Below are 72,089 nucleotides of genomic sequence, written 5' to 3'. Positions count from 1 at the left end.
AAGGAATTATTAGTAAGCAGAAATTCGCCCATGTATCTGTCACTTCGGTCAATTATATAGAGAGATAACTCGTGTTTTCCTTTTGCGTTCGTCACTTCCGATTGTTAAAACCTTTATTACGCATCTATCGTAGCAATGATCTCTGTGTTAAAATTATATTTGGAACGAGTTTAACCAATTCTGTCACATATGTGATAATGACTGACGCCAATTATGACAATCAAACCGCGTCGATCAGTAACAGACTGCAGGTAGACTGAGTAGCAAGACGAAATGAATAACTCGATCCGCGCAAATAAATTCCATTAATACTAATCGAGTAAACAACCTAATCCCGGTTCATCTAAATATGTGTTATGTATCTGTAGGGCGTATTCAAATACCCTTTTCAGGCTTTTCACAGCCACATTACAGTATTTCGTCACAAACTTATCACCCACAAATAAAGGAGTTTCTGACGTTTGGGAAGTGACTAAGGGTAGATAACTCTCGAAATATTTTTTCACCGATCAAGCCTGTGGAGGGTGGAGAGAGATAGAGAGAAATGGGGTTTAACGTCCACTCGACACAACTAGGTCATTTCGAGACTAACATATGGTTTAATTTTATTTCAATAATTTGCTTGCGCATAGGGGTCTTTAGCAGTGGGAGGAAACCGGAGGACCGGAGAAAACCCACGAGGTTGGACAGGCGACCCTACTCCTTGTCACGTACAACCGGGGATTCGAAAGCACGCCAGTCGACTCAATGACAGACTTTATGATACAGCGCGCGCACGCTAACCATTCAGCCATCCAACCCACATACATATTTAGTAAAAAAAAACACAACAGGCTAAATATTATCCAATTGGAAACATGCTTACAACATGCGCAGCCGTACGACCATGTCCCAAGATTGTCTCAAGTCATGATTGAAGGCTTGACGTAAGAGAATTTCCGATCATCGCTTGAAGGCTGGACGTAAGATTTTACATGCGATAAAATTACATCACGTCCATGATTGAGGCGTAAGACTGGGACATATGTTTTCTTGCTTGAAGCGTATGACTTGAGATGGATTGGGTGTCCAACCCCCCTGTGCAGGGTGGAACACTGTAATGCGAAATCCGGGAGCGAAACCCCCAAACATTTCGACATTTTTTTTAACAATTTTTGTACAAATGATGTTTAAAATTGGACTCATTTGGTAATGCAATATCTCTTAATAAAACATAGCCAAATCCAATGAAAACGATATAAGTTCTAATTCATCCTTTCAAAGAATGTTCCGAGGTCGATTCGCTCATGATGAATTTTAACACCGCACCAGGATTAAGGAAATTATAATCAGTTGTTTATAGCATATTGGTAATCAACATTTTAAGGACCCGACTGTCGTGACCAAACTATGAAAGAATAAACAAAATGACATTTTCACAATATCTGTGCAAAAAAAGACAGGGAAGGGGTGGCTGTTCTGGCTTCCCTGGCAGTAAACAACATTTAGTAACTGGATAAGAACACATGACACAATTATATGGAATACAAGTTACTTAGAAGTTAATTTCTGGCGATTTTATGACGAGGATTCTTTCGTCCTTATTGGGATGTTAAAGATGTAAGAACCCTCGTTGAAACTTGGCCAGTAATAAACTTTTAAGTAACTTGTATTCCGTCTAATTGTGTCATGTGTTACAACATGTATGTGATGTACATACATCCAATCTTCAATTTGGCTTGATTTCATATGTATATGATGGGGGGGGGGGTAATCTACCCGGAAATTTATTAAAATTTGAAGACCATACATACGGTTCAGTATTTTATTTGATTTTTAATTTCAGTTAAATTTAGACAACAAAATAATAACATAACAATTGATGTACATGTATATTGTATATTAAATAATCAACAACAATTTTACGGATTTTTTTCTTCTATACATTTTAGAAAATTGTTTCCATAATTAACTATCTAAACAAATTATATCCACAACTCCTTCATACCGTTTTCAAAATTATATTAAAAAACGACATGGACACGAGAAGGGTATTCTGTGATTTGTGGTCGAAATCGAATTGTAACTTGTGGAAGCAGGGTTTTTTTGTTTTTTTTAAAAATTAGCCTTAACAAATTTCAAAACTCAAAAGTTTTAATAACACGTACAGAGCTCCACTGATAAATAACAAAACTTAAGACTTAAAAAAGACGGTACTTGATGTTTAAAATCTATACACATTCTTGTGTCCTAATGGACAAATCCATTCTAAAGGTTTAAGAAATTGCTGCCCAATAATTTAGGTTGTTCTTTTTCAAAATACTGAATTATGACAGGGCTCTTTCATATGAGACAAATCTTGACCATCCACAACAAATTGTGGGGAAAGAGATGGTCATGTGTGACGACATTGGAAACTACATAAAATTAATAATCACATATTAAAGGACCTAAGTCGTAACTCAAAATCCTCCAAAATTTTCGACATCGAAAACACAAATTATTGGTCAATTTAAATCAACATTGATGATGTAAACTTACCGGGAAAAGATGAGCTTCTGATATCCCATATTTAAGATAAAATAATTTTTTTAACATTGGTACACGAATCGTGTACCATAATGCGCTTCAGCCCCAGTTGTATTGAGAGACTCGAGGGACGAGGCTAGACACATTGCACCAAATCAAATGGAGTTATGTAGACTAGAATAACTAGACGCTAGAAATTTGCACTCGATTGAGATTGCTGACTTATTTCGCCGAACATAACTGATTTGAAATTGGAGTAAAAACGGAAACCATTAAATGTAAATCAGTTTATATACATTCATATTACAGTATTATATGCGTTGCGACCCACTTTTGTGAATTTCTAGGTCCCAAATGTTAGCGATTTAGCTCCTTTAAATCAAGAAAAATTTTACTAATCTAAATATTACGGCCTGTTTGGTGTATAGTGTATGATTTCTGAAAATTTGAATTTTTCCCAGGACACCTTTAAGATGTTAGTCCCAAATCTTTAGCTAACTGTGTCGATGTGAGTGTATGCATCTCGTCTTTGTTAGCATTAAAATTCCCAATGGTTTCTTGTCTAACTTCAGTCCATTCATTTAAAGCTCTGAAAATAATAGAATACATTTTACAATAACATGCCACCTTTTAAGGTTTTACTAAACCAACCCGACAAACACCAACTTCATGCAAGGTTAAAATAATGCACTAGTTGGTTGGTAACGTTTTTGTCTGCGATATCACGTTTGTGGAAGCAGACGTTAAAGAGACCAGGTTTAAATTCAAAAATTAGATAAAGTTTTATTTTCTTAGATAACAATAAAAGTTCCGTGTTTCTATTAAGATGCACTAAAGAGTTTTATACCAACCTGTAAATTGGACGAACAAACTTCATTCTTCCTTGTTCATTAATAAATTCAAATGCTCTAGGTAGAACAGAAGTCCACTTGGCTCTAATTCCAAGCATTATCCACCTAATTTAAACAAAATACTTTCAATAAAAGGGGAGAACATTACAAAAAGGTTTGGTTCTTGTTTAAAATTGAACAATTTCTCCCATTTTCTATCGTAAACTTTAAATATTCCCCAATCAAAATAGAAAACTCTTACATATTAAATAAAATGTATTTTATGATAGTCACATCTTAAATTTGAAAATACACAACATTTAAACCTTAATACAAAAAAAGACTCATTCCGTGGTACAAAACAACATAATATAAATAGAAAAAAGGGCCCTTTAAATTTCTCTTTTCATGCACCAAACAAAATCTTCTTGAACACGGGCAATTCAGACGGTTCCTCCCATATCAGTATAGATATATCTTGATAAGAGCAAAATCGAATATAATTGTTATTTTTGTGGGTATGCATCTTCATTTTATTAGAAGTTAGAAGTATTATGCAGCATCTATATAATATTCCATTTATAATAAGTACTTACTTGAATCGTACTTCTGAATTCCTGACATTATTTAATTTATAGACATCCTCCATGGCTTGTAATTTATTAACAGGCAACGGTTCCTGAAACAAATTTCCAATTTATATATTTATAAAAACCTAACCCCAGTATATCCCTTCCACAAAGCGACTTAATATGAATATAACCATTTTATCTTAATAGAAAAGGGCAGATGATGCGGTTCATAACTTAACACATATAATTTACACAACAAATGAAATGAAATCGGGTTTCTGCCGACTGGGGTAATGAAGACGGATATACGTCATACAGTCTGCTATGAGGGAAATTTTGACCCGGGAGCGGCTACTCATATTTCGAATTCCAACTGTCAATTGTTCCGTACACAGGACCTCGTTTTTTCGTACCATCCGAACGACTAGACATTGTCCTTGCCAGGCCCTCCGCCCTACATCACTGACAAGGAGGACACCGTGCCGGAAAATCCCGAGCAGCTTTATCGGCCAACGCCGGGAGCAACCCCGATACTTTAAAACATTAAATGTTGGATGCGTGTTTAAAAAGTTCAAATGCCTAATTACCTTCAGACATAGCAATGTCAGGAACTCTTTCTTTTGACCTGTAGAAAGGTTATTTAGATCAGCAGGCGAGAAGTTGGTAAAGTCTGTGGCATTGTTCCATCGTTCACATAGATCAATACAAACAGTTTTCAAACTTGTATCAAACCTAAGTTAAAATAAAATCAGACCAGTTTAATTCATGATCATTTTAATCATCATGATATTGATGTTGTTGAAGTAATGGTTACGAGTATTGTCAGCCCGGTTCATCCGCCGGCTTAGATGTAGACTATCTGTGGAAACCGGTCCATAAACCCTGCTAAGTTCATGGAATAAAATCGAGATTTCAACGTAATTACTTTGTTAATGCAGCTATAATACATTTCGGAAATGCTGATATGCCGTTCAAAAGTTGAAAAGGGCCAACATAGTGTAGCTGTTCAAACAGCTGTTCCAATTTATAGAAACTATATATGCAAACTATTGAATGTTATTATTCAGTTGACGCACCATTTTAAAAACCAAATAAAACGTCAAAATTCATAATGTAGGTTAGCCGGCATATTGACAGTGGAAATAAATAACTGAGGCACCGCGTTGAGCGGTACTGATAAGTACGTTTAAAAGCGGCATATTATGGAAGCCTATAACTACCATTCATAATTTCTACTTTTCGCCTCTTCAGAACACGAAAGTCAAAAAGTCGAAAAGTAGAAGTTACGACAAAATGTGAGGCGACAAGACGGTATACAAGCCAAAATCAACTCGAAAATAGGAAATTAAGAAATAACACACCGCGATAATAGCACCCCCCGTTTTTTCTTAATTTCTACTTTTCGACTTGCATTTTGGCTTGTATACCGTCTTGTCGACTTTCGACATATTGACAGTGGAAATAAATAACTGAGGCACCGCGTTGAGCGGTACTGATAAGTACGTTTAAAAGCGGCATATTATGGAAGCCTATAACTACCATTCATAATTTCTACTTTTCGCCTCTTCAGAACACGAAAGTCGAAAAGTCGAAAAGTAGAAGTTACGACAAAATGTGAGGCGACAAGACGGTATACAAGCCAAAATCAACTCGAAAATAGGAAATTAAGAAATAACACACCGCGATAATAGCACCCCCCGTTTTTTCTTAATTTCTACTTTTCGACTTGCATTTTGGCTTGTATACCGTCTTGTCGACTTTCGACTTAGTCATATTTTTGTATTTATTGATGTCAGTAAGAAGGCGCCAACACGCTATACAAGCCAACATGTAACTCGAAAAGTAGAAATTAGGAACTTAACACACTGCGCTATTAGCGACCTATGATCTGTCGTACTGTCGACTTTTCGACTTTTCTACTAGGAAGTTGTTGTAGTCTCTGCCTTCCAGGTCACATTTGAATACGCGCATACAGACATTTTTGTTAACGGGAATTGTGCGTATTCAAATGTGACCTGGAAGGCAGAGACTACAACAACTTAACTATTAACACACTGCGCTATTAGCGACCTATGATCTGTCGTACTGTCGACTTTTCGCCTAGGAAGTTGTTGTAGTCTCTGCCTTGCAGGTCACATTTGAATACGCGCAATTCCCGTTAACAAAAATGTCTGTGTGATAGAGTCTAGTAATGATGGCGATTATTTTATTATCTCGATCAAGCTTAGATTGTAAGTTTTATAATATTATTACTGACGGCTGCATAAAATTTTCCGTAACATAGGGATCGAGATATTAATAAAATAATCGCCATCATATCACACCAACATTTTTGTTAACGGGAATTGCGCGTATTCAAATGTGACCTGCAAGGCAGAGACTACAACAACTTCCTAGGCGAAAAGTAGAAAAGTCGACAGTACGACAGATCATAGGTCGCTAATAGCGCAGTGTGTTAATTTCCTAATTTCTACTTTTCGAGTTCCATTTTGGCTTGTATAGCGGGTTGGTGCCTTTTACTGACATCAATAAATACAAAAATATGACTAAGTCGAAAGTCGACAAGACGGTATACAAGCCAAAATGCAAGTCGAAAAGTAGAAATTAAGAAAAAACGGGGGCGCTATTATCGCGGTGTGTTATTTCTTAATTTCCTATTTTCGAGTTGATTTTGGCTTGTATACCGTCTTGTTGCCTCACATTTTGTCGTAACTTCTACTTTTCGACTTTTCGACTTTCGTGTTCTGAAGAGACGAAAAGTAGAAATTATGAATGGTAGTTATAGGCTTCCATAGCATATAGAGAAAAATATTTTTGTGCGCGGATAAATTACGAAGTGTGATTTATTTACTACCAAATTTTGTTAAGAAACATACGAAATTAATAAATGTCTTAATAATGCAAAAATGTAGAAGAAAACATACTTTGGAGTATACGGTGGCATCCCCTGTCCATAAAACCATGTTTTCCAATCCACACTGTCAAGTATTTCTGTCTGAAAAAAAAGATAAAACTTCAATCATATACATGTTTTCATTTTTAAAAAACACAATATTTTCATTCAGGAATCGGTAAAAATGTACTTTCGTGTAAATATAACTGACAATCTAAATGATATGAACAAATTGTTCGGAACGGATTTACGTGCACGGACTCACAGACTGTATACGAATCAGTAAACATGAAATCGAATGGGGTTTAACGTCCTACTATTCTGCAACCAGTGAACATATACTAGCGTGTGATAACCTCTACATGATATAATTTACCGATATCACTAACCAGTCATATTCCTGAAGCAATGACCCGAGAAATCTCTCTCGAGTGGGTCTAATCAAACGAAACAGGTATGCTAACCATTAGAGAATGCAGAAACCACATGCATTACATTTACTAACCTCATTGGGTAAGTAGAAAGGAAAATGGGGTTTAACGTCCACGTGACACAACACAGGTCATTTCCGGACTAACATATGCTTAAATTTCATTTCAATAATTCGCTTGTGCGTAAGGGTCTTTAGCAGCGGGAAGAAACCGGAGGACCCAGAGAAAACCCACGAGGTTGGATAGGCGACCCATTTCTTATTACGTACAAGCGGAGAATCGAAACCACGCTATTTAACTCAATGACAGACCTCTTGATCTATCGCACACGCTTTAAACCATCCAGCCATCCCCCATCCATCAGATAAGGAGGAATAATAACGATATTTAAATGGTTTTTTATTAAATGGAAACAAGAGCATATTTACTAACCTTATCAGTAAAATAGGAATAAAGAAAATCTTTCCACTGTTGTGTATCTATTGATTGTTTGTTAAACTGGGTAACGTAAGCTTTAAGGAATGGTTCAAAGACAGCTGTAAATACACAAATATTTATAAAGTAAACAATATATAACATTGCATGATATTTTACATGATATTAATTTATATCATTGGGATTTTGTAAATCAACAATAATAAATCTATTCCATAAATAATTATTAAGCAACAATATGGTTTACTATTAGAATTATAAACGATATTAAAGGCTCAATACCACTCTTGTTGTAACTGAATATGTCCCAATCTTTATTCTGGTGAACAAATTGTACTATTTTACAATATTCCAATTCATTGATGATACAAATTTCATGTTAACACACCTAATTTAAAAAAATTGGAAAAATTCAATAATAAATGATTTGAAAGCCTAACGTAAACCTTTTCAAATGTGATGTGGATTTAAAAATATTTTCGAATCCTCTGGACAAGTAAAATAGGATGTAATGGATAATTTACACAACAGGTAGGACACATAAACATCTAATACTTAGAATAAGGCTAATATTTATTTTCTGGAGCTGTCAAGCCAGCAAGAGTGTTATTGTCCCTTTAAACTTATATCACTGTGAGTTGGTACATAAACAATATTGAATCTATTCCAAAATTATTTGGTATATTGTGTTTTACACCGTGGTTCTTGTCCGAGTTTATTGGGGTTTTTTTTAAATATAATCTTATTTACCTGGTCCACCAAGAATAGTTTCTAGATAAAATAATAAAGCACAGCCTTTCTCGTAAGGTACATTAGAAAAAGCATCATCGGGGTCAACGCCTTTTAAATCTGGTACCAGGCGTGTGTACGGACCATTCTTTAAGGTATTTTCCACCTTTAGGAAAGAAAAAAATCGAAAGTTACCACGTTTTCAATCTGGAAGGGACAGGAAAGAAATGAAATGAAATGGAGTTTAACGTCCTGTTTTTAAAGTGTGTTCCATATTATGGTTTTGTGTTTATTACGTATAGATGTCAATTGTTAAATACCACTTCAAGCAGATATAATATGGACAATGTGTAGGTTCACTATAATATTAATGGACAACCTGTAGGTGAACTTTCAGATAAACACAACTTCACTAACTTACTGTATTTTTTAACTCTTGCCAACCACAATCTAGCATAAAATGTCGGAATGGTTCACCTCCATGTATACGTGAAGTAATCTTTCTCTCAATAAATACTGTATGACCTTCATTTAACCTTGAAATGAAAAATAATTATATCGTAATATGTTTTAAAAACAAATTGATTGGCTCTTTCTGTCACCAGGTCGCGACACGGTTAGAAATGCGACTAGATAACAATAAATACAAAATGTCAAGGTATGAATACCTTCTTTTGCGATTTTAATCCATGGCCGATTTGAAATTATCTAAGGATATCAGACTGTGGGAAAATGTCCTACCAGTCTCGCATTCTCGGTTATTATAATGTATATATAGTAGAAAACTGACTTTTGAAAAAGAAACATGAAATAACTGCGCAAAATGTACCGAATCTTTCTACAGAAGACCACTTATTACAAACTGTAAGAACTATCGAGTTAAATACGACAATTTACAAACTGAAAGAAATACCGAGCTAAATACGTCAACATTCCACACGGCAAGGAATACCGAGTTAAATACTCAATATTCCAAACTGTAAGAAAGACCGAGGTAAATACGTCAATGTTACAAACTGTATGGCCAGATAAATATGTCAATATTACAAACTGTAAGAACTATCGAGTTAAATACGTCAATTTTACAAACTGTAAGAAATACCAAGCTAAATACGTCAATATTACAAACTGTATAAAATACCGAGTTAAATACGTCAATATTACAAACTATATGAAATACCAAGTTAAATACAAAATGAAATGGGGACTAACGTGCTATTGTTCTGCTCCCACAGGGCTAATGAAGACGGGCCAAGTTAAATATGACAATATTACAAACTCTATAAAATACTGAGTTAAATACGACAATATTACAAATTGTAAGAAATACTGAGTCACAAATCCCAACTTACCAGAAATGTTCAAATGTTTTATTGGTGACCAAGTTACCAGCCCAACTATGGGTTATTTCATGGGCCACAACATCAGCTAATGATCTATCACCGGCCTGTAGTGAAATAAAATAATATAACATACCGGCCAACATTCATGGAGAGGAGGGGTCATTGTTCGACATTATGTATTACAAACACTAAAGTTCATCTGAAATGATTGGGTGCTACCCTTCCTATTAAGTTGCTGTAAACGTGTGAAATAGTTCATAAAACATGACAAATTCCACCAGGCTCTCAAAACCACGCATAGACCATACATGTCTTACATGTATAAAACATTTTACAATCATCGGGAATTTCATTATAAAATCATGACGCATATACAGATGTATATTATTCCTGAAGCTAGGTAAATGGATTTGAAGGGTTAACTGAAATGGTGAGCCGTGGCTCAGTGAACAAGACGTTGGGTAACTAACCTGTAGGTCCATTGTTCGATCCATTGGCCGATAAAATTCATCGGGATTTTCTGGCATTGTCCCCCTCCTCCAAAGGACGGAGGGCCTGGCAAGGGACAAGTGCCTCTAACTGATCCCGCCGAGATTCAATTGCCATAACATACCGAAAAGGTCGTTCAGTTGTCGTTTGGGGTTCGACCCCTGTGTTGCAGAGAGAGTTAGTTCCCTCCTTGTCAGTGGTGCATGACGGAGAGTCAGGCAATGATAGCGTCTAGTAGTTCGGATGGTACGAAAAAGCTAGGTCCTGTGTTCAAGTTGGCGTACACTTAAAAGAATTTTTACCCTTGACTGCTAGAATTCGATATATGTCCGCGGAAAATTTCCCTTATAGTACACTGTATGGTGTAGCAAAAATTTCTCTCGTGGCATACTGCATGGCATATACCTCTCTTTATTAACCCTGTTGGTGTAGAATAGTAGGGTGTTAAACATGTATAACATACAGACTTACCAATAAGGTTGGTGTTACAAAGGTAAGACAAGGATTCTCCATACCACCATAGGGGAAAGATGGCGGCAATATCAGTAGATCATACTGACCCCAGGCATATTCTGTTAATAACTCTTCGCCTGTTTTTAACTGTTGCTCGGTCTGAAAGAATATCATAATCTGGGTAACTCCATTTCAAATTCTCTCAGCTTCCACAAACACGAATGTTAAATGTCTAAACAAAATAGCCCAATGTCTGTATGGTAAAGTTCCTATAGCAATTTTACTGCCAATCAACGGTAAGACGTAATGGAATTTGTGTAATGGCATTTGACACTGTATAGAAAATTAACGCTGAAGTTCACACGATTTGGGCTCTAGGGTCTAACTATACTACATTACTGGAAGTTTTTAGTTACTCTAAAAAAGGATAAAATGAGTATTTAAGCGAGGTAACGGAGTAGGTTCATTTTATAACAATTTTAAGTCCATTTAACCATACCTCTGCAAATTCATAGGCTGCATCATCAACAAATTCTTTCTCTGACCATACTTTAGATCTTGGACCAATATCTCTGAAAAAGGACAACTACATCTGGTAATTTATAGTATGATAATTATTTTTGAGAGAAGAAATTTAATGCAATCCATTTTGCTTAGGATTAAGAACTTTGCAGAAATGTTAAGCAAACTCTTTCTAGCTGGCGCTGAATTTTAATGACCATATCCTTTATATCGTCTGCAGTGAATGTCGATTATTGACAAATCTTCAAATCAACATATCAGTGTTTATTCTTTTTGGTGATTCAACTTTCAAAATACTGCAGTATGAAATGTCGACCAGAGATATTAATATACACAACATTTTTTTTATAATTCAAAATTCTTACCGACTTTCTAAATCTCCAGCTACGATCGCTAATAAATAACTTGGTATGGGAACGGCTTGATTAAACTTATAAACTGTTTTGGAGGGATCACCCTTACATGGTTCAGACCCTGTTCTTACTGCACTCATTAATACCGTTATCGCTTTGGGGGCTGTTACCTATAAAACAATCATCATTATGAGAGAGAGAGAGAGAGAGAGAGAGAGATGGGGTTTAACGTGGCCCACTCGACACAAACCGGGTCATTTAAGGACTAACATGGTTCAATTTTTTATTTCAATAATTCGCTTGTGCATAGGGGTCTTTAGCAGTGGGGGGAAACCGGAGGACCCGGAGAAAACCCACGAGGTTGGACAGGCGACCCTACTCCTTGTTACGTACAACCGGGGATTCGAAACCACGCTAGTTGACTCAATGACAGGCCTTATGATACAGCATGCACGTGCTAACCATTTGGCCACCCCCCACCCTGCCCCCACATCATTATTAAAATTAGGATTGGCTTAGTTCTACCCTTAAACAGGCATAATGTAAAAGCTAAATCTGCCTATTGCAGGTTTTTCTTCAGGCCTTAAATGTTATCTAAATTATTAATTAGGCATTAATTAACTTATCAAGACCATAATCAACTCTCGATGCCTCCGTTTGCCTGCGATATTTAGTGGATCTCACTACATTTTGTGATGGATGATTTGACGTATAAATGGATAATCGAGACTTTGTTTATTATCGTAATGGTGTAATGACGATCGAGGCTAGCCTAAAACTGAATCGCTAATATCTCGTTTCAGCGTGAAACAATCTGACAGAAATTTTCAGCATAGTCTGTTTTCGTTATCTATTTTGCTAAGTGTCGGCTCTTTATCTATCTTGAAGGATAGTATTAAAATAAAGCCTACGTGGTTACATTTCTTCAGAGACCAGATATTTTAAGTACTTTAATGTTATAGTACTATTTGTTTAATTCCAATTATTTTTTACGAGCACGCCAATGTTCAATCCAAACCACACTTGAAAATCCGAAAGAACCTTCCCTGCCAACACCGGGATGGGTCCCTAGCCATACCCACTGAGCTTACTTTTACGACCGTTGACCGGTCTTAATTTTCTGGATTGCCAATAAAACCCGAAATCAATAAATGTCTTATAAAAAAAGTGTGTATACCGATGCCGTATATGGAAACTTGATTGCTGGTGAATCTTGACATGGATAAAGACTTCTGGCATGGATGGCCTGAAAAAAATGTATACAATAACATTGAAATAATCATTCTGGGTTATAGTATACGCTAGATGTTTCTGGGTAAAGTATAAATCATATACCTCCAGTTACACTCTTGTAATACTTAAATTGCGTAATATAATTTCTAAAATGAAATTGCTATGCCTAGATAGGTAATAAAACAAAGCGGCTCTCACCCTACCTCACACTGACTAAACAGATAAGGGTGTCTCTTTCCAGCTGTTTGCTGAGCTGTCAACCATTGTAAGGCTGTGCATTTTGGTGAGGTTTCATAGTTGATGGATATTGTCACACTAGAAAAGTAAATGTACAAAGCAATGATTAGTAGCAATATATATAAAGGCATGATCAACAGAGTCATGCGGATGGGACAATAATGAGTGTCGGCACCGAATGTATCAAGTTGAGTTGATGGGAGAGAATATAAAACATCAACATGTTTAGCTTTTTCTCGGAATATAGGTATTTAAAGTTGCAATATTGTTATTAATTTATAAAAACCATCAAACTTACTGAATCACAATCTCACACATTTCTCAATTACAACGTTTGAAAACTATATTTCTTAACTTAGTTGGTTACCAAATTAAGGTGTCTTTACGGTGACCATATCGGAAACTAAACAAGAAGCATTACTCGAGAATGTAGCAAGTACTGGCGCTTAAACTGTTAGAAATTTAAAATTAATGGATATTCAACAGCCAGAATGATAAAATGCTGGTTAATGTCGATAGACCATTCTTGCTTGCAAATCGCCACTTTAAAAGTCCAACAAGCGTAGAGAGGTATGTATTTTATATTAGTTATATTCTAGGTATATAACTGTGCATTACTAAAACAATTTGCTAACTTCATACGGGACTTACACTCTCCCTTTTCCGTACGTGTAACTCAATACAATATAAACATGGGGTTAATTGGGTTAGGTAGGATAAGGGGGAACACGGCCTTTTTTCTTGAGGGTGGGGGGTGCCCTAATCTGGAGGGGGGGGGTATGGTTTATGAAAGAATTCGGGCGAAGTTTGACCAAATATTTTGTCGTGTTTTACGTGCACTGTGTGCATTCCATTCCAAACAACAAGACACGATTCTATGTCAATTAGAAAATGAGTAACACCTGCCTTGCGAGAATCAGACTTTAAAAAATTACTTACGATTTTGTTTGTGGCAGCTTTACCTCTAGTTTTGAACCGAATGGTCCAACAGGATCCGAGACCGTAAAAGTTAGAGTTTGGTTGGTATCTACATCGCAAGCCCTCAAAACTTTTATATCACGAATATCCAATATCTGAAGAAAAACGTACAGACTGTATTAATTATATAAGTATTTTCAATCCATGTATCCCACAACGATTGGGGTATAGATATCGATTCAAAATATGGAATTCAACCACCACAGTAATTAAAAAAACATTTTCAAGTTGAACGTTTCAATTTTCTTATTTTACAAATTCAAACATCTATTAGACACATGTACATCGGGCTGTAAATTCCAAAGAATAAAAAAAAACATCAAATACATTTTTAAATATTAAAATAACCAGCGGTTGCCAGACAAGATGCGCGCACATTTTGCACGAGATGGATAGAGAACAAGCTAAGCTAAAAACAAAAGCGATTTTTCGTACAATGAGGGGCCATAATCCAGAAAGTTATGGTCTGAAATGCGCAAATATCGAAAGGGACTGAGATTTTTGGGATATAAAGATATATACTGAGCGCCATGAAAAACGCATCACTTAGTTTTTCGTGTAACAAAATGATCCTGTAAACATATCTTATTTATTTTGCTTCTTATTGTGAACAATATTCAAATGGGAACACATCAATAACAACACATTTGTTTTTAATCTGTAATCAACGGTACAAAGTTAGAGGAGTCAAAACCAAAAGTATGACACAGATGTCAGTAGCGCGTGTGTCCTCCACGGGCTCTTACGCACGCTGTGCAGCGACGTCGCATGGAATTTACAAATGTTTGAAAGAAGGCCTGGGGCGTCCAATCTCATCCCAGACATGTTCTATGGCCAGTCCAAGACATTGATGTTGTTAGTAGCCAGGTAGTCCATACTAAAACGGGCGATATGCGGACGTGCATTATCCTGTTGGAAGTGCTGAAGTTGTTGGTGCTCTCGAAACATCGGAACAACAATTGGTTGCGAGACATCATCACGGTAGGCTACAGCATTAACGCGACCCCTGCAAATGTGTAGGGCGGTCCGGTGATGAAATGTGAAGCCTCCCCATACCATTACACTCCCCCCCCATCGATTCGTTTGGAAAACGCAGCAGTCTGCAAGATGTTCCCCAAGACGTCTCTACACACGTTGATGGCCATCAGCGTGATAAAGATGAAAGCGACTCTCATCACTGAAGAGCACAATTTGCCAGTCTACTCTTCTCCATGTCTGGTGTCCTTGAGCCCATATCAAACGCCGCTGACGGTGATGATCCCTGAGGATAGCTCCAACATAAGGTCGTCGTGCACGGAGTCCTACTTCTCTTAGACGACGTCTTACGGTGTTGGCACTTACTGGTCCTTGTCTTCCGAAGACTGCTGCACCTGTTCGAGTCGCTGGGCGGAATCTGTAACGCAGATGAGTGACCCGGATGTAGCGGTCTTGAGCCTGGGTTGTAACGCGTTGTGGACCAGGACGTTGACAGTCACGTGTTGATCCAGTAACTCGAATACGTTCCACAAGCCTTACAATAGTGGACTGATGACTGAGAAATGAAATGGGGTTTAACGTCCTACGCTTCTGCACCTAACCTGGGCTAATTGAAGATGGGCATATGCCATACAGTGTGCTATGAGGGAAATTTTGCCCAGGCAGCGGCGCTACGGCCTACTCTTATATCGAATTCCAACTGCCAAGGGATCTTTTACATGCACGCCAATGTGTACACGGACCTCGGTTTTTCGTCCCATCCGAACGACTAGGCAGCTGTCCTTGTCAGGCCCTCCGTTCTGCATCACTGACAAGGGGAAACCAAGCCAGAAAATCGAGATGAACTTTCTCGGCCAATGCAGGGATCGAACACCCGACCTCCAGGCTAGCGAGCCAGCGCCTTACCCACTTAGCCATGTGATCCCCTGGACTGATGACAATTGAAGTGTCTGGCCATAGCACGTGTAGACATGCCAGCCCTGGACATTCCCATGGCTTCATTCCGTTGATTTTCAGTAAGTCTCGGCATCTCTAGCTCAATTCCTTCACACGTCCAACAACAAATTACGACAGATTGACGTTTCACAGTTCATGTACTGCACATTAAGTTGAAAACATGCTTTTAAAGGGCTCACACACAATGCTGCACGTGAATATTGGGGTTTTCATGTGCATCTCGTGCAATTTTTTTTTTTTTTTTTTGCACAGGGGCCGATATTTTTAGCGTTTGGGAGCGTTGTGTGCAACAATAGTTCATAGTATTGCATAATATTATACATACAAAACCACCTAGTAATAAAATATTTGGGAAAAAAAAGTGATGCGTTTTCCATGGCGCTCAGTATATTTTAAGTTTCATCAATATCGGATAAAAATTGTGACCTCTAGAGGGTCCATAATCTTCGCATTACATACTTTTACACAAATTGCGTACAAAGTGTGGCCAATTTGGCGGGCCGTCTCGTTTCGATTTTCCCGAAATTCAAATTCAACCTTCATTATGGTGCATGGAATGGTGATATATTTAAACGTTTTTTTAAAATCGGGTAAAAATTGTGACCTCTATTATATGATCCACAATTACGATTTTCCGTACAATCAGGGGCCATAATCCAGGAAGTTACAGTCTAATATGCGCGAATATTGAATGGAATCTAGATCTGTGGGTTATACACATAAATTTCAAGTTTCATCAAAATCTGATAAAAATTGTGACTTCTATGGGGTCCACAACCTTGGTATTACATACCTTTACACTATAATATATGTGTACAAGAAGCGGCCATTTGGTTCGGCAGTTTCGGTTCAATCGGATAAACATTGTGACTTCTAAAGGGTCAACAACCTTGGTATTACAACCTTTACACTATATGTGTGCAAGGAGCGGCTATTAGGTTCGACAGTTTCGGTCCAATTTTCACGAAATTCGAACTCAGCTGGCATTATGATCTAACGGTGATATATTCGATTGTGGACGGACGGACGTTCGGGCCAGAGGCGTAGCCGTGACATATATATTGGGGGGGTCCGCAACCCTAACCCCTAACCCATTTTTTAAAACCCCTAAAAAATATAAACAAACACCATGTGGCCATGCTGTCTACCAAGACACCGCGTGCAAAAGCATTATGGTTACATTGCTGGCTGAGCGGGCGATAAATATTTGGTTTAGGCGGTTATGTTTTTGGGTACCTACATGCGATTCACTCTGATAAGTGGCAGAAAAAAATTAACAAAATATTACTGACAGGCAAACTAGACACAATTTTACGGAACACAGGTACTTTTCACTTCACACGTTTCCGTGGATATTGGGATATGTACAGGTTTTATACAGATAGAATCTTAACTAATCCTAATAATTGTTGTAAATAAATAGGAGTTTGGGCCTACTATGTAAATTTTTGGGGGGGTCCAAGTATATTCAGACCCCACCCCGACCCCCACCCCCCCATGTACGTGTGACGCCCATGGTCCGGGCGCGCAAACAGGGGTGACGGCATAATGCGTCCACATGAAAATGTGGGCATATAAAAACACCTGATATTCACGCGTTAATTATTTGCATTATAGATAGGTTACAGTCTGTTTATTATATATCAGGACATGTTTGCACGTGACAGATTACGTGATATTAATGGATCCTCTTTTTTTAAAAAATAAAAAAAAATACCATTAAATTAATTATACTCGTAGTTCAAGAACGTTCATGAGAATTTTAAAAAGTTATGCTGATCTGCGCCTTCATTTAAATTCTCTGAGAAAAAGTCCTCTCAAAATAAGTTCCCCAAGATATTACTAGTGTTCTTGGCTTTCTCCGAGAACTGAGTTTCCTAAGAAATCTAAATTTATTTACTGATCTAAAAATCTTTTGTTATGTTCCTGTGTGGCCGATTTTCTTCTTTTGTCTAACACAACAGCATATACAATTTACAAGTTTTTGATACGTTTAGTTTCGTTATACATAATACAATACCTTTATTTTTGTGAATAAAAGACGCGGAAATATTTTCATAAATTCACATTGACATTGAAAAAAAAATACATAAAACCTTATACCAAATAGCACTTGCATAACATTTCTTGATTGTTTGAAAAAATACTTGGAATATGCATTATGTTCTTTGGCCTTGTGTAAAATAAAATATATAGGCTACACGACAGAACGCTAAAATTAAAATATGGCCTACTGGCAAATGCCTCTATAAACTAGAGTAGATCGTAGATGTTTCAATTCTATCATAAATCCTAGAAACTTGTTGAATATACTTGACGTGAGATAAAAGTGGGCCGTTATAAATTAATAATTCGACCCACTGATTTTAAATAAAGATAATCATTTATGTATTTATGTCATTCCGATCATAAAGTGAATTCCAAAACATGATTAAAAGTGTCTGAAGACTAACTATCATATAGTGAAGAAATGGGAAAATGAACGAGGATTTACAAATACAAACAATAAAAAGAAAATCCTCGAAAAGGTAATCAAAATTCTTATTTTTAAAACAACCAAATAAGCATCAAATCGAAGGTTACACGCCTGTGCAGTAACTAGCCCAAATGAAGTTGACAACAACGCCGACGCTAATCATTATGAATACCGGTTAATAACGATAAATCGAAAGTAGCGACTTATAGCTAACAAAGAAAGACACTTACCACGGAATCTATATCAGATGCAATCCTTTCTAATGTTAGAACCGCTGTTCCGGACAATACCTGGCGTTTAAAATCTACTTCCAAGTCCAAGTGGACGGATTTTACGATGCACAAGTCCGGACGAGAGAAGGAGCACGGATCACATGCACTCAGTTCAGCCATTTTGGATAGAGGATAGCTTTGGTTATCCAGCTGGTAAGTCGCGATTGACTAGTCCACACTTCTAAGAAATAGTATTTTTCTGACAACGTCTAGTGCTAATAATAATAAGTATTTCGAGATTCAGATCTATGCATATTTATGTATTAGAAATACAGTTTTAAATCTGATTTAATTATTGTTCGTAATAAAATATAAATTTCTAGGCAGCTTCTATTAAAAGAGAAAATTTTCCTAATCTTTATTCGGAAAATATTTGAATAAATAATATTTTGAAAAAAATTAACATATTTATTTGCCACCCTATAATAGGGCATAGGATTGTTCCGTTAGATTTGAATGGATTATATTCGCACAGTAATTTTGTCTTGTGTATTTGGAAGAGTGATAAACATCGAAGAGGCACGTGATATGACTAAAATTATACCCCCATTGCGTGATACGTATCCGTTAGAACAAAACAAAAAAAACCCATAAAATATCAGTATTTTGGCTCGCTACGCTGACATCCCCCAATTTGAATTTCGTTTCCACAGGCGTGTTTGATTGTAAATCACATTCCAATACCATTAATAGATGTACATTACGGATCAAAGCAAACACCTCTATACTCGTAATTAAATCTATATTAAAAAAAACTATAAGGACATTTATGAGAATTTAAAAAGTTATGCTGATCTACGCCTTCCTCTAAATTCTCTGAGAAAAAGCCTACTCAACATGAGTTCTCCAAGAAATTATCAGTGTTCTGTTTTTTGCTTCTTTAAGAACGTGGTTTCCTAAAAAATCCAAACATATTTATATTGTAAATCTATTAAATCTTTGTTAGTAACCTGTGTAATTAAGTTACCGTATATGCCTTATTCTTTTGTCTAAAACTATAATGCGCCGTTTTCTTATATTTATTGGGGGATCACGTGGCTAAGTGGGTAAGACGCTTGCTCGCTAGCCTGGAGGTCGAATGTTCGAGATCCCGGCATTGGCCGATAAAGTACATTCAGAATTTCCAGCTTTGGTTTCCCCCTTGTTTGTGATGCAGGATGGAGGGCCTGACAAGGACAGTTGTCTAGTCGTTCGGATGGGACGAAAAACCGAGGTCCGTGTACACATTGGCGTGCACGTAAAAGATCCCTTGGCAGTTTGAATTCGATATAAGAGTAGGCCGTAGCGCCGCTGCCCGGGCAAAATTTCCCTCATAGCACACTGTATATATGGCGCATGCTCGTCTTCATTAGCCCAGGTTAGGAGCAGAACAGTAGGATGTTAAACCCCATTTCATTTCATTTCTTATATTTATTGATGAGTTTAGTTTAGTTCTATGCAATGCCTTTTATATAATATATAATAGTATACACTATAAATATGTGTAAGATGTACGAACTGCAGTAAAACTATAGCAATAAAACTCTAATGTCACAGAGAAATTTGGTGTATTGCGGCTCATATAGCATTCAATAATAGTAACAGAATAATAAGTTAATTTTGTTATACTGTTATTTAGAGGCGGTGGGACCCTAGGGCCCCCACTTGGAGCCGCCACTGATTATCTGCAATTCTTTGTAATCAGTGATCTTCACGTGAGGTTGTGTCGCTGATTCTGATAACTGATCTAATGGTTTATATATACCGGTGGCTTATCACCATATACAGTTACTGTATATTGAACTTTGAAAGGACTACAAGTACCTTACAGCGATAGAAACATATTTACGTAGTTACGTATCTGTAAGTGTTAACGTATAAATAATTTGGCTCATGTAAGTATTCCAATTAATTACCAAAATCACAATTTCTAATACCCTCTATCCATTTCAATAGGCCTGATCTGATTCCTGTGGCTCGACCCATTTCAATAGGCTTCATCTGATTTCTATAGCGCGATCTATTTCAATAGACTTCATCTGATTCGTGTAGCTCGATCTATTTCAATAGGTTTGATCTGCTTCCTGTAGTCCGATCTATTTCAATAGACTTCATCTGATTCGTGTAGCTCGATCTATTTCAATAGACTTCATCTGATTCGTGTAGCTCGATCTATTTCCACGTCTGTCAGCATGGTGAAACATTTCCTTATGCGAGAAACAAAGGTGAAAATTTCATAGACAATAAAGTAGCCAACAACGTATACTCACACAGACAGTACCTTATAGATGTAAACCGAGATACCCTACACAAGCTGGCCGTGAACGTAAACAATCAACCACGACGTTGCAATTTTAAGCAAGAGAATAAATTTTGTTATTCAAAATGGCCTAACTTATTTATCAAATGGAACCACGGTGGCTAGGTGGTTAAGACGCTGGCTCGCTAGCCTGGAGGTCGGGTGTTCGATCCCTGCATTGGCCGAGAAAGTTCATCCGGACTTTCCGACGTGGTTTCCCCTTGTCAGTGGTGCAGAACGGAGGGCCTGACAAGGACAGCTGTCTAGTCCTTCGGATGAGACGGAAAACCGAGGTCCCGTGTATACATTGGCAGTTGGAATTCGATATAAGAGAAGGCGATAGTGCCGCTGCCCGGGCAAAATTTCCCTCATAGCACACTGTGTGGCGTATGCCCGTCTTCATTAGCCCAGTATAGGAGCAGAACAGTAGGACGTTAAACCCCATTTCATTTCACTATTTATCAAAAGGCCAACTGATCTCCTTCCCCTTTTTTGTATGGGATTAAAGATTCTGTTATGACACTGGGCGTATCGCGTTATGATATACGTAGATTGATCTCATATTTTGCATACATCATTATCGAAAGTCTAGTCAAAGTTTTAATTATCAGTTCTTATCATCAAAGATAGGGTTTCTCTGGTGATAGCACCTAATAATTTGAACCTTGTTTTACTTTAGTTTGAACCGTCACTTCAGATACAGAAGACTAGATTTGGGCCGTTACATTTTATCTTAAAATGAACATATGGGCGAAATTTGGGAAGCATAATATTTTAAAAATCTTCAATCTCAATTATCATGTTTCAGAACTAGAAAGTGTGTGAACATTATGGTTGAATAACGTTGACAATGGCCAGTGTGACGTCCGACAATGCGGGTTTATTAGGAAAAACTAACACAGAGGATTTAATATGGATCATACCTACGGCTATTGCAGTCATTGTTCTACTGTGTTTGACTGCCTTGGGATTGTTTCATTGTTGTTTGGGAATCGGCGACTGTTTCTTTGATTGTATGTACAAGTGTGGCTGCTACAGACGGAAACAAAGGAGTTATGATATGGACGAGCGAGTACCTTTAACGGAACACCCTATGCCTATGTATGAATCATCTGGAAATCGAGGTAAGGTTTGCTGGACAAAAAATGAATTTTAAATTACGTTACCTTAGATGGCATTTATTATTCTTGCGTCGCCTTTTTTGTTAACACACATTCAAAATTTCAATGCCTATGTCACGTTTCGTCTCATAGTTATATATAAGTGGTGACTGCTGCTATGCCGTGACACGTATCGTGCACTGGACCCATCGTTGAAATTTGTTGTGGCAAGCTCATGCATGCACCGAACTGTTTTTCAGTTAGTTTTTATATTAGCTCATTATAAAAGTTTCAAATGCATTAAACTTAACTAGTCCCACAGAGTATCTTATTGTTTTATCTTTTAGTAATCTGATTAAAACACAGATCCTATTTCGTTTCGTTTTTTATAGTTCAAAATTTTGTTTTACTTGTCTTCACTACACGAGGGTCTGGAAGGGTTGCTATATAACCCGAGTTCTGGTTGATGTGAGAGATTAGCCAATGAAACCGTCTATTGCAGCGAGTTCTTGGCGTACGATGCACGGAACTGTGGGTATCCCACTAAAGACATCAACACTGATTGGTTAATCAAATGTCCGACGTCATAGGATCAAATGCAGCACGTTTGACCCTTGACACGACCTCCCACTACAATTAGTCAGATCTTCATGAAGTAGAGGCCATCGAAAGTATAAAAAAACGAAATGAAATGGCCGCCATGTACAAATATTAGTATACTATTTTGTTGTGCTGTTCTAGTCCGTTTTACAAATATTTTCAATTACATTAGATATGAAAATGGGAGCACCATAAAAATATTCTCAAAATTCTCGAAGCATAATACTTAGTGTTTTCAACCTAAATCGTCGATATAGGAATTAAAATGTCAGTCAACTAGCTACGTGTTTATTTTCAAGCGGAGCTTATTGCGAACAGGCAGCGTAAGTTTCTGTGTAGCAAACAAAATACAATTGATGTTCGATGGTATGATAGTCAGGAAATTATACAAATCTGCCTGTAACTAAACTGTATATTATTATTATATTTCAGAAACAACATATTTCCAGATGTCTGAGAGAAACCGACATTGACCTTAATAATTGTACAATGACTGAATGAAAGAAGAGGAATGGATAAACACTGGATGCATTAATAAATCAGACAAATTTCCTTGTGACAATGTCGATCATTAGCTTACTGATAAAGAACGCGTGTATTTATAGAATATTGCCTTGTGATATGGTGTGACTACTGATAATACACATAATTAATTAATTACAAAAAGAAGTCTTTGCAATAACTTAACTCGCATTACAAATGCAGCGTTTTACTCGACGTTTCTGTAAATATCTTGTTTTTGAGCATGTGTGTTCTGCCTATGTAAAATAGAAAACAGGGCGTCATATAACTTTTGAGATGTTGTGCACAACGATAATCATATGCAGTTATTTTGTCCAAAAAGCAAACTAAAAAGCCAAAAAGATTTATGTGTTGTTATTTAATACCGCTTGTTGTCTGCAGTATATGCTTTACAATCCATGCTTTGTCAAGTTCTAAAATTTCTGAATTAGCCCTGGCCTCAATCTGCATCACCTGAAGTTTCTCATTTCTTTCTTTTAAAAATGAATGACACCGATATAGCGATTTGGTTCAGTTCCCGGTTTGAGTTTCTTCTTTAATTGTTACCTATCTAACTGTTCCGTTTCCGTATGGTATTCATTTTATAACAGATAAGACTTGATTTATACCATTGCTTTATTTTTTCATTGTCTGTACGCAACTCTCTGTTTTAATTATTTTTAACAACTGCAATATAATTTGGTGTTTTATAATATGTCACTTATTTATAGCTTGTTTACTCATTATTATTAGGCCTACCGAGAAGTATATTGTATAGATGAAGGCAATTGTGTATTAGTATCATAATTTGGTGTTTTATAATATGTCACTTATTTATAGCTTTTTTACTCATTATTATTAGGCCTACCGAGAAGTATATTGTATATACTGTATGTAGACCTGTCATCTTACTTACAAAATATGTCGAGGTGGAGATCGTTTCGGTTGCATCTAAAAAAGCTTCACTAAAAAATGAGCCAACCCGCGATACTGAATAATGTAGAACCTTCCATTATGTATGAAACTATATAGACATTGTAAATAACTGCGTAATGAAATAATAATGAACAGAATTATGCTTAACTCCATGGATTTTAAATTGAATTTAGAACTATTAAGAGTCCGACGATTGGTTTAGTGTTGTCATTATTTTATTCTCACAAGACTACCTTCAAAATACCTAGCATAAATTTGTCAATAAAGCGATATACCCTTTCTCATCATTATAACTGCAGGGTAAAGCACACCCAGAGCATCTGCTTCTAGGTGTTACAAATACTGTTTAAGAAAACAAATAGGTCATTTGATGTGGCTTAAAGTATATCAATTTTTAATAGATGAATCGTTGATTTTATTTTAACACAATATACTATAAAATAATATTTTCTTTCAGAAAGTGCTAATGCCTCACGCGTGTATTACAATTTCCATCACAATGCCCTACCGAGTATTGCAATTTCCATCACAATGTCCCAGCTGGTATTACAATTTTCATCACAATGTCCCACCGAGTTCTAAAAGTCCCATCATAACATTTTCTGGCGTGATTGTTTCAGTCGTGCAGGATGGAGGGGTGACAAGGACAGCTGCTCGCGTGCACCTAAAAAAAAAATCCATTGGCAATTGGAATTCGATATAAGAGTAGGCCGTAGCGCTACCCAATGTATGGAGTATGCCCGCCGTCATTAGCCCAGTTGGAGCAGAACAGTAAGACGTTAAACTCCATTTTCATTTCACCTCATAACGTAAATGATGAGGTAACTCCTATACTTTCTATATCTTGTTGAAATGATATAACAGCCAATATTCAACTGCTAGAAATCTAATATATCGTCGATATAATTATGCAAACCTAAAACCTCTCCGTAATTTTGGAGAAGGGAGTGACAAAAAGCCATTTGGAGGCAGACCACCAAATATTTTCCAGTTCCATTGGCTTTAATGTCAACTCTTGTCGTTAAAATCCACTTCGTTTCAGTTCGTCTCAGTGTCCCTTTACTAAATATTTGTTGGAATTTATGCATTGAATTCGAGGGCGGGAAAGAGATTTTTTATGCATCCATTAGGTTTCAATTCGCTTAAGTTATAACCCTCTATGTTATATCGGGTGGACCAGTTTACATAAACAAATTACGGCAAAATGGGCACAAATAAGCTTAGAAGAAACAAAAAATTCGATTTCTGTGGAAAAAGCGTTTACCCACTAGCCAGACGCGGGGAATGTAAACTGAGGTGAGCGTAATGTGACTTCTCCGTCCGGTAAAACAAGATTTGATATTCATTTTTAACACTCGTTATTTGGGGCGAAATTGTCAAACATACATATTTTACGACATATGAAATGTTAATGATATAAGTACAATTCTACAATACTTCTTGGATTATATTCCACTTTAGATAGTGTTCTCGGTTTGTCGTCCCATCCTAACGACTATATACGTTGTCCCTTGCCAAGCTCGCTTTCTTGCGCCACTGACAAGAAGAAACCAGGACAGAAAATTCGAAATTGGAACTATATCCACCAACGCCGGGATCCATCCTGGAACCTCCTAGCTGCATTATTGTAGCGGCGTCTGTCCTGTCCGCCGCGACAATTGATGCAATCATAGGGTTTGCACAAGTGAAAATAGCTTCTAACGCAACATTCTCAACAAATGTCATTACAGTTTGCTTCGAAATAAGTAATTCTGTGAAGAGTGGGCCACTGAAATAGTTACTGAACAGTTTTACTTCATTTTCGAAGTGACGTTTAATCACGCGCGTGTCTAAAATTATGGTTTGGCGACCATTTTATAAACAAAGAAATACCACGAAGTTATGTGGTATAAGGTTTCATCTTTATTTCAACGAGAATTGATTTATTATATGTATAGCTATGTGCAGTTTAAATGGAAATGTTATAAAAGGAGTTCCATCAAATGATCACAAAACTTGCGCAAAGTAAGTCCTCATAGAACATCCACTACTGTGACTGGAGGCAAGAATACGGGAGCAAGGGTTTTCGGCCCATCCAAGTAACAAGATGGTGTCACTTGCCAGGCCCACCTTACTGCATCACTGACAAGCGGAAGCTAGACTGGAAATTGCAAGGAACTTTCTCGGCAAACCCTAGGATAGATCCCGAAACGTCCAGGTTAGTGAGGCAGCGACCTACCCGCTGAGCCACCGAGTTGAATATATGTTAGATTTCATCTTCCCACCCACTGAAAATTATAATGGCATAAGTTCGATGAGAAAAATTAATCACGCTATTTTCGTTTTCTCGTCATATCACTTATTTTTCGCCGCGATGGGACCCAAGAAATACAGTTGGTGCGAAGGCCGAGGGAGACCCAGTCCACCCAACCCCTATATCTACATTATTCCTTTAAACCCTTTACGGGTCGAAGTTTTCAAATTGTAATAAATAATGGGGAAACATTATTAGTAGTGCTGTTCCATAAAAATCGACCCGATAGACTCGGTTATCAAAGATAATAACAATGTAGACTACATGATCCAGACCACTGAATTCCTGTATTATGTTTATTTATAGCTAGGTGATCCCGACCTAATAAAACGCGTAGTTATCGATCGCCAGTTTGATTGGGGATTTTCCTTTCGACGTCATATTTATCACAATACAAATATCCGGGTACATTTTATTTGATATTATGTCGTAGTTTCCTAAAACAGCTAGGATCGGCATAGATAGACAATAATATACTCAACACACAAATAGTCTAACAGTTATTTTATAACACACTACATGAAGGAGAGGAAGTGGCAAAATGGAAAATATGTTGTATGTAGTATGTTCTGTTATATTACTGGTCTATATCTCAGGTAAGCATGTTAATGTTTAAATTGTGACCGACTCTCTCTCTTTAATTTATAAACTGTTACATCTAGTAGGCCTATTATTCAATCTGAATTAAAGTTATAGGTCGTTAATTAAGGTCGATTGTTGAATACAAAACCGGTTATATATCTCATCTAGTTGCAGGAAAGTTATAGTTTTAACGATAACAAATTTCAAATTAGAAAAAAAAAATAATAATAACCCCAAATCGGCACTTAAAGCGATAATTTCATATTTTTAAGTTATATTTTTAAAATGTATTAAAATAAAGCCTTAAAATAGATGGTATCTATAAAAAGTCATACCTTGTTAAAGAATAATCCTATTAATCCTATAATTCACTATTGCCAGTTGAGAAATTGGCAAAAATATCATTTTCAACTTCAAATTCAAACGTTTGAAGATAGCTATTATAAAAACAAGGGAGGTAATTGTGTTATTATTTCCAGGGTGAATGATTTTTAAGTGTGAGAATGATACCTATGATCGTATAATAGTGAGTTGACAACCTATTGAGCAAAAGACATAGAAATAATTATGTTTTGAGTTTCTTAGAAAATATGAAATTTTCGCTTTAAAAATCGTCATACAGACTCGTTGTTTACTTTTGACCCAAATCAAAGAGATCTTGCTCTTTTTACTTTCATTTGAATTATGTACCGGTAGGCCTACGTGTAAAAAATGAGAAGCGAAAGATTTATATTATATTTATATTCCATTTTATAGAAATAGAATATTAACTGTAGCCAATGATTTTAAATACTTGTTGATATTTATGATTATAGAAGATATATATATCAACTACATGTATAACAATTCTTATCTAGCTAACTTGCTCTATATTTATTTACTTAGCACCTGGTGTAATTTAACTACACACACTTTGAATGGTTGAGTAAATATCCTATAGAATATACATATATAATAAGTCAGCCATCTGTAAATATTACTTTAGGTAAACTATATATTAAAGATTTTGTAAGGGCGTTAATGTTTCTAGACTTATCCCCCCACCCCTTGAAATGTTGTGCCGTTGCTTCGAGCACATCATTGGTCAGCTTACATTATAGTTTGGAGCATTAAGGCCACAGAGAAGATTTTTCTTTTGTTATAAACACCCGAGAGGAGCAACATGTTCTTAAGTCACGCTATTACGATAATGTGTGGAGTTTATTTTATTACAATTTACAAGGTGGTATGTTTATCAATTACAATGTACACCGTGATCTGTGTGTCTTATTATAATGCACAATGTATTCTGTTTACCAATTAAATGTATACAATGTGGTCTGTTTATCTTATTACAAAGTACAGTGTGGTGTGTTTATCTTATTGAAAATGTTCACTATGGTCTGTTTATCTTATTACAATGTACAATGTGGACTGTTTATCTTATTACAAAGTACAATGTGGTCTGTTTATCTTATTACAAAGTACAATGTGGTCTGTTTATCTTATTACAAAGTACAATGTGGTCTTTTTATCTTATCACAGTGTACAATGTGGCCTGTTTATCTTATCACAGTGTACAATGTGATATGTTTATCTTATTACAATGTACACCGCGGTCTGCTGTTTATGATGGACATTCGTCTGCTGTTTGGTGGTTTCTCTGTCTTTAGCAATTCATTCTCAACATGTTAAAAACTTAAAATCTTTCAAACATTTATATTACAGGATGTGAAGGTAGTTTTTGTAAGAAACGGAATCCTGCCAGTGTATTTGGAGAAGATACAGAAATATGTACCGTGGGTTGTTGTGGACCTAGTGGAGATCAGTACTGCTGTATCAGGTAAACAACTGAAGCTTTGAAATTATTTTGTCACGACAAAAAGGGTTAAGGACCATTCATAATAATTGAGAGGTGTGATTTACTTATATAAAACTAAACTTTGTTTATTCATTTAACTATGAAGCCAGAGTGGCTAGTCTGGAGGTCTCGTGTTCGATCCCTGTGTTGACCGAAAGAGTTCATCAGGAATTTCCGGCGTGGTTCCCCTTGTCAGTGATGCAAAACGGGTGACCTCTTAATGGACGAAGTGTTGTCATTCGGATTATACAAAAAAAACTAGGTCCTGTGTACGTATTGACGTGCACATAATAGAACTCTTTGACAGTTGGAATTCGATATAAAAGTAGGTATAGTAGTGACGTTGTTCGGGCAAAGTTTTCCTCGTGGCATACTGTGTGGCGTACATGCCCGTCTTCATTAGCCCTGTTGGTGCAGAACAGTAGGACGTCAACCCACATTTCATTTCAATTTAACTAAATGCAGCTCAGTCCATCTGATAGCGAACCTTCTAGAACACTCCTTATTTGAAACACGGCAAATAGTCAGATGTCGCTGTTTAACCAAGTGTCTGGTTTGGCTTGAAACTTATTTGTTTTTAATTGATTTGACTTTAACTTTCCTTGGGTAGTCTTTGGCATACTTGCGAGCTAAATGGTGGGTTGAATGGGTGCTTCATAAAGACAATGGGAGGGAAGCTGAAGCGACACAATACATCAAATTGGTACATAACTGAGGCGGTTGCACTCGAGCTCAATGCACTAGGAACTGTACCAAAGTCGTTTCCAATTGTCATAGGAAAGTTTAGTGTGACGGTCTCCTTAAATGTTACTTTTATATTTTAGTAATGGATTGTTCATAGGACTTATGTTTTTGAGTTTCATCGCAGTATTTGTTATTCTGGTGTGCACTGGCGTTTGTTATAGGAAATATCGACAACGAACTTTTGGCGCTGATGTGAATAGGACACCGTATGGATATCAAGCAGGTTAGTTTTCACAAGTTCATTTTAATCGTCCGGGGGATATTCTGCTTGGGTTATGAACTATTTCTGCAGGATATTTTTATCCAATGCATCAAAAATATGAAACAGTGTAAATTTGGGATAACGTTGACTGACTGCTTTTATGAGTACATCCCGATGTTGTGCGCCCAAACTGCAATGTGGTCATATAATGTTGTTACACCTGTCTAAATGCTTGTGGATACGCTAGGGGTTACAGTTCTCATCCGATTGACGTGCAATTTAATTATGGACGTTGGTCACTTAATTGTTACCTGAGATTTATATGTAGAACTGTATGTATCTGAATGTAGTTTGGTATAGACTTGCGATGCATAACAATTAAACAATCTTCTAGGCGCTCTTGTTAAATATAGACAACTAGGGTGACAGGTTGCAAATAACAGGCCATATTCACTGTGTCAAGTTACAATGACATGTGATACGTCTGATGCTATTAGTATTGACCTGATGATATGCATACTAACTAAATGGATGCCACCCTGGGTACTACTTTCGTAATCTATTGACACTGTTAAGATGTAGTTGACAGGGCACCATGTATATGAATTTAATATAATAAAAAATTACAATTTCACAAAATGTTCAATTACGTTTATAGAGTACATGTTATGCTATCGTCAGTTCATCAGTTAGAAATATAATTTGATATTTCAGGAATGCAACCAACTGTCACGTATATGAATAATCCAGCGGGAACAGGGTATCCTAATACTGCACCTCCGCCTTACTCTCATGGTCCTGGATATCAGAACAGTCCTGTAATCACCAATGGGTCCGGATACACTGCCAGTCCCGCCGGGTCTGGATTCACTGGCGGCCCTGTAATCTCCCACGGTCCTGGATTCGCCGGCGGTCATGTAACCTCCCATGGGCCTGACTACTCTCACAGTGGCTTTCATACTTCGGATTATGATGGAGGTTTTTCTAGCAAGTCTCACGACAATCACTCAGATACGCACAATACAGATTTTGGTGGAACATGTGGCGGGTTTTCTGGTACGTCAGATTCCCATGGAACATCATGTAATAACTCTAGTGATCCTTTTTGAGTGATTTGTGAAGAATAACTGTAAATATAAAGTATATAACACTTTGAATTATGATATCAATTGGGCGATACTGTATTCTGTGTTCAGGCAGCTTAGTCTCCAACTGTTTCAGAGTTTAATATAATATGGAGCTGAGTTATAAAACTAGACTTGGTTTAATGGACATTATGGGGAAAACACAGACTAAAAAACAACAGTGCACAATAGAAATGCCTAAAGCAGGTGGCAGCTGATGAAACTGAATGTTTGATCATTCCTGTACTCTTGCTCAATTTATGTATATGGAGACGGTGGTTATGGATTAAACAGGCATTGTGCAAGAGCTAATCTGCTGGTCTAGACATAATTTATTACCATGACATGACCATAATCAACTCTCGATGCCATGGGTAATTTGAATGAATATATTCATTTTGCATTATCTATGTTTGAACTATTATAGCACGGACGATTCACTCTTTATCTAAATCTTACATAATGCTTCTTAGAGAGATTACAAATCGAAATGCACTCAAATGTGGTTGTATTTTGCCGTCGCCAGTATCCACTGAACGCTCTATGGATATTTATTATTTGGTCCTTTGAGAGTTTACATTAGTGGGACGAAGAAACCTATTCATAATACTTTCAACAATTTCCGCTAATTACTCCGACATGCGTGAATATGTATTGTTCAGATTAGTGAAATAAGGGAGCCCCTGTGATTACTTCTAAAGGAAATGAAATGTGGTTTAACATCCTACGTATTCGCCATACAGTGTGCTATTAGGGAAACACTTATATCGGATTCCATCTGCCAAGGGATCTTTTACGTGCACGCCAGTGTATACATGTGATCTCTGTTTTGGTCCCATTCAAACGTCTATACGTTGTCCCTTGCCAGGTCTGTTGTGCTGTACCACTGACATGGAGGAACCACGCCAGATAATCCAGATGAACTTTGTCGACCAACGCAGGAATCGAACACAGGACCTCTAGGTTAGCAAGCCAATGTCTTACTCACTGCGCCACCGTGGCTCCAACTTCTAAAGGAATGAACCTTCCCGTAATCCCTGTGTAGAGTTTTGTGAATGCATTAACGACAAAATTCATCAACTTTAAATGGAACCTACGTTCTTTCTTTCGATTGTTCCCAATGAGTAAAAATTTTATTTTCAGATGATTACTTATTGTGTTGATACCCTGCTCCCTCCTGTAAAATACTGGTCACCACTGAGCTGTATTTTGGACTTTACTTGTCGGAAGCTTTCTCAGGGGCGGATCCAGGAATTTTTGCAGGAGGGGGTTTGCGTATATACATACACATTGAGCTTTTTAAACAGAGAAATTCAACACCTCGTTTGATGTCAATTTTTATTATGAATTAATACAATGACTTTGTCATTCAATTTCATGGATGCAAAGCATTAATTGTGATATGACATAATGTCTATATCATTATCTCGTGCTTTGAGTGCCCATGCTGTCCCACATCTGACGATAAAGGATTAAGAACACGGCCGAGAAACTTTTCTCATAAAAAGTACTGATTTACCAAAAAATTTATGTAGCTGAGCGGGGGGGGGGGGGGGCCACCCCCTGGATCCGCCCCTGATTTCTTTATTTATAGGTTGTGAATGTATTAAATATGTGCATCAATCTGATTAAAATACAGATCTATATTTCGTTTCGAATTTTTATACTTTCGATGGCCTCTACTACATCAGTTGTAGTGGGAGGTCGCGTCAGAGGTCATACGAGTGGCTTTTGACCCTATGACGTCAGATATTTGATTAATCAATCAGCGTTGATGTTTCTAGTGGGTTAGCCACAGTTCCGTACACCTCACGCCAAAAACTCACCATAACAGACCGTTTCATTGGCTAATCCCACACATCATCTAGAATGTGGGTTATATAACAACGAAATCCTAGTATAGTAAAGACAAGTAAAACGAAATTTTGAACTATAAAAAACGAAACGAAATAGGATCTGTGTTTTAATCAGATTGACTGTGCATTATATTGATTCTGATACATAAGCGGCCCAGTTATATTTATTTATTGTTGTTGTTTATTCTGTTGGCGATGTAGATATATTGATTTTCTTGACTGAGTAATTGCATTGAACTTTTTGTTTTGTATACTTTTAATAAAAAAAAAACCCAGTAAGATTGCAATTGGTTTGTTCATTTTCATTTTGGACATATAGGCTCTGAAATCAGTTCCAGCGTGATTTTTAAAATTTAAAATGCAACACTTACATAAGGTCCTGTATATAGCTTACCGGGTATAAATTAAGGTCCTCTGATGAAATGATGAAACATTTAATCATTGTGGATGAATTTGATAGGCATGTAAGTTTTCCAGTATTCCGTTCAGCTGAAAATATAATAATATATGCTAAAAATATCTACCCACATAAGAAATGGGGTTTAACGTCCACTCGACACACACACTAGGTCATATTGGGACTAACATTATGATTCTATTTTATTTCAATAATTCGCTTGCGCGTAGGGGTCTTTAAAAGTGGTCTGTCTCCACAACATTTTGCGGGTTATCTCCCCTGATATACCATGACAGATCACGTGATAAGTAACCAGGACAGCGAAAACAACATGGCAGCCTCCATCTCTCAAATATTTACTGAGTTTTTCTTCTTTTAAATCATAAAAAAAATGACTTCTATTTCTTAAAGCACGATGCCAACATCATCGTTGGTCATACATACACCGCTTCTATCACTGAATAGTCACAAACCACCAACCGTACTGAAATCAGCCGCTTATTTCGTTCGGTTGGCGTCCGCTCCTTTGTCGTTGTCACTGTCAGGAACTGGTGCCAACGACATTTACAGTAATAACGGACACCTGCTACTAAACCCAGATGAAACTGTGTGTCCTGGAAAACTTCAGACGCTTTCACCGGCTACAATACATTCAACTGAGCAATTGTCATTAAGCAGAATTCTTGAAGATATCTCTGCTTTATCCATCAATAGAGAAATTGAAAATCCTCAAAACAGTGAAAGTGAAAGTCATCCGTCTAATGACAATGGAGTTTTGAAGGAAAAGGCTAATTTTTCTAATAATGCACAGAAAAAGAAAAACTCAAAAAAGATTAGTAAGGGTAAGTTGTAGCTTAATATATTCTAATAATAAAGTTAAAGTAAGAGAACCTACCGTAATCTCTTTTTAAAAATAAAGCAAGGCTTATGTCGACTTTACAATTACAACTTGGAGTATCAACTCAGAACAACTGAATTGTGAGTGCTCATGTTGACTCCGAACTGATCAACAAAATGGCGAATACCTAAGAAGTCACACCCCATGCAAGGTCAGTCTTACAACAATTCTATTACTACATTATTGTCAACATCATCAACATTTGAAAAGTGGATGCCTTCGTTCGCTTCCATTTCGCCTAAAAGTCATATGCCTACAAACAATTAGAATAAATTACAAGTGAAATGGATTTATTTACTGCATACGTCCTACTATATATACTATTCAAAAAAAGTAGGGGATATTTGATTTTGGGGGCATAATACTAAAATATGCAAATGACTACGAAAAAAGTCACTATAGAACCTAACAGAAGAAACATTTCCAGTTACATGTGACGCCCAAACGCACCAATAGCTACCGCATGGAATGCAGGTGATGCTTGGGATCATCATGGGGGTCCAACCCAAGATTTGCACGACTCTGACTTTGAATGTTACAGTCATTGTGGCATTGAATTCCAGGGTGGAAACATCAGTTTAATTGTTTTAGTGACCAGAAAACAAATTTTGATATGCGTCGGCTTACCCAAAATGAAAGGTTACGTGCCCTTGGCATGCTACAGATCGGCACAACACAGGCGGTTGTGGCGCGGACGATGAATGTTTCTCAGTCTGTCATAAGCAGGCTATGGTCCAGATACCGTGATACACAATCTGTACAGGACAGACCACGCTCAGGTCGACCAAGGGCGACAACTCAAGCCCAGGATCGATTTATCCGTACCTTGGCCTTGAGAAATCGTGTCATCACAGCAAATCAGATCAGCGCTCGTCTTCAAACAGACACTGGTGTGAGAGTGAGTGGCCAGACGATTCGGAATCGACTGCATAGGAGTCACCTTCGCGCCCGACGTCCTCGCGTGATCCCTTGTTTGAGAGATCATCACATTCAGGCAAGACGTCGTTGGTGTAGGGATCGTCAACACTGGGATAATCGACGCTGGAGCAATGTGATGTTTTCAGATGAGTCAAGGTTCACTGTTGATTTTTTGGACAGACGTAGGAGGGTGTGGCGTCGTCGAAACGAGCGCTTCCAAGACGTTAACGTCATCAGACATGATCGATTTGGGGGTGGTTCTGTTATGGTGTGGGGAGGCATCACTGTTGCTGGAAGAACGGCTTTACATGTTGTTGCAGGGCGTGTTACAGGCCAGTACTACCGGGACAACATCTTGACAGTCCATGTTGTGCCGTTCGCACGACGTCATGGCCGCCGTTTCATCTTCCAGGATGACAACGCAAGATGTCACAGGGCCAGGATCGTTACAGGTTACCTCCAACAACAGAACATCACCACATTACCTTGGCCAGCACTGAGTCCCGACCTCTCCCCCATCGAGCATGTCTGGGACATGCTTGGACAGAGGTTACGTCAACGTCAACAGCGTCCTGCCAATGTCCAAGAACTTGCTGCTGCGTTGCAACAGGAATGGGACAATCTGGACCAAAATGACCTTAGACGTCTCATTAGGAGTATGCCACGTCGGATCAATGCTTGTTTGGCAAACAGAGGAGGATTTACCCGTTACTGACTTGGTTGTGATGCTGTGGTAACTTTGCTGTTTGACCCCGGGTATCATTTTACCCTTATAATGGTCAGTCTGTGCCTTACTTAGTCTAACGATCATTTGGAATAAATCGATGAATGTGAACTTCATTTCATTTTGTCATTTGTTTCTTCGTCAGTTTCATTAGGTGACTTTAATAACACTTAAAAATCAAATATCCCCTACTTTTTTTGAATAGTATAGTTGAATAATATGATCATTGTGTATTTTTAGGTAAGAATTCCAGAAAACGAAAAAGACAAAAAACACCAATGAAAAGTAAAGCAAGTGCTGTAGATTTACCAGCTGTAGCAAAATCATCTGCAGGACTGACAGCTGCATACAAAACATCAAAACTAGATCTTGGCGGAGCCCAATGCACAGCTATCAAAATACACCAGCCTCAACCTCAACCCCAACCCCGATACTATAACCAAGCTCCTGACAAAATGGTCAAAAATGGAGAATATTTTAAATCTGTGTACTCAAGTTCACCCTTTGGAACAAAGGCATGCCATTCGGCATCTTTATCTTTAACTACTCAGTCCCACAGAAAGAGTCGTAGTAACAACAGTGATTTTGGCCCCAGTGTTCGATCAGTATCTCCTAAAGTCTGTTTATCAAGACGTTCTGTGTCACAAGCTAATGATACATACATTAAAAGGATAACTAAGATTTATCAATCACAGTCTCAATCCGGTACAGTAGAAGTATGCGGTGTAGATCTACCTTGTGCCCCTCCAGCCACCCCGACCCCAGGTAATGTTTGATAATAAATGATAAACATCCTCTGATTTGAGTATAGAGAATGTTTATTGACATATTAATAGCTTGGTAGTTCTGTTTGTTTCTGCTGATATTTATTTTTATGGAATTTTTTCAGTTAATAATAATATTATGCTTCTGACTAAGAAAAATCACACCGTGTCATGCATATGAACCAGTTTCTTAAGATGTGACTCGATTATTGCTATAAATGTTCAAGTTATGTTCAATGGTTGATAACCCTTTGTTGCATTATAAATGTTTCTCTATCTTCAAACTGTTGCACTTGAGTTCCTTAATCATATCGAGGAAATGACTGAGAACTCCTGACTGGTACACTGACTCTTAATAAACATAATGGTAAAACTTACAGACAACCAACCGTTAGTGAAAATATTACAGTTTACTTGCCCTCCCTGGATTTCCTACATCTATGTTTATTACTTTTTTTTCCATTTTAACAGAGCAGCTGAAGTATCATCAATACATTCCTAGTCTTAATGATGTCATGGTAAGTTGCCTGTCATGTTCAGCTACATTGCGATAGGAGAAATGAAAGTTGGTGGGGTTCTTCTTGATAAGAAAGATTATACTGACAATATGATGCAAGTCTAGTTTCTCACATCTTAGAGAAAGAGCATGTGATGTCAGCTGTCATAGAAAATGCAGGTTGCTTGTGAACTGATTGATAAATCATTAGTTGTTGGAAACAACAATATATCAAATCAGTATAATTTACCCTTTGACCATTGAGTCCTTGAAGTTTTGCAGCCTCTAAGCTGCTTTTTTGGAACATCTGACATCTTGAGATAAACTAGTCAAGGATGTGACAATGCAAATTGTTTTCTTGGTTGATCTCCACCAATATTCCACCTTTCTTCAAGTCGCAACAACAGTGACTGTCTGGATGTTACCAGTCCAGCCTCTTGTGTTTTCTTTGGGTTCTCACTTGTTTCCTGTCAGAGCTAAATACCCCTACCTACACACAAGCGAATTATTGAAATAAAATTGAACCATAATGTTAATCATGAGATGACCTGGTTTGTGTTAGTGGATGTAAGGTCTGGACATTAACAAGTAAAGATCCTAGCCTGTAAAATACACGCAATGATTAAAGGCTTAAGCTTTTTTTTTACTAGTGAGTTGACCAGTAGATTTTTCGGTATAAAGTTAAAAGAAACATTGGGCATGTTAAGGAAATATCATTTATCTATTTTTTTTTTTTTTAAAAATTCAGGCCCAAAGAGCAATAAAATTACGCCTGGAGAAAATAGAGAGAAAAGAATTAAAGAAAATGGACAAAAGGAAGGAAGAAGAAATAAAACAAGAGAAATTACAACAAAAGGATAAATTAATAGAAAAAAGAAGAAAACAGCGATTAGAGGTAATATACATGTATTTACAGCATTTTATGTTATTAGTTTCTGCATATATCATCTTGATCATTTTTTGGAAATAACAACATTATCATGATCAGTTTCTGGAAATAACATTTTTATCAGTTTCTGGAAATAACATTTTTATCAGTTTCTGGAAATAACTCCTTTATTAATTTTGAGAAATATCACATTTATTAGTACATCTTTTGGCAAACAGAGGGCACAAATAGATTTACCATATGATGCTGCCCCTTATGTATTCAAATACCAATTACAGCTGTATTGATATCAATATTAAAATAAAAACGTTTACAAATTTCGACCATGAGTTATTTTGTACATTCATACCAGACAAATATTTATCAGAGACAGTTTTTTTAATAAGTTTTAATGGTCATCTTTTTTTGAGAAAATTTGAATTGTTTTGCATTTTTATTTCAATTCTTTTTATTTCAGATATATGCCCTGAATAAGATAATGACAGAATTAGAAAATAAGAAATTTCAAGAGTTCTGCCAGATTAAAGGAATTTATTGATGTAGAAAAGGTGCAATTAAGATGTAGGAAGAACAGTTTTTCGATTTAATAATAATCATATACCAGTATACCTATGAATGCAATTTATATTTACTGGTTCTTATTTATTACAAAAAAATTGTGATATATTGTGTAACTTATAAAAGAAAATGTGAAGATAACAGTCCTCTATTTGACTTCAAGATGTGTATAACTATAACCATGACAAGCCCTAATGATTTCATCTTTGTGCCCCTGTCCATTTAAATTATCCAGGGAAATTGTTGATTTTATCTGGCACTATCAAGCTTTCAAATTTTAAATAGAAATTTTTATTTGGATTGGGAAATCTCAGATTTAAGTTATTCCATCAATGAAAACTAGACTGATTCTTAATAGTTAAATGAATGCAAAAAAGTAAAACAAAAATGTCTAAATTTAACAGTGATATTACCCAGTTGAATTTATAATGTTTAGTGGGTATTTATTAAGTAAAGAAAAAATATGCAAATATGAATGTAATATTTGAAATGGGGTTTTACATTAACTTTATAGTGTGAGAAATAGGTACTTATAAAAACAATGAAAATATAAATGTTTTATTAACCAGTTCAGTATTGAATATTGTCACTATTTGATAGTGGATAACATTACTTTTATTACAATAGTTATAGGAAATGTTATATGTAGATAAACTGAATTTATCTTCATTTTCAAATTTCTACATGGTTGTTGAAAAATTGACATAACCCAGATTGGACTGTGGCTGTCTTTAATGCTGGAAGTACATGATAATTCTTTCGGTAACTTTGTTTACATTTCATCTAATGTCCAATAAGGTTGACTTAATGCTGATATAGATTAAACTGACCTGTTATATATTAAAATGTATCATTATATTTATAATTCACCCCAGTATATTTAGCAATAATTAAATACAAGCAATAATTTCTTGCTATGCAGTAAATATTATGGTTTGATCATCTTGTGAACTAAAACTGAATCTTTTTCTATTTTTTCCCCATTTTCTTTTTTAAGAAAAGTGCATTATCATAGAAATGTATATACACAAAGGGTAAAGTTTGTAGATATTTACTGAAACTATAAAAATATATTTTTGTGTGTATTATTATTTAAAAAGCATCTAGACCTCTTTGATTTAGGTAAATAATTATTGTGTCGATTTAATCAAATTTATTCTATTCATTTGCTTTCGAAGTGGGCATATGTCTTCATGTAAAATTTTAGGTGCACAGAGAGAGCCAAGGCTGAAATATAAATAAAACAAACCTACATTCACTTAAAATTCTTAAACAAACCAAATTCCAATTCTTATTTTAAAATAAAATTTATCATATGGATCACTAATCGAAATAACACATTAGATCAACTAATTTATTCAACTCTTTATTTGTATGTAAATCAAAGAGGCTTAGCTCCTTTAAACTCAATCTCCTCAAACAAGTATTATCTTTTTGGTGTGAATTTGCTCAATCTGAAATACTGCTTTTTTATGCTCAATTTTGATAAACATTTTAACAAATATAAACATTTACAATATTTTCTAACAATTTTGAAAAACCTCTTTTACTATTTATTATGTTATTAACCCAGTTGTTTTTGTATTTTATGTAGAACTTTTTCTTGTAGAAATATGTTTTAGATGTATTTATATCTCTAATCATTTAATACTATGTAGTGCACTCATTTTAAATCGAATTGTTCAGAACAAAATTTGTAAGTGAAGCCATTTAACAATATCAAAATCGAGTTCTCAGAGAATCCTGCATAACCTGTTTATATTTTTAAAAAAATATATCAAAATAAAAACATTCTTGCACGTAAATGTTTTACCACGGTTACCGGAAATAAATATATAAAAGAAATCGAAGGAATCAATTGGCTCATTTATGAAGTAGGCCTATACAACTCTGATAAATATTAATGACGATCATAAAGATACTGGATAATCATACATTCCAATAAAGAACATCATGAGATAAATTTAGCACCTTAAAGTTTGATGTGTATGAGAAGTCATTTAGCCAAACTAAAAACCTCCCTCTGAGAATGAAAATGTATTTATTTGTATGACCTTATCAGGCTTGAAGAACTAATTACAGTATATGTCCAGTATTGTGTAGTTGTCTCCCTTATACCAGCAGTAAGGTGGTTGTTGTCACACGTAGCTCAATAGACGAACATATCACTACTATGTACATTACATCATATAATCTTTTTATCTGTTTCTATTTAATATTCAACAGCAAACAAATTATGAATAACATAATTTTATAGGTTCCTTTTTTCTGCAATTCCACTTATATAATATTTCATTTTATTCTACAAATTGTTCATTTGTATTTCATCCAGATTTTAAAATCTGAATGTTAATAGGGTCCTTCAAATCAAATTGGAATGAAAATTGCATTTCTTAGTTACAGGTTTCTGTAATGTAACATAGGGTATGTACTGTTTTATTTAACTTTACAGCATCAACATATTATGATATAATAAAACTTTAAAAGTTTTTACTTGTTGAATATGGCTATTCACAAATAGTCAATCATACAGTTCTTTCACTATTGCATAAGCATCCCTCAAATTTAAAACTTCTGGTCATTTTGATTCTAAGAGTAATGTCATATTACCTTAATATGTGAAAATGTTTTTTTTATACAGAATTAAGTGGCTGATTATGTAATATTTGTTATTTTTTCCTGTAATTTTGTTTCTTTGTTATGTTTTTTTTTATTGTAAAATATTTATTTTTGTTGATATACTCAACTAATAATGTGCACAGAGTTATTAGAATATGAAATAAAACAGTGAATATAATATTATCTTTCCTTATTTGTTTTACTAATTCAGTTCAAACTGAACTTTTAGGGAAAAAAATTGGTACAGTGTCCCATTCCATCTCCGTTGTAGTACTTTGGTCCTTAAGACCATATTGTATCTTTAACTAATTATTGGTTCACACTTTCTATAGAGTCAAATCCCACCGTCTAATGAAAGTGAATGATATATTTATATATAAAAAAAGTGATATTTTGGTAAAATCCTTACCATTGTCAAAATATCCATCAAATTTTATCTGTTTATGACATGTGTTTGGTAGACCAAATACGGTAATGTTTATTCCATATTTGGGATGGAAATTACCGCCAAGGTCAGTTTGTGACATACAGAAATTGGGGGGTTATAAAAAGGGGTGTATTGAGCGAAATTCATCAGAGCTCACCCAAATGTTCCGAGAAGCTATCATCTAATATGCTTTATTGAGAACGAGGACCATCGAAGCTAAACAGTTTAACAATAAAGCCGTAGAAACGAACTAACCAGTAGTTTAATTTACGGTCACAAAGGAATCACAACAAGCAAGTCCGATATTACTACACCCATGGCAGTCATATTCCTTAAGCAATGGCCCGAGAAATCCCTCTATGTCCATTGCTGGATAGGCACTTGATACTTGAGCTTTTGAAGGAGGGGGTGTGTCTTTTCATCCCGTTCAATCAAATCTATCCCACGTACAACATGACAGCCCTTCGTTTCATGTGGGGTCTTGTCTAAAACTTTGGTCAGTGATTTAAGGTATTAAAAACGGGAAAAGTCTTGTTCGTCACCATACAGTATTGTTTACATTGTATCAGAGTTGATAGCCTCGTTTGTCACGCAATTAGTTTTTCTGCAATATTCTGCTATGCACTGGTTAATTGGGCATAATAAAATCGTGAGCCATGACGTAACGTTATGTAAACATATTTGGTCCAATGTGGAGCAATTTTTAAAGCGTAATCATATTGTTACGCAGTTAACTATTGGTTGTTAATCGGACTATTGACCGTGTCATAATTTGGAACAGAAATTTGCTTCCACTAAAGCAGTGTTTAGTGGGATTAGCTCTAATCAAACGAAACACTGCGGGGAGTTTTACACCATCTAGCTAACATATACAGAGTTAATGCAAGATCAAGCTACTGAAGATGATGACCACCATACTCCTCCCCTCTCCCCCCCTCCCCACTTCATGCTTTGTGCCGTCTGATATCGTGACGTGGTAAATGCATTAGCAAAAATCTGATTTAAGTTCAGGTGGGCATTGCGTAGAATTGCGGTTTCAAAAAAAATAAATAAGGCTATATTGTACCACTGTCAAGATGCGGTGGTCTAATTATCATGAATTTTAGGGGAATGAATGCATCCTGTTCCCCAATACCCCCAACAGCTCGCTTCTAAACGTTGGCGCTCGCCGGAAACCGACTTCAAACGCCACAGCTCCGAGAAATCTAAACAGACATTCCATTTCAGGACCCTCTGACACAAAATTCAGGTGGACCAAGATTGGGATTTCGGGTTTCAAAGCTACATAAACAAGGTTATATTTGACTGCATTCTAGTTGGTGGAGCATATATGGAAGAATTGAATCAACTCGGGGTTAAATCTTCAACAATATATATTTTATTCAACATTAAATAATTTTGTCAACAATAAATATACTCATACCATATATTTAACAAACTGCTGAAATATAATTGATTCTACAATCCATACGTCTCATCACACTCTCTATATTAAAGATACATTATGGGAGATAAGATAAAGAGATGGCAGTTCTCGCTATAATAGTTTAAAACTAGATAGTGTAAAGGCAATTTGCTGAAAATTTCAGTCAAATTGATCCACTATGAGCCGAGAAAGAAGCGGGTGAAATTTTTGCATAGTCTCGGTCATCATTACTAAAATCATTAATATAAACAGCATAGTCTCGATTATCCACTTTTTTGATTTAATTATCAATGGCCGTTAGCGGCATATAGGAATCTAATCCAGCCAACATCGAAGGCTAGTCTTGACATCGAGAGTTTATTATGGTCTGGATAAGTTAATTAATGTCTAATTGATAATTTAGATAACATTTCAGGCCTAAAGAAAGACTTGTAATAAGCAGATTTTGCTCTTGCATAATGCATGTTTAATATATTAAAATATACATAATATACTAATTTATAAACTATATTAATAATTGATTTTAATAGTCAGCAAAATGGTTCCGTTCCGTTTATAATGCGGGAAAAGCCAGCTTTTAACGTTTCGATTTAAAAGAGATGACGTGTACCCGTGTTAGGTAAGATTGTATGCTTAATTATAGTTGGATGTGGCAGAAATAACAATAATCAATGGTTGTTTTGAAGAAAAAAATTGACAGTTTTGCTTATTGAAGTACTACTATATGTAATTCACATCCGGGTTCTGTCAGAAAGAACTACATGTATAATAGTACCATCGCTTATCTCGAGCCACGCAAGATCGAGAGGCGAGGTTTCTTATCTGTTGTATGCTTTAACACCATCTATCACTACCTCACATACAGTAAATAAGTATACATCAGTATAGGTCGTACCAGGTGGCCGGATCGTACCATATATCCCCGGCATATTTGTAATAGCCCACCATATATCATCGGTATGTCGTACCATATGTTATCAATATTTTGTACCATCTATCAACAGTATGTCGTACCATATGTTACCTATATTTCGTACCATTTATCATCAGTATGTCGTACCATATGGTATCAATATTTCGTACCATCTACCATCAGTATGTCGTACAATCTATCATTAGTATGTCGTACCATCTTTCTTCAGTGTTCCGTTGCATATTTAGTACACATTATTTATTTTTCATATCACCAGTGGGTGATGTTATCAGTATTTCGTACCATCTATCAGTGTGTCATACCATATGTTATCAGTATTTCTTACCATCTATCATCAGTCTATCGTACCATATTTTATCAGCATTTCACACTATCTATCATCGGCCTGTCGTACCATCTGTCACGTCATCAGTATTTCGTACCATCTATCACGTCATCAGTATTTCGTACCATAGAAATATATAAATATATATTTATATATTTCTATGTTTCGTACCATCTGTCACGTCATCAGTATTTCGTACCATCTATTACCAGTGTGTCGTACCATATGTTATCAGTATTGTGAACCCAGGGGTTAGTGGAGTATAATGGAATGAGACCACTGGGGATACCGAGGATGGGTTGAACTCATCGCCAGGACTATACTTGGGTAATTAAGAGACAAATGGTTTCATGTGCGAGGGAGAAACGAAACGCGGCGTGTGATTTTATTGCCACCAGAATTTTAAACCGGGATGTTTTGTAGCCGCCAGTCTAATATCCAGAAAGATAAAGGAATTTCTTAAAACTAACCATTTGAATATGCATACAGGAGCACAGAAAAGATATACTCATCCTCTCTCACACACCAAAAATGCATTTTCCGCGTTCTTATCTTCCCTTGAACCTAAACAGTAGACACAACAAGCTATATCGTTCACACGCATCTCAAAAGTTGTTACATGTAACACGGACATAAGCAGATCGACGTGTAAGAAAATCTTTCTGTGAGAATAGACTCGCGCGTGGTTGTGTGAAATCAGTAGAAACCAATCTAAACTTTAAATAGCCATAACTAGAGTCGGAACAATCTGATTAAAATACAGATCTATATTTCGTTTCGTTTTTTTTATATACTTTCGATGGCCTACACTACATGAAGATCTGACAGATTATAGTGGGAGTTCAGGTCAGGGGTCAAACGAGCGCCTTTTGGCCCTATGACGTCAGATATCGATTAATCAATCAGCGTTGACATTTCTAGTGGTTTACCCACAGTTCCGTGCGTAAAAGGCCAAGAACTCGCCGTAACAGACCGTTTCATTGGTTAATCCCTCACATCATCCATAACACGTCAATGATAACAACGCTTCCAGATCCTAGTGTAGTAAAGACAAGTAAAACGAAATTTGAACTATAAAAATGAAACGAAATAGGATCTGTGTTTTAATTAGATTGGAGTCGGGATTGATTGAAATAATTTGTGGACAAAATTTCTTTTTTTAATAAAATAAGCTTGGATTTTGCATGGTTTAAACACCATACTTGATCATTATTTTCTGGCAATTCTGAGTCTGATACTTACCCAAACATAAACATTGCGCCCACAAATAATAAAACAAAGAAACATTTCTTATAAATTTTACATAGAAATATTTTATTTGATATAAAAATAATAGCAAATCCTTTATCCCCAAAGTATTGTGATAAGGCCACATTGTACAGAAGCTAATCTAGACTATTGATCGAAAGCTTCATCAAACCATCCTTGATTTCAAACTTTTTTCAGAAAAAAGCTCTACCTTTCTTGTTGAAGTTCTATCTAATTGATCAAGACCGATTCCAACACCCCTTTCTGTTATGATTTCAACGACTTACCAACTAATTTTATTCCGATACACCGAGTTCAGGGAATAGTCTTATTCTATCTATCTATTTTAAAAGAAGTAAAATCCCACCATGCAACATAGTAAAAAACATTTAGAAATATTAAACTTAATACAATATCATTTGATATTTAACTGTTAATGATTATTATTTTCTCAAAATTGTAGTTGTATCATTTTTTTTTTAAAATGAAACTGAAGACGTGATAAAACCATGAGTTTTTATTTATTTTCTCAAGATCTGTGGAAATTAAATTATATAAAGTTAATTAATGTAAAACCTTATCATGCAACTGAAGACATACTTCATGCAGTTTAATCTACTGTATTCCTAAGCGAACATAATTTCATTTTGTTTTACCTGTATTTTGTTCCAAGAGAAGTTAGAAGTTCGTTTCTGCTGTAAAATTACTTTGAAAAAGAAAAATCTGATAACAAAAAATACTTATTTTCTGTCAACCAATTCCATGGTCTAAAGATCTAACATTCCAGATTGTAATTCCATACTTACCATATATGTCTAAATAATCAAAAATATATAATACCTAAAACGAAATTGAAGACGTTAGAAATCTAAAGAATAAATATGTAGTAGAAATTTTTTTTAAACTAATAATTGCACTAAGAGTACAATCAATGTTTAAAGGAGCTAGGGATTTAGATGCAATTTCATTCAAATATCCAACATATAGTTACGTTAAGCGTTTTATGATCCAATTCAATGTCTAAACAAACTGAAAGCCAGTCAGGGATGGAGTGATAAAGCCTTCCAGGAACTGTAAGGGTGTGGCCTTATCCGAGCATGCACTGCAAAAATAATCTGTACATTTATGGCAGAAACCACGGATATTTTTCTTCTTCCCATTATGTAATAATTGAGAACAATTATATACGTCAAATACGAATATAATTCATACTTGTGTCAATACATTATATTATATATTGGAATACGTTTTTTGCGCTTTTGAAAGGCACATACCATTCCAAAATCAGCGAGCATTACCAATTTTCATGCCAAAAATATCAGTGGTTTAAACTGTAAAAGTACGGACAATTTTCACAGTGTTTTATAATAATGACCTGCTCACAATAAGCTATGTATAACATACATAGATTGCAATTATTCAAAAATATACAAAATTATACAACGTACAAAAAATATATGAAACATATGAAAAATTGAAAACATTCACAAACACACATACTATTTCACAATATTTACAATATATATATATATTTTTTACAACAAAATATGTTTATTTACGTAAACTTATCGGCCTTAATTACTTTATAATTTTACCTCAACCTTGATGATGACATAAATATAATTCTTTTATCAGAAAAAAAGCATGCATTCATTCTTTAAAGAAAAGAAGCTATTTTTGATATTGGGACATATCATTAGAATATGCAAATTAGATGACAAAAATTAACTAAAATAAAATATAGACCACAATAACTCTGGCGAAGGGTCGTGACGTCCAAACTGGTTCCGTTCTTGGTCAACATATCCCGAAACTTCAAATGCCAAAATCCAGATAGGCCAACCCTATCTGAAACATCACCGATCGTATCAACATCAACACGAGGACAAAAGACTGTGTTAGAACTGTCACCAATATTTTGGCCCTTACCAATGCCATAAGAACAAATTAAAAAGGAAATCACGTGACCAATTCTTACTTACTTACCAATTACTTACAAAATATTTTCACCAAATCTTGAACAAGATATTCTCCCCAAGAGCAAAACGTCCTTTTGTTTAAAGAAGTAAAAATGCAATCTACAGTTAGAAGCTCTAGTTGCCTTCTAGAAGCTTTAAAGAAGTATCTTTCAAAACTTTGTAAAATCTACTAGTAATTAATACTACTAAAATGCAGAAGAAAACAATTTCAATGCGTGCGAACTGATCTCTGAAGAGAAGCGTTTACTATGGTGGCTCTATAGGGGCATTCTTTGACAGTCTCCTTGAGGTAAGTATTGCCCAAAACGCAATAGCTAAAAGGCGAATAACTGAATGAACATATACCTGTAAGTACATTACATACTCTGTAAAAAATGTAGGAGTTAATTGAAAAGTGTGTTGAACTAAACACAATCAACTAATAAGAAAAACACACAACTTACGTCAGTAAGTAAGGGTATACCTTTTCGGTCCTGTACTTCTTAAGCGTGCATTGTAAAACAACAGATAAAATAATTTAAGACCATACCTTCGGCTACAGAATGTTTAAAACCACATCATTTTGAATGGAAACCGCTAAACAGCATCATTTCAAATGGAAGTATAATCTCTTAAACAGCATCACTTTGAATGAAAAATCTCTTAAACGTACCTTTTGAAAAATATGACACCAATACTTAACCTATGATGGGGTTACCCACAAGTGTTTATAAACTGTGTTAGATGAATTAGAGCATACAAACTAACTATTTCTATTTCAAAAACTACCGCGAAAAATATCATCTATTATCAATCAGAAACTGGGGTGCTTTTAGAATTCATTCTAAGGCAGAATCCATGACTAATTTACTGTGGTGAATGATAGAACATGGAACAGCCTACAATAATGTTCATGGCATAAACGCCGATGAAGAGTCCAGTTTACCGCCTTCTGGTTACTTTTGATGGCATAATTCTGAACAATTCCAACATTCACCACTGTTAATAAATTGTGCATTTCTGATGATAGTGCCTATTGAAGACCATTACCTTTCTAATCCCTTGTTCTAACATCTACTTTATTGAACCGATCAAAATAATACTAGTGAGTTAATATTCTGTTAGGGAATGTAGTTTCTCCAATATACATGCATTTGAATCCACTGAATCTTCATTTTCTCCAAAAAATCGATGCCAATTGTGCATCATAATAATTAGTAATTATTTATTTATTTTGCAATTTTAAGGCTGTTAGCCGTAATTTATTTTCTGCAAAACTGGAAAAGTGTCATATTGGACAAACTACAGACGGTTAATGCAATAAATAAGTTGTATGTATTCAGACACAAACAATTAATTCAGAAAGCCTAGACTAAGATTTGAAAAATATTTTTATAAAACCTGAAAGTACTTATCAATTTCCTGGTAGGCCATAAAGTCCTAAAATACCCTCATACTTACAAAATGTAAAAAAAAAGAATTAAAAATTTCGCTGAATGAGATCTGTGCATTAACAGCATGACAAAAAGCAAAACAAAAGAGAGGGGGGGGGGAGAAAAGACTAAAAAATACATACAAATTACACTCAAAGTAGCAGTGACTTATTATGCTAAGATAAAAATTGATCTCTTTGCCAGCAATTGAGCTATAAGGGTGCTTAAACAATCACTTAATTAAAAGCCAAGGGTGCAGTTTTCAAACAGGTATTTTTATGCAAATTATGTACAATAAATGAGAAAATGTTTACATACCTAGCTTAATTGTAGCATGTACCCTGACAATCTATTGTCATATTGCACCAATTGTTTGTTTTTTAATGAGATTACGGTATAAAATATAAAACAAACCTATTTGTAGGTAACAAGAACATTTTATGTTCTCGTTTAGATATATCTGTGTCCTTTATATGTCTATATACATTGTTTGTTTATATTTACAATTATATACTTTTTAAGTATCTGTCAAAATATGTCTATAATTTATTATAAATACATATCTGGTGGTTGGTGGTTATTATTTAATGTACTTGTTATTATACCTCGACCTGAGGTTTCGAACAAATGATCGTTTTTAAAACTATCATAAGAGACGTTATTTTGCGGGTAATCTCCCGCTAAATGGGGAGGAAGGTTGTTCGGATGGTGATACACAAAACTGCCCGCTATTATTGATGGTTCGTAACGACTCTCATCTTCGATTTCCACACTAAAAAGGCCATTATCACTGGACTGATCGTTAAAGTATGGCAAATGTGGATGACGATGATGACTGGAATGTGAAGACGAAGGGTATGCCTGAAACGATGACAATTAATGTTGTTGGTTAATTGGTATCAGTTGATTTCTATTCAAATAAATCAGATATAAACTTATTTTATACACTATAAATCCACGTACACTTGGTCACAGTCACATATGTTTTCATCATACAGACGAACCCGCCTGTTCTTAAGCCAAGTTCAGACTCCAGGTAAATTATTAACATGTTGGACTCTAATGCTCTAGTATATCGGGGTTCTGTTTTAAATTACTGTCATTTTGGTCTCCACTGCTCTAGTTTGTCGGGGATTTAGTTAAATCACTGTCATGTTGGGCTCTACTGCTCTAGTTAAATCACTGTCATGTTGGGCTCTACTGCTCTAGTTAAATCACTGTCATGTTGGGCTCTACTGCTCTAGTTAAATCACTGTCATGTTGAGCTCTACTGCTCTAGTTAAATCACTGTCATGTTGGAGTCTCTTGTTCTAGTTTGTCGGCGTCCTGTGTTAAATCACTATCATGTTGGACCCCGATGCCCTAGATCTTGGGATATATTGTTATATTACTGTCATGCTGTACTTGAGTGCTCTAGCTTGATATGCGATATTTGAATGTGGGGGGGGGGGGGGGGTATGTTCTGTATTCATCATGTTAACCTCTAGTGTGGTCGGGTTGGCGTATTCCGATTATGTTTGACTCTGGTGCTTTATTTTTAATGCTCTGTTTTTGTCCGAAGCTATTGTTATATTACTAACACATAACACGCGGTTTATCTTGTCTTTAAAATTCACCATAAAAATAAAAAACTTAATATTGAAATAGACTTACATCACTAAGGTTCTCAAATACTCGGTAGGCTTTCTCATACACTCCAAAATCATAAGCTAAAACTGGGTCACTGAATACTGGAACAAGACGTCGTTTGGCAATATGACGCATATGGTTCTTAGGATATCTGAAACAAAAATTAACCGAATCAGTATAATATACACCGAAAGTAATTAGTTTTTGACATTAATAAAATGTTACATATTCTGTAGTTTTGATATATATTCTGATTTTAATGCATAATTATTTTTATTCGAATATTGTATATTGATCCTTTTTAGAACTCAAGATTGCATTATATATTGGTTTTTTTATATTATTTAATTATTTTATTTTATATTTATATTTTTTTTTGCGGGGGAGGGGTGGTGGAGGGGGCGGGGGTCTTGGAGCTTACCTTTTATTACTTTGACATTTTCGAACACCGGCAAATACTATAATGATTATTGAGAAGAATGATAAAATTCCTAGTGTTGCGCCGATAATTAATTCTGTAGGAAATTTCCCATCCTGAAAAATAAATGTTCGATTGAAAAGAGTGGGAAGGTATGTTTTCCAATTAGTTTTATTTATTTTACTGACAGAACTGACCATTGATGTTGCCTCTTCCAGTATTTTATTTGTGGGTGTATGTAGATTCAATCTAATAAGCTAGGTTCTGCCCAATGTACTTGTTCCATCACAGGTCGCCAGAATAAGCAACTGGTTATGATCAAATGATCAACGCCCGTAACAAAATTTGACCAAACATTGATAGTCATGGTTATTGGGCGTAACGCGTGACATTCAGTTGGTCGTAGTAATTGTCGCACACTACAATTGAAAGGTGGGTGGAAACTTAATTAATAGATCCAATTATTTTCCGTCTACCAGATTTTCAGATTTATGTAATGACAAGACAGGGTTGACAATAGAAAGTGCCTTGGGTTCGTGCTTCTACTATTGGTTCCCACATTGAATACCGTCACGATCAAAGAGGCTTTCAGTTGACAAGGCCGGTGGAAGCAATTCATGATTGGGAGAAGGTGGGGGGGGGGGCTACCATCCTAGGACTTTAGGCGAGGGCCCCTGAAGCTTCTGCGGGTCTAGATCGGCGGAGATGCTTTCTGGGTGATTTCTGGCTAACTGGCTAACAGAATTATTCAGTTTTCTAAATCCCTTACCACGAAAACGCAGTAGATGGTGGTTTCCTTTGATGCTGAACTGAACAAATATATGCATAATACATGTAATACCAAAGTTGTGGACCACTAGAGGTCACAATTTTTATCCGATTTTGATGAAACTTACAATGTATGTTTATAACCCCAAGAGCATGTAATGGTTGTGGACCGTCTAGAGACAACAATTTTCATCTGATTTGGATGAACCTTAAAACAAGTGTCACTAATTTCTTGGATGAGTTCACATTTGGTGCGCATCAGTCCCCTGTCGTTTATGTAAAATGTCCAATGAATAAAGTTTATAGACCTTCCTGGGGCGATACATTTGTTTGTCCAGTCCCCCCTCCCCTCCCACACACTCTCCGCCGAGCCTGGTTTAAGAATACAACAAGCTATAATGTAGTGAATAGATTAATGGCAGCATATTCCTGTAATTGCACACAACCCGTTAAGGCATTTACTAATAACCTATTAAGGACTTACCGTATGGGAAGATGGTTCATTATTCGGGCATACAACTGGTGGCGGACAAAGATGATCTTTTTCATTACCATAACATAACGTGTGATTCAGTAGTAGATCGTTGCCTTGACAACGCCATTTTATCAAATATTCGCCATTATTGTCACACTTATAGAAAGCCTCACAGCCTTGACGTGATCTATCTGACGACTCGTGAGGCGGACAGGGTAACGCCCTTCTCCAACACATAGTGTCTCTGCAAAAAACAATAACGACAATTAGACAGTGAATTAACAAGAGATACTCTTCGGGTTATGTAAGTAGGCCTATACAGTTAAAACTAGATCATTAGTCGATCAATTAAACATCCTGTGCGTTTGGATAACAGTATAAACCGCCATCAAATGTTCATAAATTATTACGATAAAAGACAGTTGTTCATCAATTTATATTCACGAATGCACACAGGATAGACTAAGTCGAGTATGTAGCCTACCTGCGATCGAATAAAATAATAAGAAAAGGGTGCTATTATACGGGACCATTTTGTAAAATGAGCAAAAACGTGTTTATTAGTCACGTTATGTGGTGCATGCAAGGTCGGATTATAAACCCGGAGAGATTTTGGTGCCCCTATATGTAATTCAAAATATAAACAATAATAAAGTACAACAACCGCCAAGAGTTTTTCTGGGATATTATACACGTCATTATTAATTGCGACAAAACAATATGAAAGACAAAAACAACGAAAAACTAACTGAAAGTTCTTAATTTTTAAATTAAATATTTTGAATTTGGCATCAAACAAAGCAGACATTCTGTTGTGCCCCCATTACCATGAGCCCCTAACCACGGTTTATTTGCTTAATGGTTAATCCATCCCTGTGTGCATGTGGTCGTTGGTGCAGCAGGCATGTGCCGGATTTCTACTGACATCAAAGGAATGAAATATCATATTATTATCATATGTAACTAAACTGCCTTGATAGATCCTGGCGGTCGAATAAAATCCGCCCTTAATAAAACAAAATATATTTTAATCCAACGAAAAATCGTTCGGTTGAACATGAATCATTCGATTGCAATGAGAATCGCGTTTCACTCTTTCCAATGAGTTTTTTGACCCGTCCTGTGATAAAGCCCCATTTTGTTCAATTCATTGAAAAGGGATAAACTGCATCTGACGATACGCTCATAATATTACCGGTATGCATCTGACTTCTTGGATTCTATTCAAATTCAACAAAAATCCAAATCCTATTGTAAACAGTCAATAAAGGATACACCTTATTATCCACTTGGATATAACTTCGCAATGTTTTATTCGGTTTCCATTTCTAAAATCAAATTGTTAAAGAGTTTTAAAATCGCCTATATAAACGTTACCGGGAAAAAAGAGGCTTTTTTAAGCAGAGTTTTTAATGTCTGGTTGTGTTTCAAAATTTTGCAAGAATTATTGCTGACCTTAAACCAAATTCTATTCTTGTTTTAAGTTTCAGACCCACTTTGGTCACGTCGAAATAACATTACTGGTAGCCGACTTATTTTCAATACATAGAAGTCCGTATAACTGGATATAAAATATAACACAGTATTTTCCACGCCCCCAGTAATTCGGCCCTCAGTTTCTCCGATAAACCTATGTCTTTTGTAATAGAGACCAATGGGATGTTTCTTATAAACATTGTATACCCGATAAACATTAGCGCAGCTATAAAAATAAGTTCACGAAGATTATATGTGGACTATCTAGCTCTGGGAAGTTACTGGCGCCCAAACTACTCGAATGAGGATATTGAACACCTAATAAAGTGAATGATAAATTCCAAAAATTCCTTAGTTGCCATCAAGATACTGTTAGTAAATATAAAACATATTATGTCTCCTATCATCATAGATCTGAATCTATAACACCAATAAATTTGGGTTTACTTAAAGTGTAGTGTTATTATGTAGTATATTGCCAGCATTTGAACACGGGAGAGATTCTACTGTGTCATGGTATTTTTATGCGTTTTTGCAAATAAACTATTTAACGGTAATATACCCTCCTCCCCAATCCCCACAAACACACATGGTTTCTTTCTTATTGTGTAAGTATTAATGTATAGTGTCAGGACTTGAGCGTAGTAGAGAGTCTACTGTGTCATGATCTATTTTAATGAAAATATACCCGCCCCACACACACACACACATCCCCACACGCACACACAGTCAGTTATATGGTAGCTGTTAGCGGCCATTCAAATGAATCTAAATCGTCGCCTTGTCGGCGGGTTGATTTTGTCGACTTGTCGACTTATAGCCTTCGACTTATTCACAACCCGAAAAGCCGATGAAATACAATTATTTCGACTTGTCGTGCGGCGACTTGTCACCTCGGAAGTTAATCTGTGCGCATGCAAGTTATCCAATCAGCAAATGCGCAAGCTCGAGTTTGGCTTCCGAGGCGACAAGTCGCCGCACGACAAGTCGAAATAATTGTATTTTGTCGACTTGTCGACTTGTCGAGTTGTGAATAAGTCGAAGGCGACAAATCGACAAGTCGACAAAATCAACCCGCCGACACGACAAAATAACCCGACGATCGTCGCCTTCATTTTGTCGTGTCGGCGGGTTAATTTCGTCGACTTGTCGCCTTCTTCATAAGGCGACGATTTAGATGGCCGCTAACAGCCACCATACATTTACTATGAAGAAATCTAAACCTGTAATACTAATATAATATTCTAATCATTATTTCAACGAAGTTTAATTAAAATGAAAATAGGACGTGGCGTAGGCAAATCATCAAGTTAATGGTTGTGACGTTAGCGGCATGTTTACTTCATTTCAGTTCGATCGATGTTCTTAATTTGTTATTCAAAAAGAACAATAATTTGTGTTTAGGTTCGTGCCATAACTGAACTATTTTTTTCATTTTCACATTGTGGACCTATGCTACATAAATATTTTTAGACGTGCTTCCCCTGGAATAACTTGACATGGAGGAATAAAATTGCCATATAATCAATCCAAAAAAATCATTACAGTTGAATGCTCTGTTGACATCCACGTCGTCAACACGCCTTAAACAATGAACCCCCACTTTCATTTCAAACATTTGAAACTTCGAGACAGATCTTTGTTTTGTCTGCAAACGTCGGTTTTTCAATAGACGACATAAGCAGAAAACTGCCAATTTCCGTTGTGTTGTTTTAAAAAAATACAAAAACTATGTTTCGACCTTATTTTATTGCATTTTATAAAACTTTTTTCGTTCTAGTAATTGGGCACTTCTGTGCACATTCAAAGCCTCTCCCTTACCTTTTTGTACTAAAATTTCGTAATCCGAGTTGTACAATAAGTCTTTTGATAAGTAGTTTCAATTTGTGCATCGTAATTAAACTCGCGACCCCAAGCTGTCTTTTCGACGAAGATCTAAAAATCTCTGAATTTTCTTGAACAAGACAGTTTTCGGGGTTTAGTTGCATTTTCTTCCAACTCGGGCATTTTCTAATCAGCCTCGTGTTAGCACAAAGTTTAGTATAGAATTACTTAAAACATTCCCATAAAGTCTTGTATATTTCTATTTGGCTTTGCTTTGTTCGTTTGGGAGAATTGTTGTAAGACTTAGCTCCTTTTATCGCCTTTGTTTATTTAGTTTTAACTACAATTTACTTAGCCTGCCAATGTTCAGCAAATGGGGGAAATGATATTTAGCTAATTCTAACTAGTCACATACCGCGTCAAATTTACAAATAATAATGTATGGCTAGACCATAAAAACGAATGTGTTTAAACCCATAATAAACCATTCATGAAGCAAATAAATTTACTAAATCCTGAAGTGTAAAGAAAAAAAATCATAAATAGTATTTGTAGTCAAACCGTTCAATCACATCTATAAATTTCCAATTTTAGAAATTGTGGATTATTAAAATACGTGTAGTAACAGAAATATAAATCTCAAACCAAATTATTCTACAAAATCAACTTGAAAATAACTTTTTGACAAGAAATGTCATACTTTTATTGTCACAGTAGTGTGAAATAGTCAGTTAACATATAATTTCACAAAATTAAAATGTCTTCCTTTCTCATATTTTTTAGTAGGCCTACTAGGCCTTATACGGGGCGGGGGGGGGGATACAACCAAGGAGTTGGCTCCGGGAATCACTGATCAGATATATGTTTCAAGATGTCCTTTAGAAAATTATTTCCTGTGTTCATTCTCTTATGTGTTTTATTTTTCTCTTTTTCTACAGCAGGTTACATGAAGTGTTGGGGGAATTGTGAATCATGAGGCCAACTTTATCTTGAATAGCTGCGTGATTGGAAATCTTAATGTGATATGCGTTTTAAACAGATCGCTAGCTAATTTTAACCGTTTAATTGGTTAGGCGGGGGATTATCTTAACACATGAAAAGGGAGAACCATGAGTCTGTGAAATGAAATTAAATCGGGTTGAACGTCCTACTTTTCGACACCAATCAGTCTAAGGAAGATAGACCTACTCGTATTTTGAATTCCAACGTAAAACGTTATTTTATGTGTACGCCGACGTGTAAACGGGGCCCCTTTTTTTTTACCTAGACAAGACTATGTTTTGTCAGGCCCCCAATCCTGCACCACTGACGAGGTAAACGACGCTAGAAAATCCCAAAGCCCTTGACGATTTAAAGCAACAATTGGTTGAATTGTGGCTTAGGACACAAGAATGTTCGAATTGTTAATTTCGAGCACTTTTAAAACTTTTAGACGCGATAGTCCTTGATTGGCGTTTTAAAACTTAGCGTCCAACGGTCCAAAGTAGAAAGTTTGTGAACGAAATACAGAACAGAATTTGGTTAGATTGTTCATTAGGACACAAGGAAGAACCACGTCAATATCGGATGTTAAAATCCGAACCCGTTTTCCATTGATATTCTTCCCTTTAGTTTCACGAAGTTATCTTTCGGTTTCCATTTTAGCGTTTAGAGACAGGACTGTTTTCTTTATGAAAATTAGATGACATTGCTATTAAGAGTTAGTCTGTGCGATAAGATCCCGTCTATGTTTTACATTAAGAGTTTATCGAGACATGTCTAAATAAAATAGAATTTGCGTTCTCGAAGAAAAACATGTTTCACAATAAACGAAGCGACAAATGCTGTTATAAAATCTTATATTTAGGTTTGTATATGCCCACAGATATTCAGTATGCCATAACATTCCGTTCCAGTGTTACCCCCCTTTGCCGAAAACCTTCTGACGCGATAGAGGCTACAGTTTTTAACGCATTCATTTCAAATTTGGCGCGGAGAATTGAGATAAGGAGAGGATTATCAAAATTTGGGCGTATCTTGCATTACATCTACTTGTTGAAAAATATTATTATCACCGTATGTTACTCGCCCCACGTGATAAATATGTATTTTTCAGTCAACAAATCGAGAAACGTATAGTTACCGCCATGTTGGCTTGTTGTAAAGATGACACTATGTTGCCCAAACCTTTCTAATGTGGTTGATAATCTTAGGATTTCATTCAGATGTGTCGAAGATTTTAAAAAATGTCCGTCGGTGTGATCTGATCTCTCTAAGGTGTTCATTTTTCGCCGCAAAATATGGTCCATTTGTCTTTCCTATTGCTTTACAGAGCTCGCAGAATGAATATCACATATAACAAGGGGACTTGTTTCACTCGGATATTCAAAATGTAAAGTCAATGAACCGTATGTTCATTAATTTAGAATCGTACTGATATGTAGATTCTAATTTGTTTTAAAAAATCTTGGGCTATACTCAATCTCTTGGCGATTCACATTCTCAGTGGCTAGCGGTGTGATTTGCGGCGACGCCCAAATCAGATGCATTAGCCACGACAGACCACAGGCGACAAGCGTACTAATTAGGTACAATTCACTTCAGACACCTAGGGTTAGACTTAAAAGAAAAGCCTTAAAATGGAGACAGTTGCACGGCTAGATGATCATGTAAAGATGACTTATACGTACAGAGTTATGTTGATTTTTCCAAACGGCTGAAATTTTCAGACAAGGCAAATAGGCTATTCCTTGCACTCCATAGATTTCAAATTTTACATACCTTTTCAAACAATTATTAGGATTTTTCTGCTAGTCATAAAGAACAACCCCATCGAAATTCAAATTGACGCATAGAGGTATAGGCCCTGGCATCAAAACCCTATATGCGCAGTTTCATCAAAACCTCGAAAATTCTCTGCATATTCCAATTTTTTATTATTTTACAAACCTGTTGGGATTATTCGGCTAATCATAAGAAACAACCCCATCAAAACTATATATGCGCAGTTTGTCATCAAAACCTCGAAAATTCTCTGCATATTCCAATTTTTTATTATTTTAAAACCTGTTGGGATTATTCGGTTAATCATAAGAAACAACTCCATTGAAATTCAAAGTCATGCACCGATTTTACCTATGTTTATTTTCCCCGTCACCAAAAATTTCATTAAAACCTCGTAAACCTCTCCATAGATGTTAATTTTACAAGTTCGTTCAAATGTTTTGAGATACTTCCGCTAGTCATAAGGATGAATTCCTTGAAATTCAAAGTCGCTCATCGATTTTACACAGAGTTATTGCCCCTTTTCACTGAAAACCTTGTGAGAAATTTACAAAGGCCGTTGAGATTTACTTTTCAAACTTGCTGAAATAAGACATTATCGAAGTCGTTAGTGTGATCGAAACCGGGTTAACGCTCTACACACTACAATTTTTAAGCTAGAGTTATTCTGTACAATTAAACATACATTATACAAGAGCGAAATCTGCCAATTTCAGGTATTTCTTTAGGTCTAAATTATTAATTAGACATTAATTAACTTATCCAGACCATAATCAACACCTGATGTCATCGTTAGTCTGCGATATTTAACGGAGAGAAATATTTTTTTGAAAAATAATTAAACGTTAAAATGAATAATTGAGACTTTGTTTTTTGTCGTAGCGACTTTAGTAATGATGATCGCGGCTAGCCTAAAATTCAAAAGCCAATATCTCGGTTCAGAGTGGCGCAATTTGACTGAAATTTTCAGCACAATTCTGTTTACGTTATTTACTTTTTAACTATTATAGCGAGAACTTAACTCTTTATCTAATCGCCCATAATGACCCTTTAATGGTGGCGACTCTTCCTAGACTGGCAACGCTATATTTACATTAAATGTTAAACATCCAAATTTTCTAAATATATTGATATGTCAAATAAAGAAGGTCTCTCAACATAAATATTGTATTGAATTATGAGGAAGCAACATATTCTTTTTATCTAGGGCAGGGTAACACGACAACCAGAAATTTAATGCACCATTGTTCCTGACTAACGAGTAAAGAAAAATTTTATACATCGACATTTTCATGATAACGTATTATGTTGTTGCCTGTCATAATTTTTATCCAAGTTTGTTGAAACATATATATTTTTATTACACAAAAATCGCAAAAACATATGTTAAGGATCAAAAGAATTTGGTGCGCATCCGACCGCAGCTTCCTGGGTTTGTGGGCTCTCTAATGTGATGAATTAGGAACTTGCGAGAATTAAAGCTATCGATTCTCATCGTTCACGGTATAAACTTCTGAGACCCCCTGTTCTGAAAACGCGATAGAGGCTACAGTTTTTAACGGATTTCATGTTTTATGTGAAGCATTGGGGTCATAAGCGGACAAACCCTATCAATATTCAATATGGTGAGAAGCATTGGTGGGGGGGGGGGCGTTTCGTTCCAGCAGACTTATGCCTCCTTAGTCGAAACCCTTGTGAACGCGACAGAGGCTATAGTTTTTGACAAATTTATTTGAGAAGAACTCAATCGATATTTAGCTTTTCACAACATTCTCTTCCCAAGTTACCCTTTTTTTGGCGAAAATCCTGTGAAAGCGATAGAGACTACAGTTTATGACGGATTTATTTCAAAGTTGGTGTGAAGCATTGGGGTCATAGGATGACGAACCTTATCGATATTCAGCGCTCCGTAACCTTCCGTCTCAGAGATGCCCCCCCCACCTTCCCAAAACCTTGTGAACGCGATAGATGCTATAGTTTTTAACGAGAATTTTTTTTTCAAATTTGATGTCCATCATTGAGACAACCAGAGATGGGTCCTATCGATGTTTCCTGTTCTCCACACACCTCTTGGATAATGTGGGCATACGTTGCATGGCAACCGCTTGTTTGGTTTGTTTTTTCCATAAACAACCCTGGGGTTGTTTGTTTAGTAGTGTCAAATATGTGACAGACCACTGTTAGTTTGTAAAACAAAATGGTTTTGGACGCCATTCTCTGTGGCAAAAGTAGACTTAACAAACATTCTTCTTGTCCATATTACCAGTTTTCGTCCGCTTTTCGCCCTATTAAGATTTATTGCATGATTAGTTGTCCAATTTTCTCTTACAAATTGGAGGTTCGTGGCATTTTCCCTAAATAACGAGTTTCTTTAACTATCTTTTGTGAAATGCACTGATAAAAATAAACTAGGAGCCAATATCTGCAGTACTGATAGTTTAATTTCCATACTATTCTACTTACATCTTCATTTTCTTGGGGTCGCGTGCATAAAATGACTTGAAACCAAATGTCAATTAAGTAAACGGCATTCGTTTTGTTTTGAAGAAGCTTTTTGCCAGTAAAGTGTAGGGCATCATCCGACAGACTAGTTGTTCGACTGGATAGTTAGGTAAATATTAGAGTGAGTCGATGGTTTACTTAGTAACTTTTGAATTGGTTTCTACTCTAAAAATAACATTAGATTTACGTAATACTCCCATGTTACATGGTTGGGCGAGCCAAACTTACGTCAAAAAGTGCGAACAAATGTACTGAATCAATTAGAAGTCACCTCGATGTCTCACTATTGGGCACAACGACGGGAATATCTCGATTAGTAAATGGGATAACGATCGTGTCTAGGTTTCAGATCTAAACTGTGGAGACAAAAATACTAGCGTTCTCAATATTTTTAATGGTATTAATATCTTACCGGACAAGAGTTCTCGATCCGAATTACAAATATTGGTGGAAAAATTAACTTCGACATATTATATACACGGATACATTTCCTTGGTCTTAAAATAGTCATTTAATTACAGACTGTGGCAACGGAAAGATCCAGCAATATATCTCTGATGTCAACGTAGATTTCGACGTAGCCTTACACGAAACCTGATGTTAATGTAGATCTCTAGAAGCTAGGACCAGAATAATTTACACTTGCACAATTACCAGGGCATCTTTTGAGCAAGAATACTACTCAAGTTTATTTTATATGCAATCCCCATGAATTATCAACTATCATTTCTTTACCCATCTCTAATAGAACCTTAATGTTAACTATCATTATTTTACCCTTCTTAATGGAACTTTCATATTTTAATGATTATTATTTTTACCAACCTTAATAGAACCTTAATTTGAACTATCATCAGTCGTACCCACCTTAATAGAACCTTAATTTGAACTATCATCAGTCGTGCCCACCTTCATAGAACCTTAATTTGAACTATCATTATTTTTGCCCATTTTAATAGAACCTTAATTCAAAGGTTCTTGAGGATTGCAAAAATATGTATTACCAATGGACACGTAATAAATCACGTTATATCAATACTAAGATATATATTAACTGATTATTAAATGAGTCTAGTTTGAATAATGGAATACTGGTTGGTAAATGATACCTTGCAAAATTGTATCTAATATCAGGAATCCTTATTGCTTTTCAGCTTACCTTTTTGTGATGCTTAAATGATCCGTGCTGATTTTTAGCTAGGAACTCTATACAAAATCCAAGTATATGTTCAAAACATTGGTTAAAATAATCCCGTGTTACGTTATCCAACAAAGTTTGTTGCTGAGCTCTTTCTCGTCCACGGTTCAACTATATTTCTCCTCACTTTGACATCAATTGACAAGAAAAGAATTTCAACAACCATCCAGCCTCATGGTTCGATATCGAGGCGGGTACTAAATATAGACGTAGTGTCAATCTGTTCTCTAATACATTTGGTAAACACGCCCCTTGACATAAGCACGTACGTCATCTTTTTCTTGCTCAATGACTATCTCAGAAAGAGTAACGAGATGGTTTGGGCGACTAAGAAAAGGATAGGCCTATTCAAAGAGCATTTCATGGCGATTTCATAACCAATATTCACAGTGTAATACAAGTAACCATGGCCTTCGAAAGCGCAGGTGGATCCCTGGGCAAAAAGAAATATAATGTAATTTTTAGTTCTCGTTGTTATGCTTCACAATGGGAAAGACGAACGTTTTGGTTATTAAATTAATTTATATTTTCCGCTCTTGCCACTGGATCCATGTTAGGTTATTTGTTTTATCCCTTCTTGCCACGGGACCCCTGTTATTAGATTCATTTATTTTATCCCGTCTTACCACGGGACCCCTGTTATTAGATTCATTTATTTTATCCCGTCTTGCCACGGGACCCCTGTTATTTGCTTAATTTATTTTATACGCTCTTGCCACGGGACCCCTGTTTTCGAAAAACTGTCATTCAAACTATCGTGCAAAAATATTAAAATTGCGAAAATGGCATATCATTCAAAAATATTATAAAAAGACACTCTTGACACTCTATGGCCTATTGAAAGACCTAACACCAATCAATATTACAATAGAGGATTGGCTGAAGGGTAACACGTAGTCAAATAATGAGTTCTATCATTATAAGAGACTATTCAGAAAATCTTAACATAGGATGGTCTATGAAACAGTTTACAGTTGTGTTTTTATCTGAAATATTAACGCATAGCTTCAGAAACGAGCTGATAATAGTCGCACCATGGAACCAGAATCCAAGGAGGTAATATTGAACATGTACGAAAATTTAAACAAGATCATCTGAAACTTTATATTATTTGATTTAGTTTTTATGCGCCCACATTTTCTTGTTCACGTATATTGTCGTCGCTCCTGTCCGCTCGGACGTCCGTTCACATTTTGTTTGTGGACACTCTACAGGTCACACTTTTTATCCGATTTTGACGAAACTTAAAATACATCTATATAGGTTTATATCGCACATATCTCGGTTCCTTTCGATATTGGCATGTATCGGACCGTAACTTCATGGATTATTGCCCCTGGTTGTACGGAAAATCACGCTTTTAGCTTGTGGACACTCTAAAGGTCACAATTTTATCCGATTTTGAGGAAACTTTAAACGTAGGTTTATAACCCTGCGATCTCGGTTCCTTTCGATATTCGCGCATATCGGACCGTAGCTTCATGCGACATATGGTCCCTAATTGTACGAAAATTCGCGTTTTTAGCTAAAGGTCAGAATTTTTATCCGATTTCCAAAACTGTTCAAACCTATCCCCGAAACTGCCCGACAAAATGGCCGCCCCTCGTACGCAAATATTTTAAAAGTATGTAATACCAACTGTGGCCCCTCTAGGGGTCACAAATTTTATCCGATTTTAATGAGACTTACAATATATATTTATATCCCAAGGATTTTGGTTCATTTCGATATAAGAGGATATCGGATGGTAGCTCTCTGGGTTATGGCCCCTGAATGTACGAAAAATCGCGTTTTTAGCTTATTCTCTGGCCATCTCTTGCAAAATGTGGGTGCATCTTTAATGGCAACCGCTTATTTATATTTCCAATCAGAATTGATGACATCGTGGGAAGTACAATGACATAAACTTATATTCCGATTAGAAGTGCTATGTTTGCTATATAGCATAACAAAGTATCACGTCTTCAGAATAAAATGCCAATGGTAACAGCAAGAGCAATCACTGGTGTTTTACTTTTTCTTTTCATAAACCTAGTTGCCCAAACGTGAACAAGCATTCCAATCACACCTCCGTTTCTCGGTCATGTGATCTCTTGTCATTGCCCTGACTGGTCAAAAGTGTTTGTTTCATTCGTGCGGTGTTTGTAGGAGACTTCTGTCATCATCTACAAAATTTGATGGCAAACAGTCAAGAATTGTTACAAACCCTAACCAGCCATGGAACAAATAATCTTAAATGTTTGAGTGACAGTGTAGTTGTTATACATATTTAATCTTCCGTAACCTTTAATGTCACTCTACACTCTTTAATTTGTACACACACTGAACTACGTGACGAATTTATATTAAAAGTTAGGGGATATGAGAGTAATAGAACAAATAGTAAATGAAATGAAATGGGGTTAAAACCTTTCTGCTTCGACTGGGCTAATAAATACAGAAATGAAATGAAATGGGGTTTAACGTCCTACTGTTCTGCTGCTAACCTGGGCTAATGTAGACGGGCATACACCATAGAGTGTGCTATGAAGGAAATTTTGCCCGGGCAGCGGCGCTACAGCCTACCTTTATATCGAATTCCAACTGCCAAGGGATCTTTTACGTGCACGCCGATGTGTACACGGGACCTCGGTTTTTCGTCCCATCCGAACGACTAGACAGCTGTCCTTGTCAGGCCCTCTATCCTCCTGCATCACTGACAAGGGGAAACCACGCCGGAAAATCTGAATGAACTTTCTCGGCCAATGCAGGGATCGAACACCCGACCTCCAGGCTAGCGAGCCAGCGTCTTACCCTCTTACCCACGTGATCCCCTAATAAATACAGACATACGCCACGACATTCGCCATGCAGTGTGCTATGTGGGAAATTGTGCCCGAACAGTGACGCTACGGTCTGCTTTTATTTCGAATTCTGTCAAGGATTCTTCTACATTTACACCAAGACACAAAACTTCGGCTTTCCGTCCCGGCCATTGGAACGACTAGATACTATTCCCGTCTTTAGCTTGAGGTTCCCCTAGAGGTCACAATTTTTATCCGATTTTGAGGAAACTTAAAATGTAGGTTTATAACCCCACGATCTCGGTTTCTGTCGATATTCGCGCATATCGAACCATAGCTTCATGCGACAGATGGCTACTAATTGTACGAAAATTCGCGTTTTAGCTTGTAGTCCCGCTAAAAGTCAAAATTTTTATCCGATTTCCAAAACTGTTTAAACCTATCCCCGTTACACCCTAATGACGGTTGAGTTCGAGTTTCGTGAAAATCGGACCGAAACTGCCCGACAAAATGGCCACCCATCGTACGCAAATATTGTAAAAGTATGTGATAGTACCAAGGCTGTGGACCCTCTAGGTGTCACAAATTTTATCCGATTTTAATGAAACTTACAATATATATTTATATCCCAAGGATCTTGGTTCCTTTTGATTTTAGCGCATATGGGATGGTAACATTTTGGATTATAGCCCCTGAATGTACGAAAATTCGCGTTTTTACTTGTGGACCGTATAGAGGTCACAATTTTTATCCGCTTTTAAAAAAGGTTAAAAGATATCACAGTAATTACATCATAATGATGATTGAGTTCGAATATTGGTCTGTAACTTCCCGGATTATGGCCCCTGATTGTACGAAAAATATCGTGATTTTAGTCACAACTATTATTCAGTTTTAAAAACCGTTTAAATATATCACCAAATAGTGCAGTAAAAGTATGGTATATCAAGGTTGAGGTCACAATTTTGATCTGATTTTGGTGAAACTTTAAATTTATTTTTATATCACAATGATCTTGGATCCTTTCGATATTTGCGCATATCGGTCTGTAAAGGTATGTAATACCAAGGTTGTGGACCCCCTAGAAGTCACAATTTTAATCTCGGTTCCTTTTGATATTTGTGCATTTCGGACCATATCTTCCTGGATTATGACCCTAGATTATTTTTTAGCTCGTTCTCTGTCCATCTTGTGTTGCAAAATGTGGGCGTATCTTGCATGGTAACCGCTTGTATTTTTCCATGAATATAATTTTTACTGTTGGAAAGCATGTTTGAACTTTGATGTGTATTGTATTGTGGTTTGTTTTTCTGTGATTTGGAGGGAGGGTCGATGGGGGTGGATAGACTCAAGAATAACCCTGGCGGAACACGCTCTAGCTCCACCACTGCATGGTGTTCCGAATCATAGAAAGTCTGAAGTAAGACATTAGTAGAAAGTTGACATCCTTCTAAAATAAACAACTTTCGGGGGTTTACCTTTAGTGAAATATAATAAATTTTATTAAATATCAACAATGTTAAAATAATTATATCGGCGATGACTTATATAAAGAGCCTTAAGGTGTTGGCATTATTTCCATTTCATGCCGCTTAACAGATATCCTTATTGTGTTTCAAATGCATTATATTTAAAACTAATAGTCTATATTGCCGTCTTAAGAAATGGAGAATCGAACCTCGTCTATTTAGTCAAGTACATGGAAGTGTATTGTATTATTGTCGATAAGATAAACGTGTTGCAGAGTAACAGCTGCAATGGTCTATTTAAATCTATTTACCGCCGTAGAAAATTACAAATTGGTATTTTCTTCTACTATCAGGTTGGTGTATACATCATTTCATATATACCAATGTCTATCATACAGCTGAGTTATTTCTGGAAGGTTCAATTTGTGTATTAATTGTGAAAACTGGTATAATTTTAGAATGGGTGATGTGAAAGATGCAATGGGTGATCAATGGCGTGCTGATTTATTGAAAGATGTGAGAACTCTTCCTAATATTGGAGCTGTTCCTGGTACATTGGTCGTGTTTGGAGAACTAGCTAGACCCATCCTTCTGAATCCACAGCAAAAGAGCGTCTGGGTTGCTGCCGGTGAATTGGGAGATGGTCGAATAGTCGTAATAGGTCATGTGCATTACATTCATAAGCTTAAAAGTAAAAATAGTAACAAACACCTAGATATAGTCAAATTCCATGAGAATATAAAACTATGGTTGACAAAGTTTACAGGAGTGAATAATAGCGAAATAAAACTGTTGACAAGTCTTACGGTTGAAACACTGAGCAGTACACGGATAATTATAGTGACAGGGAGTAAAAATCCGGATATTCCTGACGAAATGGTATACCAGTTTGTAGAAAGTGGTGGTGCTTTGCTTCATTCGATTTGTCCATGGGGGTGGTTGCAAGTTCACCCTGGGCTGACTCTTCAAGATGTTCCCCTGTATAGTATTTTGGAAGAAGTGGGCATTCTTTATCAAGATGGATACTTTCGTTGTCCAGAAAATGGGATGCAGATTGCATCTTGTGTGGCTTCGGAATCTTACCACATGAAGCACGCTCTTGAGAATATGCATCTAGATAAGTGTTGCCGAACTTTGTCCCAGATAAATGAGGTTCCATTAAAATCCTTGCATGCTTTAGTAGGAACATGTGGTCAGCTGTTGCGCAATATGATAGCTGAGAATGGCAAAGACAATGTACCCACTGAAAGAACTCCGATTTCGTCAACAGTTGGCAAGTCAACGATTTACGTGCATGAAGTACTCAACAAAACTGGAAATGGACCGCCACAAATGCCAGGATTTGACAACTTTCCAGGAGATTTTGCTTTTGATCCGCCCAGAGTTAATACGGAAATTATTATAGAATCTATGATTGACGCCTGTCACCCTACAGGTTTTTATGTACGTGCCGGAGAAGACATTTCTATCGAAGTTCTAAACGACCAGTCAATGGATACAGGTTGGGAAATTCAAGTAGGTTCTCATACTGACCGTCTTCATACTTCGTTATCAATGAAACGTTGGCCTATAATAACAGAAAGATTTAAAATAACGGTCAGAGAAACCAAGATAAGGACTCCGTTTGGAGGGTTACTCTATGTCCGCAGTCCGCGTTGTAAAGGTCGGTTAGTTCTTCATGTTAGGAATGTTGTAGAAGCGCCGTATTTTGACCTTACAAGACTAGAAACAACCAATAATTGGCACGAGAATAGACAAGCACCAGGCCTGTGGGCTGATATTTGTGGGAAACATATTGTACTCACTTTGCCCTCAAGCAGCATTCGGAATATCGAGGATCCAAGTCCCGCCTTGGAAACACTGGACCTAGTTGTGCGTGCACATCATCATTTGCGTGGTAGTGACCCGAATACAATACACAGAGAATGGATTGTAACAGATATTCAACCGGCTGGCGGACATATGCATTCTGGATACCCTATTGTTACTCATTTAGATTTAGCACAGCCGGACAACGTCGCCTTTTTACTCAACAGTGAACAGTTACTTGAAAAGGGTAACTGGAGCCTGTTTCATGAGCTAGGACACAACATGCAGCGACCTGTTTGGACATTCTCGGGAACCACAGAAGTTACTTGTAATATATTCACCCTACACGCTATTGATGTCATTTCTAAAAGACAGATATGGCTACATCCATGGTTGAAGTCAAAAGTAGAAAAAGCTCAAAAGCATATAAAACACTCGTGTGAATATACAAAATGGCAGTCCGATCCTGGTATAGGACTTTTTATCTACGCACAAATAATTCATCAGTTTGGTTGGTCTGTTTTTAAAAAGACATTCAGACATTACGAAAATAACGATCGACCAGCTCAGTTAAAAACAGATGGTGATAAAGTGGACTGCTGGTTCCAGACGATGACAAAATTTGCCGAGTACAATCTAGCCCCATTAGCAGATCTCTGGAATATTCCACTATCATCAGAATGTAGAGAACAAATGAAAGCGTTCCTGCCATTTTTACCCGAAGACGAAATAACCGAAGCTGCCCCAGAAAAAGTCAAAGCTCTGATGGAAATATATCCTGCTCTTATTCGTAAAATCGTGAAACCCAAAGATGCATTTGAAGAATTAAGATGTTGTCCCAAGAAATGGACTGTTCAATGTAAAATAGTGGCATAAATCTTTGGAACTATTTTCGGGATCATTGCAATTGCTTGATTCTGAATTGAACATTTTATATTTATCGCCAGGGTCTCACTTTTAATTTAAAATGACTAACTTCGTTCTCAAAATAAAAACATTTCTCTGGCCAGGACTGTGACTTTCAACAGTAAAAGATTTCAAATAGTGGTAGTGTTCACCCTCTCGTTCATTTCTCTTTATGCGCATTCGAATCTGACAATCACTTACTTTGTAGCAGACGGCCATTTCACAAACAATACATGCCGGTAGTTCATTATACCTACCATATTCATTAAGATGACTTCTTTCTTTTCCCCTCTTTTGTTTAGTTTTAGGAAGAGGGGTGAGGGCGGGGGGGGGGGGGGGTAACCAGACATTTACCTTGACCTTTCCATCCAGAACAGTTCGAAACACACAATATAGTTTTACTTCACATGCATACAACTGATAAGAAAGAAACGCTTTATTTCAATTCTTATGGCAAGATATCAGTCAAAATTCCTCCACGAACCGATCAGAAATCCAAAGGCAAAGACTCGGTGTTCAACGTAAATCCCCGAACATCTATTTTAAGTTGCCGTGAAACGCCGGGGGTGTTACAGAGAAGAGCTTCTTGTCGCTTACTATAACTGGGGTCTGCTGTCTTATATAATGAATGTAGTAGGAGATGCGTGTCATCAAGTCAGACGCCCTTTTTTCCTTCTGCCTTTTAACTTACCTTGCAGTTCGCGATTCTTTTGAAAGCAATCTCGTTTGCTACTCCAAAGGATTAACACATCCTGTAGTTATTTCAACTCAAGAGCACGAGTGGGCTTAAAGACCCACCGGTTAATTGCATTACGTTCTCAGTATGAATAATGTCTCTATGAGGGGATTCGTAGACGAATGCTCCAACGCGTGCGCTATAAATCATAAGGCCCACCATTGGTTTAAAGCCCACATTTTCATCGAAATATAATTGAACAATATGTTAGTTCCGAAACGTCCTAGTTTGTGTCCAATGGACGTTAAAACTCTAAATCCTGTGAAATTGTCCAAATGTGCACATTTTAGTTACCTGCCGCTGCCCTAGCATATTTTATTTGTGACAATAGTTATTGACTTTCTGTCATGTTGTCTAGGTAACATTTAGTTAACTTACCGTCCACCATTTTGAATACAACAGGTGTTTTTTGTTAGATCTGTAATAGAATTAATGGAAGTCACTTTCAACAATAACATTTAGCATCGATTATAGAGGTATTATCACTTTCACTAGTACATAATATAAAATATGCATTGGATATGGTAATATAATCTAAGCTTATCAGTCAAATGAATGTTACTGGATGTTCATGATAAAATCAGGCCAATTTCAGAATGGATGAGTTACTTTATTTTTTGCAACATGGCGGCTTCCACTAGCCTGACCCATGCGAACTAAAGTACAAAGATTGGAAGGTACGTCATAGTTTGTGCATTGTTTATATTATAAATTTTGTATTGGCCAAATGAATGTGTTGTCTATTTTACCAAATAAATCACAATCAATTCGCTTATTTGTGTGGATTTATTTATAAACTACGACTTCACGAAAGTGCGTCCCATTAATGCGACGCTGCCCACGTTAATTTTCATATTTACTTTTTGTTCATTTAGGGAAATTTTCAACAGATATGTGGGATTTTATTTTGTTTTCACTTAAATTAATTTATGTACTAATTTATTTTCAGATTATTGAAAGTAAACCATGCTATTGACTTGCTCTTAGAAAATGATGGTTATAAAACAGCTGATATTTACATGGAATCACCTGTGGTAAATGGGTTGACTGACTCAGATAGTGGCGATGAAGACTGATTTGGGGCAACAAATAGCAACTCATCTGGGGCACAATTGTCTGCAGAATGTACTGTAACACTAGGGAATCGTGGAGGGGTGGCACTGGGACTACAACAAATGCAATCTCATTAAAACACAGATCCTATTTCGTTTCTTTTTTTATAGTTTAAAATTTCGTTTTACTTGTCTTCGCAACACTAGGATCTGGAAGAGTTGTTATATAACACGCGGGCTAAATCTATTTGTTAAGGCCAGCTCAATTTTTGTCATGGTCGTTGAGATGTAAATAAGGTTAGGGGACGTGATTCTTGGCGAGATTGTAGGTTAGGTTTAAGTCTCCACATAAGCACTGACCTAGGATGATGAAAATGTAGTTCGTGATATTTCCCGGTTTTATAAATATACATACAATAAATTATATTTATATACAAAGGTGATTTCACCGTTTTTTGGTGTTGGTGGCGCTGATGGTCTTCCTTGGATGGTGCTTCACTCGGCAAACCTCGGCAGATTCCGGTACCCTACATCTAACCTCGGCTGTATGATAGTAATTGATATGTACCTACGCCCATACATTTGCGATGCGGCTACCAATTTACTTTAACAGGTAAACGTGCCGCTTTTACAAAAAAGTCCCAAAATGGCGTCTTTTGTCGAGTGTATATAACTAAACGAGCAGAGATATTGTCTCAAGGCTGCTGGTTTGATATAATTCCCTGGTAATTCCCCAAACGCAATGCCAAACTTGGCGTTTGTTGATATAATACACTCTCCACAGAAATCTCCATGGGCGCAGCCATTTTTCATCCGGAACCTTTAAAATAATTCCAATATGGCGGAATTCGTCATACAGCCGAGATTAGATGCGTAGAATCTGTCGAGGTTTGCCGAATGGATGGTGCTTGTGATATTTTGGTATTTTTGTTGCTGAAGAAAAAAAAAAAAATTTGAGACTTTCGGATGAGAGCTACATTAATGTGTTTCCTACTAAGAATTTGATTTTCTAAAAATGTGTTTGTTCCACTATCACAGGGTTAGGGCTAGGGATTCTTGTATCTATTTGATTTTATTTACTAACGGTTAGGGCTAAGGTTTGATATATGGTTGGTTTTGGGTTAGGGTAAGGACTGGTCTTATTTAATCTATTACTGTGCACTAAGATGTCGTTCAGATTTTTATTTTTAGAATATGCAATAATACGTTTCTGTGTAAAGATTTCCGGGTGATTTTCCTGGAGATCAATATGGTGTTTTTGATGATTTTGGACGCACTTGCTGCTGTTGTGCTAAATGGGACTACAAAGCGGGCTATTGCGCTAGCCGTATAAATAGTCAAACCGGGGGGGGGGGGCTGTTGTTTTCAATTTGTCAATCCAGAATTTTTCTCTTGTTAGCCTAAACGTTTAATTTCTTCTGGGGTTTCAAAATCGCTCTTAGTCTTTTCTATTAGTGCATTTTGGGTCTCCCCTATTTATTGTTTGTAACATTGTCTACATGAAATTAGATAAATTATGTTTGAA

The 72,089-nt window shown here is 36.3% G+C and overlaps 3 protein-coding genes and 3 long non-coding RNA genes across 6 annotated transcripts; 4 read left to right on the top strand and 2 right to left on the bottom strand.

The window, feature by feature from the left end:
• Positions 1–1,790: 1,790 nt before the first annotated feature.
• LOC126827760 (leukotriene A-4 hydrolase) lies at positions 1,791–18,821 on the bottom strand. The gene is made up of 16 exons (XM_050557279.2): positions 18,645–18,821; positions 13,968–14,101; positions 12,995–13,106; positions 12,736–12,804; positions 11,571–11,728; positions 11,183–11,255; positions 10,702–10,842; positions 9,751–9,845; positions 8,820–8,934; positions 8,420–8,564; positions 7,667–7,770; positions 6,835–6,905; positions 4,498–4,642; positions 3,935–4,017; positions 3,360–3,464; positions 1,791–3,097 (listed from the first exon to the last, which is right to left on the bottom strand). Exons 1-16 carry the CDS (start codon positions 18,804–18,806, stop codon positions 2,977–2,979), a joined length of 1,833 nt encoding a protein of 610 aa, XP_050413236.1. The 5' UTR covers positions 18,807–18,821; the 3' UTR covers positions 1,791–2,976.
• Positions 18,822–20,468: 1,647 nt separating this feature from the next.
• On the top strand, positions 20,469–24,362 carry LOC126827765 (uncharacterized). Its single transcript, XR_007682861.2, has 3 exons — positions 20,469–20,560; positions 21,773–22,088; positions 23,097–24,362. It is a non-coding gene; the product is annotated as an uncharacterized LOC126827765 (long non-coding RNA).
• Positions 24,363–26,714: 2,352 nt separating this feature from the next.
• Positions 26,715–33,029, top strand: LOC126827764 (uncharacterized). Its single transcript, XR_007682860.1, has 4 exons — positions 26,715–26,990; positions 28,684–28,798; positions 29,641–29,783; positions 30,477–33,029. It is a non-coding gene; the product is annotated as an uncharacterized LOC126827764 (long non-coding RNA).
• Positions 33,030–33,428: 399 nt separating this feature from the next.
• Positions 33,429–41,183, top strand: LOC126827762 (uncharacterized). The gene is made up of 5 exons (XM_050557284.2): positions 33,429–33,981; positions 35,920–36,444; positions 36,915–36,961; positions 37,688–37,834; positions 38,286–41,183. Exons 1-5 carry the CDS (start codon positions 33,555–33,557, stop codon positions 38,364–38,366), a joined length of 1,227 nt encoding a protein of 408 aa, XP_050413241.1. The 5' UTR covers positions 33,429–33,554; the 3' UTR covers positions 38,367–41,183.
• A 4,416-nt stretch (positions 41,184–45,599) lies between these two features.
• LOC126827763 (uncharacterized) lies at positions 45,600–61,994 on the bottom strand. Its single transcript, XR_007682859.2, has 5 exons — positions 61,771–61,994; positions 52,056–52,290; positions 50,807–50,919; positions 50,410–50,536; positions 45,600–49,617 (listed from the first exon to the last, which is right to left on the bottom strand). It is a non-coding gene; the product is annotated as an uncharacterized LOC126827763 (long non-coding RNA).
• A 4,416-nt stretch (positions 61,995–66,410) lies between these two features.
• LOC126827757 (TRPM8 channel-associated factor homolog) lies at positions 66,411–69,058 on the top strand. The gene has a single exon (XM_050557276.2). The coding sequence runs from the start codon at positions 66,521–66,523 to the stop codon at positions 68,744–68,746; it is 2,226 nt and encodes a 741-aa protein (XP_050413233.1). The 5' UTR covers positions 66,411–66,520; the 3' UTR covers positions 68,747–69,058.
• The last annotated feature ends 3,031 nt before the right edge of the window (positions 69,059–72,089 follow it).

The sequence above is a fragment of the Patella vulgata genome, chromosome 7, assembly GCF_932274485.2.
Source record: "Patella vulgata chromosome 7, xgPatVulg1.2, whole genome shotgun sequence".
Taxonomy (NCBI): domain Eukaryota; kingdom Metazoa; phylum Mollusca; class Gastropoda; family Patellidae; genus Patella; species Patella vulgata.
This window is presented reverse-complemented; position numbering and strand designations above follow the sequence as displayed.

Bases quoted from the DNA above. Each gene is read 5' to 3' on its own strand.
- LOC126827760 (XM_050557279.2), bottom strand. From the start codon at position 18,806: ATGGCTGAACTGAGTGCATGTGATCCGTGCTCCTTCTCTCGTCCGGAC. The intron at 9,846-10,701 runs GTAAGTCTGTAT...ATTTCACTACAG, and splicing joins TTGTAACACCAACCTTATTG to GCCGGTGATAGATCATTAGC. The intron at 3,465-3,934 runs GTAAGTACTTAT...TGTTTAAATTAG, and splicing joins AATTCAGAAGTACGATTCAA to GTGGATAATGCTTGGAATTA.
- LOC126827762 (XM_050557284.2), top strand. From the start codon at position 33,555: ATGCCAACATCATCGTTGGTCATACATACACCGCTTCTATCACTGAAT. The intron at 33,982-35,919 runs GTAAGTTGTAGC...GTGTATTTTTAG, and splicing joins CTCAAAAAAGATTAGTAAGG to GTAAGAATTCCAGAAAACGA. The intron at 36,445-36,914 runs GTAATGTTTGAT...CCATTTTAACAG, and splicing joins TCCAGCCACCCCGACCCCAG to AGCAGCTGAAGTATCATCAA.
- LOC126827757 (XM_050557276.2), top strand. From the start codon at position 66,521: ATGGGTGATGTGAAAGATGCAATGGGTGATCAATGGCGTGCTGATTTA.